The 72,089-nt window shown below is 42.2% G+C and overlaps 1 pseudogene; it reads right to left on the bottom strand.

The window, feature by feature from the left end:
• Window positions 1–26,543: 26,543 nt before the first annotated feature.
• On the bottom strand, window positions 26,544–69,413 carry LOC146862257 (uncharacterized; annotated as a pseudogene).
• Window positions 69,414–72,089: the final 2,676 nt, after the last annotated feature.

Here is a 72,089-nt window from a genome sequence, read left to right as displayed (position 1 = left end):
CAAAGAACATTTTACATTCAAGGAGAATGTGCAAAATCTATTACAGTCCCGAATGACACTGCCCCATTTCTGGGTTGAAAAACTGGTTTACACCCTATTTTCACTTTAAAATTTTTGCTCTGCAATCTGGGGTCCAGCATCGGGGCCTACTAGGGAAAAACCATGTCCTTGCCAAGTCTATTCATTGAGAAACTAATCAAAGATTTCTTCCTCAAATAGACCATGTCTAGAGTTCAGCCTTTCTCACAGACTCTCTCAAAGCTAATTTACTGGGAAAGCCCACAGGGAGTTTTATCCTCTTCCTTTGAACACCTTCATTTACTACCACAGATTTCTTCCCAACACAATTTAGACAGTTTTGGGGGTTCATCATCTATAGTTAACTTATGAAAGAATCACAGCACATGGGAAGATGCCTGTGAGTTCCAGGAAATCAGGTTCAATTTTCTTATACCCTGAACCATGGTTCCTGGTGGTTGCAAAAGGAGTATCCTAAGGACTGCGCCCCCAATAGGATCCCAATTAGTGGAGGGGTCAAGGGCAAGTACCTCTTCTCTGTACAGCCCCAAGTTGGGTAATTTTCCTTCATAAGCTTTCATTAGGGGTGCAAGATCCAAATACCCATGATTCCATTTAAATTTAACCAGGCACCCAGGTTGAAGCATGGACCTCTGCTTAAGATACCCCATAGGAATATCCCATTTTAGATTCCTATTGAAGGACAGCCAAAATATTTGTAAAAATATACAACTTCCCCCTTCTGTGCATTCAAATACCTTTTGAGTTTATTCACTTTTTTCCCAAAAATCAGCACTTTTGTTTTTTCCAAGCGAATTCTGTATGATATGTGCTGCTAAGGAGTCTATTTTTCTCTGAAGACCAATCGGGTGTAGTCCAGCAGAAACCAAATCATCTGCATATTGTAAAAAGACAAATGCGTTGTTTCTCAACTTTAGGGAGAATGAATGTGATAATTATATGGATTCTAGAAGATCCGCCAAAAATAACCTAAATAGCAGGGGAGCACATCCTTTACGAAGATCATTCAAAATTGGAATTTTGTGATAGCCTGCCAGATTTATCTAGCTCTACCTGTGCCTGGTGGTCTGTATGTAGTGCTTGTATTACACTGAAGCGGTCATTGAGGAGCTTCCAGGTCACAAGTTTCCCCCACAGAAGTTCCCTGCCTACTCTATTGAAGGCTGTTCGAAAATCACTAAAGCATCAGCACAGGTTTTGATTAACATCCTGGCCCATAGATTTGATGGCCCAAATAGCAAAATTATGGCATAAAGAGCAAAGAGCATTGTTTTTCTATGATCCCTGGTTGAATACACATTGATGGTACAATCGATATGCGTCCAGGAAGGGTGATTTCTCCTAATGTGCGACTCCAGCATCAATGTCTATGTACGAGCTTGTGCCTGTTTTGTTAGCTGATTTACATTCTTATGTTTAAAACTCAATAAAGAAATATATTAAAAAAAAGGTTTGCCTCTTCCTGTTTCTGAGCTGGGCAGCCTGTAAAAATAAACAATATTGGGGTTAATTTAATGGACTTTATGCACTGGAGGTTCATAAACACAGGTTTTCTGAGATGTCTGTCAGGACTGTCAGATTACTTTACAAAAAGACACCAAGGATTGGCACAGTGGCGCGAAACTCTAATAACCACAAAATGGCCTCCAAGAGTCTATCATTACGTTCACAGGTTAGCGCTCTAGTGTTCCAGGAAAATAATCGAGATGCAGGTGCAGCGCCCGTTCTGTTGCGCACTTCATCTGAGTTTGCTTAAAGGAAGGTCGTCGAGGAAGACTCGTCGCGAAGTTAGTCAGGGAGAAAAACTTTGTCGCGCATCGATTGATTACAGTTTCAACGTCTTTGAGTATAGAAGTTGCAGTAAGATTGCTCGGAGTGTTTTGGGTGTTGGTCATGCGCATTCAGTGGATAAAATTGCTCATGCGCTAAAGATTTACACAACTCCCTTAGACTTCAGAGTCAGCACAAGTTACATGAGGCAGTTCACGGGCCAATAGTTAAGTGATTCTGCGTAGTTCTTTTTCTGTTATTTTAGTCAGCGCCAGTCAAGGTTAGCGGTGACATTCATGCGGTTTATACACGAAGGGACAGGGGGTTAGCTGCATTCCAAGCTCCCTTATGGTTTATTTCCCGCATGTGTAGAAACATTCATTGAGAGAAAGATAAATAGCTACCTTTTTAAAAGACAATAAGAGGAGGAAAATACAGGTATAGAAATAAACAGCCATTGATTAATACTTACCTGTCTGGACCATATTACGCTTCTGGCTGTGACAGAATAGGTGAGAGTCCCCTAAAAGATAAAATAACAATTAGAAGGAAGTAGAATAAATGGTAAAGACCCTACATTTCTAGTTACAGCACATAGAAGCTACAGAATCAAAAAGAAAAGATAAAAGAAGAGAGGCATTGGTCGCACCTAAATGGGGTAGGTTTACAAGGAAGTGGATAAGATATATAACACACTAGTATAAATTAAGTGTTAATGTATGTCATTTCTTACGGTAAAATAAATATACCCGTGAAGCAGAAGAAGTTAGAAGAAGGCACATCTGAAGCAGAAAGAGGAATCAGACGAGGTGCAGCTGTCTCTTCTCTCTCCCATCCCCTTTCCCCCCTGGGGTTCCACAAGCCTACATGTTTACGACAGCTTGTGGCTGAGGAATCATAGTGTGGCATTGGGAACTTGCGACATTCTGCTCCCGTGCATTTGGAAGAGTGTTGGGCTCGTGACAGAGTGAAGTGCCCACGTTTAATTAGCACCTGAGCAGAATGGCGGAAGGTTTGGATTTGAAGAAACTAGGAGACATCCTAGAAGGAATACAAAGGGAATTAATTTCAGTCAGAGAGGAGAATAGGGAACTTAAAAAAGAAACCACGGAGTTGACTTTAAAAGTGAGTAATTTAGTATCCAGCACTATTTTTAAATATTCAACCTCATCTGAAGGGAATTTAAATGATGCATCCGTTTCACAACCAAAAATTACTACACAAGTTACCATTCCCTCTCTTCAGTCATTCCTCTAGCACCACCGGAGCGTTTCAGTGGGGATCCACAGAAAGCTCAGGTATTCCTGACACAATGTACCTTACATTTTATGTGTCGCCCAGCAGTATTCCCTGATGCGCAATCTCGAGTGCCATTTATTCTGTATTATTTAAGTGGAGATGCTGCATCTTGGTCCATGCCTTTGGTCACCAGAAATGATCCCATTTTATATGATTTAGATGAGTTCAAAAAGGAGTTTCTTCGAATATTTGACAGACGGAGAGTCTCCCAGGCAACAGATAATTAATTATTGGAAATCAAACAGGGCAATCGTGATTTAATTGCCTATTTGGCTCAATTTAATAAGTTGGTGGTGGAGACAGAATGGCCAGAGAGTAAACGGGCCACAGTGTTCTATCGGGGCCTAAAAGATGAACTAAAGGATGCCCTGGCTCAAGTGCCCAATAGGCCCTCGGAAACCTCAGCATTAATTGATTTAGTTCTGGAAATAGACTTTCGACAAGGTGAAAGACGAGGTGAGAGAAAAAGAGATTATCGCCCCAGTGTGCCCAGGTTTGATCGAGCCAGGACGGAAGGCAATAAAGAGTCAGATTCAACTCGTGGAGGAGAACCAATGCAAATAGGAACAATTCGTGGGCCCCTCTCAAAGGAAGAAAAGGAGAAACGAAGATTAAATAAGCAATGCCTCTATTGTGGAGCTAGTGGGCATTTTGTGCGGAACTGCCCAAAGAAACCCAAGCAAACTTTGTCGGAAAATGCCTCGCACCACCAGTAGAAGGAGTTGGGCTGGTGTTTGCAGATTCTAAGACAGCTCCAGAGACTCACACCTTAGCTAATACCATGCAATCGGCTTCACCACATATGGTTTTGATGATGACTTTACGGTTCAGGGAGAAGACACTGAAATTGGTAACTGTTATGATTGATTCAGGAGCTACGGGCAACTTTTGCGATTTAAAGTTTGCAAAAAAGATTGGTCTGTGGGAAATTAAGAAAGAAAAAAGGGAAGCCGTCCGAGCGGTAGATGGCACCAATCTTTCGCCTGGACCCATTGTGAGTCACACCGAACCAGTGGAATTGGAATCAGATGATGGACACCTTGAAACGTTGCAGTTTAATTTAATTGATGCCCCACAATTCCAATTGATACTAGGATTACCATGGCTTACGGAACATAACCCTACGATTGATTGGGCAGCTCGGTCAATAACTTTGGATTCAAAGTATTGTAAGGAGAATTGTCGAAGAGAATGCAAGAGAGGCCATGTAAATACGCCGGCATATCATCTCAGCCAGAATGAGACTACGATTTGTGTGATAGATACTATTGAACTCCCAGAACAGTACAAGGAATTCCAAGATGTGTTCAATGCAGCAGAGGCAGAACGGCTTCCTCCTCATAGGGAGTATGATTGTAAAATAGACTTGGAACCAGGGTCCAATCTTCCATGCAGCCGAATATATGCCTTGACTGAACGAGAAGATGAACATCTGAAGGAATATCTGCAAAAATATTTGAAAAATGGGTTCATTAGACCGTCTCAATCCCCAGTGTCCTCACCACTTTTTTTTATCCCAAAGAAAAATGGAGAGTTGAGAACCTGCATAGATTATAGGGCAATCAACCGAATAACCACTAAGAATAGGTATCCTTTGCCCTCGATATCTGTGCTATTAGATCAGGTGAAAGAAGCAAAGATCTACACGAAGTTGGATTTGAGAGGGGCATATCATCTTGTCAGAATTCGAGAAGGGGATGAATGGAAAACAGCCTTTAGAACCAAACATGGGCTTTTTGAATATCAAGTGATGCCTTATGGTTTGTGTAATGCCCCAGCAGCTTTTCAACATTTTATTAATGATGTGTTGAAAGAATTCATTGATCGAAATGCAATAGTATATATTGATGATATTTTGATTTTTTCCAACACAGTAAAGGAACATGAGGAACATGTTCAGAAGGTCTTGCAGAAGTTGAGAGAAAACCATTTGTTTGTTAAGCTGGAGAAATGTGCATTTAATGTCACCACAGTGGAATTTTTGGGGTTCGTACTTGCACCCAATGGAATAACCATGGATGAAAATAAAATTAAAGCAGTGGTGGAATGGGAATCACCTCGATCTGTGAAAGAAGTTCAAAGCTTCATTGGATTCGCTAATTTCTATAGGAGGTCCATCCTAAATTTCTCCAAGAAATTGATTCCCTTAACTAAATTACTGAAGAAAGGGGTTCGTTTTGAGTGGACAAAGGAAGCAGAAGAGGCATTTACTCAGTTGAAGAAAGATTTCACAACGGCACCAATATTACTTCATCCAGATCCATCTGAACCCTTCTTCGTGGAAACTGATGCTTCAAATTTGGCATTGGGAGGTGTATTGTCCCAAAGACATAAGACCACTGGGCAATTGCACCCCGTGGCATTTCGTTCTAGGAAGCTGACAGCGGCTGAGTCCAACTATACAATAACAGAAAAGGAGTTATTAGCCATCAAAGATGCATTTAAAGATTGGAGACACTATTTGTTGGGTGCAAGACATGTAGTCACCGTTTACACTGATCATAGGAATTTAAAGTTCTTGAAGTCAGCCAGAACATTGACCCCAAGGCAATTACGTTGGTCTTTATACTTCGCAGACTACGATTTCGTCTTTACCTATCGACCAGGGTCACAGAATGGAAAAGCAGACGCCTTGTCCCGATTAGGTACAGATGGAATTATCGAAGAGGTCGAGAATCAGACGATCATACCAGCTGAAAAGGTGATTGGAGTGGTGTTGCAAGAGTCACAAAAAGGAAGAGAACAAGAGTCTAAAACTTGGGAAGAAATGAAGGATTGGGTGAAAGAAGACTCAAGACGAGAAATTAAGGAAGGGTTGCCGTATCATAATGGAGCTTTCTATTTGCCTACGCCTGAAATGCAACAAAAGGCCTTAAAAGAAAGTCATGATAGCATATTGGCAGGCCATAAAGGCATTACTAAAACAGAAGAATTGGTTAGACGACGGTTTTGGTGGCCGGGCATGATCAAAGATGTGCGTCAATATTTAGCCACATGCGAGATCTGCGCAAGAGGAAAACCAGAGAGGCAAGCTCCAAAAGGGTTACTGAAACCCTTACCAACCCCACCCTACTCATGGCACACAGTCACGTTAGATCTGATTGTTGATTTACCATCAAGTCAAGGGTATGATACCATCTTGGTAGAAGTAGACGCCTTTACAAAAATGGCCCATTTTGTACCATTAAAAGGGGTGCCCCCCGCAAAAACATTGGCATGTGCCTTTAGTCAAAGTATTGTACGTGCACATGGAATTCCAAAGATTATTATATCAGATAGGGGTACCCAATTCTTGTCCCATTTTTGGAGAGCCTTTACGAAAAAATTGAACATAGAGACTAGATACACAACAAGTTATCATCCCGAGACCGATGGTCAAACTGAACGAACCAATCAAGAATTAGAACAATACCTTAGATTGTGTTTATTAGATCATGAGGGGAATGGCCAGACTATCTGTGGGCAGCAGAGTTTGCACATAATAATGCGACAAATGTATCCACTGGTTATTCCCCTTTTTATTTAAACACTGGGAGACATCCCTATCAATCATTAAGTTTTCAGGAGGTAGATGTTCCAGCAGTGACTGATCTTGTAGAACACATGACACGGGTGCATAATTTAGCCACAAAGAATTTGAAGAAGGCTAAGGAAAGTTACAAATATTACGCAGATAAGAAACGAAGAAAAGAGCCAGAATTACACGTAGGAGATAAGGTTTGGTTGAACACCAGGACTCTTAGATTAAAAGGTGTTAGGAAATTTCAGCCACGATTTGTAGGTCCCTACCTAATTGAGAAAAAATTAAGTGCTTTAAATTTTCAGTTGAGGTGACCTAAAGGGTTACGAGTACATCCAGTCTTTCATGTTTCCTTGTTAAAGAAGGTGTCAAAATATTTACGAGTCAACAAGCCCCCAAAACCTATCCAAACTGAGAAAGGAGAAGGGTTTGAGGTACAACGGATTCTGGATTCAAGGATCCAGAGAGGGTGTTTGTACTACCTTTTGGATTGGAAAGGTTATGGGCCCGAAGAAAGGTCTTGGGAGTTGTCTTCAGAAGTTCATGCCCCACGACTGATAAGGGAGTTTCATAGAAGATTTCCAAACAAACCCAAGCAGAGAGGAAGAACTTTGAGGGAGGGTACTGTCAGGACTGTCAGATTACCTTACAAAAAGACACCAAGGATTAGCACAGTGGCGCGAAACTCTAATAACCACAAAATGGCCACCAAGAGTCTATCATTACGTTCACAGGTTAGCGCTCTAGTGTTCCAGGAAAATAATCGAGATGCAGGTGCAGCGCCCGTTCCGTTGCGCACTTCATCTGAGTTTGCTGAAAGGAAGGTCGTCGAGGAAGACTCGTCGCGAAGTTAGTCAGGGAGAAAAACTTCGTCGCGCATCGATTGAATACAGTTTCAACGTCTTTGAGTATAGAAGTTGCAGTAAGATTGTTCGGAGTGTTTTGGGTGTTGGTCATGCGCATTCAGTGGATAAAATTGCTCATGCGCTAAAGATTTACACAACTCCCTTAGACTTCAGAAATAGCACAAGTTACATGAGGCAGTTCACGGGCCAATAGTTAAGTGATTCTGCGTAGTTCTTTTTCCGTTATTATAGTCAGCGCCAGTCAAGGTTAGCGGTGACATTCATTCGGTTTATACACGAAGGGACAGGAGGTTAGCTGCCTTCCAAGCTCCCTTATGGTTTATTTCCCGCATGTGTAGAAACATTCATTGAGAGAAAGATAAATAGCTACCTTTTAAAAAGACAATAAGAGGAGGAAAATACAGGTATAGAAATAAACAGCCATTGATTAATACTTACCTGTCTGGACCATATTACGCTTCTGGCTGTGACAGAATAGGTGAGAGTCCCCTAAAAGATAAAGAGAAAATAACAATTAGAAGGAAGTAGAATAAATGCTAAAGACCCTACATTTCTAGTTACAGCACATAGAAGCTACGGAATCAAAAAGAAAAGATAAAAGAAGAGAGGCATTGGTCGCACCGAAACGGGGTAGGTTTACAAGGAAGTGGATAAGATATATAACACACTAGTATAAATTAAGTGTTAACGTATGTCATTTCTTACAGTAGAATAAATATACCCGTGAAGCAGAAGAAGTTAGAAGAAGGCACATCTGAAGCAGAAAGAGGAATCAGATGAGGTGCGGCTGTCTCTTCTCTCTCCCATCCCCTTTCCCCCCTGAGGTTCCACAAGCCTACATGTTCACGACAGCGTGTGGCTGAGGAATCATAGGGTGGCATTGGGAACTTGCGACATTCTGCTCCCGTGCATTTGGAAGAGTGTTGGGCTCGTGACACTGTCCCAGCAAAACCCATCATTATACGATCCACAATGTTTGTTCTTGAATAAAAGTTGACTTTGTTATAAGGATGATGTTATTGTAATTTGTCCTAATGTTGTTAAGCTTTCACTGCAATTGAGGGAAATTTTATTGTGTCCATTCATTCTTGGTATTTTGAAATGACTGCCATTCATGTGCAGTTGAGTCCAATGACCATGGTAACTTGATTTAGGTTACAGTTTTGTGAGTTGTCATTAAGCTATCTGGTCTGTTGACTTGTCATCTTGTTTTTATTGTCTAACATTGCTGTTTTGATGTCTAGAATCTGGTTTGGTTTTTTCAGATGCGGGGCAAGGTAATCTTTGATAAGTTTTCAGAGCTTATTGTGAGATGAACATTTAGAGTGTGAATATTTGACTTTCCACAGATATGGAATGGGACTAGCAGTGTTCGAACTAGTACTTAGAGGGTAGATAACTCAGTTGGAGTCACTGAGGACCAAATAGAGAATTTTGACTTTAGTATAGATTGGAAGGAGCATTCCCTTTGCATGTTTTTTATTTTGCCCAGCTATCAATGGTGTTTGGATGTTTGCAGTTGGGGTTTTCCCCACTCAGTGGTGAAGTCTTTTAGAAAATTTTTGTTGGAAGGCAGCATGTGAGTTATGTACTCTGTGATCTGTTCAACAAATTTGAGTTGCATTTTGGGTGGGTTGTATATTGTGTATATTGTATATATTTTCTTTTTCCATGCACTATTTCCTTAACACTTGATAATCTAGCAAATGCTAAACATTTTTCAGTATTAAACATTAAAGGATTTCTAAGGGTGAGGCTCTGTCTTCCATCATTAAAGTGGCATGCTCAGGTATGCTCAGGCATGTTTCTTAAAATGTAGGAGGTTTTAGAATAAAGGACACTGATTCACTCCTCACCAGGCATAGTGTGAATATGAAAATCAAATACACTCCTGCTGATGACATGTACTTTGACTTAAGGGCAGAATATTTCAGAACAAGATAGAAGAGTTTATACCCTTGCATTTAGCCCTATCTTATGATCATAGGTGAAAGAAAGAGTATAGCATAGAGAGTCATCAATCTTCTCACCTTTTCTGTGTGATCTTAATGACTTGCTCAATAGAATCTCATTGATTAGCCCATAAATTGAGATGTTCACATTCTCAACAGGATGGATGAACGTGAAAATCTCAATCTGACCACAGAGTCAACTAACCATATGCCTGTGCTGCCATGTTTTACCGGTATCAACTAAAGCTTGTGGACTAGTGATCCAAAATCTGCAACATACTTTAATGATGTGCAATATTCTACCACCCATATCCACTGTCTATCCCACAGATTGCAACAGTTCATTCAGACATTTACATTCTCACCATTGTTATGTGTGTGATATAATGAGTGAAGCCACACCTAAAGATTCATGAAGCACAACCCAAGCTCCTTATGGCTAACATTCACTTGTCCATCCCAAGCTGAGTTGACTGCTTCGTGTAAAATGTTATTTGTATGTTTGAGTAGGTATTTATATAGTGCAACCCATTGCTAGAGAACAATGGAGCACTGTTCATCGAGGGACTTGGGGGATAATTAGGCCTGGGTGACATTTTTTATATACTGATTAATGAGCAAGACTTTATAGGCGTGAAAATTCACATGATTCTCACCTGCAGGAGACAGGTTAGAGCAGAGAGTGTCTGAGGTGAAAACCAAAACTACAGCCAAAAGAAATGTTGTCCTTAACCAGTCTCACTCCACTATCTTGCTAACTTCTGAATTCGAAGTGTGTCCTCTGTTTTAATTGTTTTTGTTTCCAAATGTTTAATGTTTTGATATACATGAATAGCATTACACAGTGTACAGATCATATACATAAAACAAACATTGGGAATAATGTAATATTTGTAGCTGTCGAGAACAGTATATGAGTTTGCAGTGTTTGTTTTTTATGTCCTCATCGCCTTGAGTCCTAAGCCCTGTTAAACATCCAGCCAGGGGCAATGCCCAAACCCACGCTTTTTGTCAGAAGGGCTTTCAGACTTTCTTGTTCTACATATCTTGACTGTTACCGGCAGAGCTTGGAAGGTTCTGTAATCATTGGACCCATGCAGGTATAGAACAGGAAACAGCCTTTTTACTAGGCCTGGGCGGTAAATTCCGTTCCGCTCGCGGAATTTGCGGAATTCGCGTAATTTCGCGTTCCGCGGAGAACGCGAAATTGCTCAAAAGTCTGCTTTCCGCGATTTCGCGAAATTTTTGCTTGTTCGCGTTCTCAAAATGCGTGTTCGCGAGATATTTCTCCCCGAGCACGCAAACAGCAAATGTGAACAGGAAAAAAGCATCGCGAACAAGCAATTCCGCGTGTTCGCGGAATTTCTGCGTGTTCGCGGAGATTTTTTACCGTTTCGCGGAGATTTGCGTAACGCAATTACGCAAATTCCGCCCACCCCTACTTTTTACCTCGTTGAGCCTTTACCACGCATTTTTTAGCACACATATTTTTACCACGAATGTGCATTTACAACGCATGCCAATACCACGCAATTAAGGTAAGTTGGGGGAAGGGTGGGAGTGTCTCCCCCCACAATTGCATTGTTTTGAAATCTAAAAAACAATGCGTGGTATTGCCATGCGTTTTAAATGCATAGTCACTGTAAAAACATGCACGCTAAAAAATGAGTGTGAAAGGCATGCAAAGTAATTACATGCGTTGTACCGTCGTTCAACCACATAGAACGAAAGCCTTCTTTTTACCAGGGCATTGTATATCCAGCTTACATATTGACTTTACCCATGCCACCCACTGACTGCATTCGGGGAGGGGGGAGATCAGTCAATTTTCTGCAAATTTTGTGCCTAGCTATCAGTAATAAATAAAATAAAAGATTTTAACACTTATTATTCACCACTTCCTCCTCCTCCACTTGTACCCTGAATTAATAAGTGAGGGGCTTACCTCATTGAGTTGGTTCAATATTTGAGCTATAACCAGACTTACATTATCCCAAAAGACCTTTAAGCCAGGGCAATCCACAAACATTTTGAGGTCATCCGCTGTCATTAGATTACATTTCTTGCACCAAGGCTCCTTTGCATCAGCAATCTTGGAGAGCTTATAAGGTGTCCAATATGCCTTGTATTAGGCAAACAGATGGTTCTTTTCAAGTGTGGCAGGATTCACAATGTCATATAAACTACCAAAGATACTTGACATAAATTCTCCAGCCAGTCGCTTGGCAAGCTTCTCTCCCATATTGATTGGTGACGGTAACCTAATTGAATTCTCAGCTTGGCGTAGGAGTTCATACTACTTTGAGACCTCCTTATTTATCTTCTTGTGCTGAAGACTTGACTCAATATCCGAAGGATCTTTCAGTTCATGCTTATGCGCTGATGTCCATGAAAACTATTAAAGGTATTTAAATTTGGACAGTTTACCACCCATTTCCCTGTTCAAATCAACCAAATGCTGTGCCTTTTAGCAGCTTGCCCCATCTTTCGAACCATACTGCCTTCCCTCAGACATTCTGTCGTCCCAGGTGAAAATTATGTAGGTGGAAACGCTGAATAGTACAGTACTGACCACTCAACCTGCAGATTAAATGAAAGGATTGCTTCCTAGCTTAAGACCATTTTGAAATATTTTGGGGTAGCCAGTTTCAGTTCCGTGGGGCCCTATCATAACCCTATACATCTAGGCTTTATCTCTTGTATCGTCCCCGTCAAGGGTGTTTAAAAGAAACCTTGAAGATTTGAATTGGAATGTCTTACATTATAGCTAGACATTCAGCAACTGCAGAACACCCTTTCTAAGTTTTTTATAAAGTTTCTTCCAAGACATCTTAGCCTCTTTGAACTCCCATGTAGAGCTATTGATATTACCCTTTATTTTATTAAATTCTTTCTTTCAAATGCTATGGGAATATAGTTGAACAAGATTGTTAACCTCGTAGGGATGTTTTAATCAGATTAGTCAAAGGTAGGTTCTGCTGTGTTTAAGAGTTTCATGTATCTTGTTTGATACTTTCTTTAAATTGCTCTCTGGTATCATATCAACCTTATGTTTTATCAAGATTCCCAGATACCTTAGTTCTCTTTTCACCAATTTATTCTGCAAGACTTAAATCCAAACCACAATTTCTGTCTCGTCCTGATTAATTGTGTACCCCGTACTGCCCCAAAATAAATCTTTAACTAAGAGTTCAAAACTACGAATGGAGTCTTTAGCATTAGTTAAAAATATTATTAAATTATCTGCATAAAGGCCTCTTTCTTATAAAATTCCATTGTATCTCAAATAAGAATAAGAATGATAATTCCACATTTTTAAAGCCCAAACTTATCACTCCTATGAGTATCTAGGTGTTGGGGGGCAGTCGGGGAGATTGAATGAGCTATTGTGCAGAGTCACATGATGCTGAGCTGCCACCGGCGAGCGAACCATAAGCCTCCAGAGTCAGCCGCTCTGGAAGAGACAAATTGATGGTTCCTCTCTTACCCTCTGGCCTAAAGGCTCTATTTAATATTTTAAAACAAGAAGGGATGGAGAACATCTTTGCTTGGTTCCTCTGCTAAAAAACTCTCTGTCAGATTTCCTTTAACAAGAACTTTTGCTGTGGTGTTCGACTAAAGTGATTTTAGTGCTTCTATGCAGGTAGCCGGGATTCCAAATGTACTTAGACAGAACCATAAATAATCCCAATGTACCTGATTGAAAGCTTTGGCTGCGTCAAAGGTAAGTATAGCAAGAGGAGCCTTGAAAGCAGTAGCCAAATTAATATCAACACAGCTAAATGATCCACAAAAGGAGACAGGTCAGACATTCAAGATATATTAAACCATGTGACATCTATAGTGGGCAGCTGCACTCTTCACAATGAGTCCATCCATGGTCCCTATATCCTGTTGTGTTTAGTCGGGCACTCCTTGAACTATAAACCAATTTTATGAGTGCACCAAATATGCATGCCAGTGCATCATTCCCTTAGTGTAGGGAGCCATGAGTACCTCAAGTGTTTTGCTATGTCATGCTTGGCCACTAGATAGCCTAGGCCAACAAAGGTGTGTTGGACTAGCATTCCACCTGTGTTATCCATTATACCCTGAAGGACAGTTTTAGGTGACGAATCAATATGATGGCCCATTTTTGCCATCATTTCATGCTGGACCCATCTCCTTTAGGGTCAGATAGATGAGCACTCCCAGACCATATGAAAGAGTGCTCCGAGGACTGGTAGCTAGTACAGAGAGGAGAGGAATGGTTTAATTCTATGTAGGCGTTTTGGGGTATTTTATTTTCTAAGCGGGCACTGCAGTTGAACCAGCCGAAGGCGGGGAGGGCTGATATCATAAGTGTGCTTGGTGCCATTTAGGCCTCTCTCCAGTTGTTGCCAGTCAAGGGGCTGGGTCATCATTCCATGCCTCTCTCAAGGGTAACAGCAGGTCAAGAGTGTGAGCTAATGATGTGTGGTACAGTTGTGCAATATGTTTCTTCCCCAGGTATTCCAGCATCAGCTTAGCCTCTAATGGGCTGCATTCTGGTAGATGAAGTTATCGTGTGTGAGGGGCCCCAGTGTGTATCTAAGATTGAGATTTGTGCAATACGAAGTCTATTTGTAACTCCTCAAAGGACCTAATGTGCTATATCCTACAGACATCTCCCAATTTAGAGATCCCAATAATTTCCCATTTCCTATATTCAGGTGCTCTACCAGTATTAGGGAGCCTATATCCCAACCACACTGGGGTCTCTTGTGTCAGTCTGCAGTGCCATTTGACTTCCCTCAGGGCAGTGTGTGAAACAGTGAGTGTTGTGGTTGTCACTGTGGGAAAGTGCAAAGGATTCTTGGTATGGTATGATGTAGCAGGCTTGTATGATGGAAGATACTTAGTTCTAACCTGTAGGACGGAACATCTCTGTCTCCAAATATCCAGTCATTAACGACCGCCAATCGAACCACCCAGTAGTAGAGTTCCACATCAGCTCTTCCAAATCAGTCCTCATATGAGAGTTGTCGCATTTGGACACAGATATCCTTGGTTGTCTATCTCCCCACAGAAAAGCACGGAAGCGTGTGTTAAGGGTATTGAAAAATAATTTTGTAATGTTTTGCTTGACTTTTTGGAGAGTGTATAGAAGCTTAGGGAGTATTATAACACAAGAGTTGCTTCAAAACAGAAGAGCCCACACATGGTATAATCCACCAACAGATTTCATGGGAGCTGCAGCAAGGAGGGGCACAGCAACACAACACAAATTCCTCTTTGTCGATGCGGTTCGGGCTCCCTGCCATTTGTCATAGGCTGTAAGTGTTGTGCAGATAAACTTCGCAATTTTTTAAGTACACCTCTGTTTCTCCCGATACCCGCCCATGTGGGCGTGGCCACTGGCATGGCCTGCTGGTATTGGTAGTGTACTCACGTATTGCTCATGTGAGCTGCTGCTGTAGATCTGCACCGATGTCACTCAAAATCAATCACAAGTGGGTAGTAGCGCTGCGGTTTTGCCAAAATGCTGTCATTATACAGTCCCCATTACCGGCACCTGTCCTGGCATGGAGTTCGCCTTTTGGCATCTTCCCAGGTCCGCTGAACACACGGCGGGGTTCTTTCTATGGCCAGGCTTGCTGCTAAACATTATACCACAAGAGTTGCCTCAAAACAGAAGAGCCCACACAAGGTGTAATCCGCCAACAGATGTAATGGGAGCTGCAGCAAGGAGGGGCACAGCAACACAACACAAATTCCTCTTCGCCGACGCATTTTGGGCTCCCTGCCCTTTGTCATAGGCTGAAAGTGTTGTGCAGATAAACTTCGCAATTTTTTAAGTACACCTCTGTTTCTCCCGATACCCGCCCATGTGGGCGTGGCCACTCGCATGGCCTGCTGGTATCGTTAGTGTACTCACGTATTGCTCATGTGAGCTGCTGCTGTAGATCTGCACCAATGTCACTCAAAATCAATCCCAAGTGGGTAGTAGCACTGCGGTGTTGCCAAAATGCTGTCATTATAAAGTTCCCATTACTGGCACCTGTCCTGGCATGGAGTTCGCCGTTTAGTGTCTTCCCAGGTCCGCTGAACACACGGCGGGGCTCTTTCTACGGCTAGGCTTGCCGTTAAACATTATATTAGGGAGTAGTATCATTTAAATCAGTACAATTTTCTCCATGATTGACAGTGGAAGACTATTCCATTTTCTAAGGTAATCAATGGTTTGGGCTATGAGCAGGGGGATATTAAGCATCCATGTTGACTAGAGAGACAGTTCCATGAATATCTCCAGGTACTTAAAATCTGTTCTCAAAATGAAGAGTTGTGGGTGCCATGGAACCTTGTTAATTTTACCTACTAAGGGAATCAGAGATGAATTGCTTGTGTTAACCTATAGGACAGAAGCCTCTTGGTAGAAGGAGAGAATCTGGGAAAGGCAAGGGCCCACCAAGTGAGGTGCTGGAAGAATATGAGCATGTCATCCACGTAACGAGATACTCGGTCTTCTAGCATGTTATACCATTCCAGTCCCAAAAACTGAGCATTCGTGTGCCTCCAGACAGAGGATCAATGGCCAGTGCAAAGAGGAGTCATAGATGGCATCTCTGTCTAGTCTCTATTAAATGGGAAACAGGTCCAAAAAGGTGTCTGTTTGCATTGACCCATGGTTGTGCATAAGGTGTTTCCGCATATATTAGGTAGTTCGTCCCCGGATTCATGTGGAGCAGAACTTAAAAGAAAAGGCCACCAATTGGAATCAAATACTTCTTCAAAATCCAATATTAATAAAGCATCACGGCTGTTCAATTCCTGAAGCCTGTTTAAAATCAAGTGCAGTCATCTGATGCAGAATATGGCTCTTCAACCTGGTATAAAGCCATTAGTTCTTGATGAATCAATGATGTTATGACCACCACCAAATAGTTTGTGAGACTCTTGCTGAGGATCTTAGCCTCTGCATTAATGAATGAGATTGGTTGGTATGAGTAGCATAAGTCTGGATGTTTACCAGGCCTGGGGAGGACCACAGTTGTAACTCCTCGTACGTCATGAGCAGACATCGAAGACAGTTGGCTTCCTTATAAGTGGCATATAAATGGAGGGTTAGAATGGATGAGAATTTTGGGCTGAATTCCCTTGGGCAAAAATGTGGGCCTGGCTTTTTCCCTCACTGAAGATCTGCAATGGCTCTGGTAACCTCTTTGGGATTATAGGCAATTCTAGATTCTAGTGCTCCGTGAGTGATAAACCACTTAAGGGAAAGTCCACTATGAATGGTCTACTATGTCCCCTCTCTGAGGGCACACAGTATGCATAAAGTACCTTATAATAAGCAGCGAAAACATTTGTCACTTGCTTTGTGTCAGTAATGAGGGTGCTTTAGTCCTTTGTCATTGATGGCAAGCCAATATGACAATTTACCTGATTAGTTACCATGTTTGTAGATCCTGCTCTTTGGTGCTAACCATATCTGCCTGGCCAAGTTTAGTATGGTGTTGTGTAACAAGGATCTAGTGTCTTTTAATCTATGTAGGAGTGAGGGATCACTGAAGCCTAAAGCATCACGTTCAAGCTGCAGTGTCATTTACTGATGCCTTTAGTGCTTCAACTTTGTGACACCATTGTTGCCTGACAAGCATCACTGCCCTGTCCCTAATCACTGCTCTAAGGGCTTCCCACAGTGGAAGGGTAGACTCTATCGAGCCTATTTTATGTTTAAAGTATTTCTATGTTTTGCAACCACCACAGAATATATCTCCAGCATCCCACGAGTCTATGTTCAGTGCCATTTACTTCAAACAGGAGCGATGAGCGATCAGAGACCCCTCGCGGAGCAACCTTAAAACGGAGTTGCGTGCAAGCTCCTAAGGTGTAACCGCAAAAAAATCAATCTTAGAAAAAGTATTGTGTACCATTGCATGAAAGGTGAAGCCTGCTTCTTTCCCCAGACATAAGTGCCACGCATCAGAGTATCATAGCATCCAACCACTCCAGGAGACCAGTGGATCTCTATGTAGTTGAAGGTGTCAGACATTGTGATGTCTGCCCACAATTGCATTAAAGTCGCATCCAATGAGCAAAGTATCACGTGTTAGATCACCCAGAGTCGTAGCAAGTGCATTCAAGGAGCTGTCAAGAAGGGCAGGAGGAGACTGTGTAGACACTGGAAACTACAAAAAGTACATCTAAACCATGAATAACAAAATTTCACACACCCCAAATACCCCCATCCCACACTTCTGTCCCCAAAGCACCTGTCAAACATTTTACGCAGTATAAGGAACTGTAAAAGCCTAGAACAAGAACAAACGATTACTTAGCGTTCCATATAGTTGGGAATACAATAACTAACAGAAATCGAAAAGGAAGAGGGGTTGGGGGACAACCTCTGCAGCTCCATGATGCCAGTGCAGGGGATAGGGGTTCAGAACTGTGTCCTTAAAAGACGTGAGCCAGCCATTCACAGCATGATCTTCTGCTGGAAGTGTCATTAAGTGGCAGTCGAAAAACGGCAGATTAGTCACTTATTTATCGGGTAGAAGCATCTGAATTTTCCAGCGTACTGTGAATGAGCTCCGATTGCATATCTGCTGTCCTCTGAGACGAGAAAAGGTGCAGCTCTTCCCCTAGTCCCCGGCAATTAGTTCTGTCTTGTCTGGTGACTCGTTGTCTTTGTTGTGAACCTTGACGCCGTGGTCGATCTGAAGGTTGTAAGGGATTCAGTGGAGAAGGTTCCCCTCGTTCACTTCCAGGGCGTTTGATGTTACAGTGGATCTTGAGCCAGTCCCACACTTCTTCGGAAAAATGTGCTTTGCCATCATGGAGAACTTTGAGACATGCTGGAAATAACAACATGTGCGTAAGTTGCATATCCCAAAGTTTTTGTTTGACTTCCATGAAGGATTAACGTTGGTGTTGAACCTTAAGAGTATAAACAGAGAAAAGCATGACTGCAGTTGACCCGAATATGGGTACTTGCCCTTTCCTTGCCACTAGGAGGACCGTGTCGCAGTCCATGTAGATAAGAAAGTGGACGGTGAGGGGTCTCGTGGGGGCACCCAGCAGGGGCCCAACCGCGAGCGATGTATCAGCTTGTTCCACTACAAAACAGGGTGACAAGATCTCAGTCTGCAGGATTGGAAATAAGTCAAGATGATATGAGTTGGCTGAGGTCCCTCACTTCCCTCAGTCATACCCATGATCTGGTTGGTATTTATCTGGGAACATCATTTGTCATCTTCAGAACGATTCTTGAGTTCTTTCATTCTATCAAGCAATTATGCCATTTCAGTTTGCAGGGTGCATTCAGTCTTCTGCTTCGGTGATTCTGTTCTCCATCTCTGTCTATCTGCTAACCACAATGTGGAGATCCTGTCATAGAAGGCTCTGTGCTCATTTCCAGTGAGAATAGCTTGCAGGATGGGTGACATAGCGTCAGATGGTATTGTGTCCTCAGTAATTAAAGTGGGGTTGTCTCTAGAGGATTGGGGGTTTAGTGAATATGTCCACAGTAGCTTTCCCTAGGGGGCTCAACTTACCTTTTATCATAGTCGAGGCCACCAGGAGTTCCACAGAGGTAGTATATCTTGCTGTAAGTCCACATATTTTTGGCACGATCATTATCTCTAGAAGGTCCCAACTATTGTAATTAGCTGGAGGGTCCTGCAGGTCTGTGTGATATTGCCTGGTTCAACGTTCTATGTTCCAGCGTGGAACCAGGTCGACTGTGTATTCTAGACTTAGGCAGTTGGTGCAGGAGAGACGATGGATGGGGTTCATAATTAAAGCTGCTCTTCTAAAGGATAAAGCGTCTGGTCTACCTTATTACACTGGCGACGAGGATGGGACTGGCGACGATCGTGCGTATGGGCGGCCAGGTGAATGAACCCCAACATCGGTGCTTCGTGAAACGCTGATTTTCTTCACGGGAAGAGTTCGGCTACGAGACGAAGGAGGACAGAAAAGGAAGTATCCTGCTGCAACCCGTGTCCGTGGGAGGAGCGAGAAGCGCTGGAGAGCGGGAGGCGCAGGATGGTGATGAAGTCATCCAGGAGGTACCGGAGGTTTAACCGTTTCGTGACACGCAAGGGCCGATTTGCGTGTCAGGCTTTCAGGCTTCGTGACGCTCCTTGGTCGTGCACAACTTCCTATAGAAAGAAGACCAAAAGTGAGGTGGGTCTTCTGGGAGAAAACAAGCCCACCAGCTCTAGAAAAAGGGCTAATTGTTTTTGTTACTTCGATGGTGGCCATTTTGAAGCAGGAAGTTTATTGAGAAACACAAGGCTTGCAGTCTTTTGTTTAAGGAGACATACATTTTTTTAAAAAATTATATAAATATAGATATTGATACAGGAAAACAACAGCTTGTCTTCACGGTGACAGGCACACCATGTAAATTTTTTTTTTTTTTTTTTTTGGAATTAAAGTTGGATTTGACCTAATTGGTGCAGAGAACAAGGAGAAAGTCTTAAAGATAAGAGCATTAAGCTGTCTACGTGGGAAAAAATATTTTAGATAGGTTCAGTGAAAGTGTAACACGAGACTTTTAAGATATTTGAAAATTTTAACATTATTTATTTAATTATTTATTAATTTCTGTTAAGCTTTGAAGATTCACTTGTTGGTGTGACAGTCTAGGAAATGCAAAATGTAAAAGCACCCCCGTTTTTTCTGTCTGATCCAGGGGAGCGTAATGTTAAATGGAAAAAATGGAAAAAGATATTTGAAAACTATGCGAGAGTGTGTGGCACAAATTTGAGTGCGGAGAGGAAACAAGCACTATTACTTCACTGTTTAGATGGTGAGGGACAAGAGGTGTTAGGGAATTTGCCTCAACTGAGTCCTGCAGTTCAAAGGGGTTTGAATGAATATGAAATTTGTATTAAGCAATTAGATCTACATTATCTGCCAAAGGTGAGTACCATCATGGAGAGGTATTACTTTGGTTTAAGAGAACAAGGAAAGGATGAAAGTGTGGAGGAATTTGTTACGTCATTAAGGAAATTAGCTTTGAGTTGCAAGTTCGGGGAGTTGGTGGAAGAAAGGATAAGAGATCAGTTTGTCTTAAGATGTTGTAGTGACAAAATAAGGGAAGAACTTTGGTTAAAGGACGAGCCACCCTTGGACGAAGTCATGACTATTGCAAAGCGTGTAGAACGTATGCTCAAATGTGTAGGCGAATTGAGTAAAGTTAGTAAGCAAACAGGTTCTACGGAGAAAGTAGAAGAGGTGGATTGTCAAGTTGTACAAAAAGTTGATTCTGTGAAGAGGGCTGATGCTGCCAACTACAAGGGTAAAGAAGATGATATTAAGGCGAACAAGTCACAAGTTGATAAAAAAAGTAACACAACATTTCAGGGTACTTGCTTTCGATGTGGTAAATTTGGTCACATGGCTAATGCAAGAGATTGTCCGGCTCTAAAAGTGATCTGCAGTGTATGTGGGAAGAGAGGCCATTTTGGGAGAAACTGCCGCTTGCGTAACAAAAGAGAAAATAGGAATGAAATAAGAGAAGTTGCGTTTCAAGTGAATGAGGGTGGTGTGGATCATCCGTCTGAGTGGGTCATGGTGGGGGATGTTAGGATTAAAATGAAATTTGATTCTTGCTCACATCTCACCTTCATATCTAAGCTTGATTTTCAGAATTATTTTTCAAGTAAGATCAATTTAATGAAATCAGATGTTAGACCCACAGGCTATGGTGGAACTCCAATTAAAATGTTAGGATATTTTATCAGTTGTATAGAATGCAATGGTAGATTTACTGAGGCGAAAATATATGTGGCTGAGAAAGGTGACAACTTGTTGAGCTGGACTCATCAAGCACGTTTGGGCATTATTCTCAATCCGAATGCGAAACCATCAGTGCAAGTACAATCCATTGAGAGTGTTGAAAACAAATTTGTAAAAGAGTTTGAAGGTTTGTTCAGCGACACTTTGGGTTGTTTAAAGGGTTACAGTCACCACATCAAACTTAAACTTGGTGCTAAACCCATTGCTGCAAAAGTAAGGAGGATACCCATCAGTGTGCAGGGAGCGGTTCAAAAGGAAATTGACAAGTTACTGGCCGCTGGGGTGATAGAGCCTGTAGAGGCCACTGTATGGTTGGCTCCGATTGTTGTAGCGCGCAAGGCTAATAATGAGATTCGTTTATGTGTGGATCTTCGTGCACTGAACAAGGAGGTTGTGGTGGACAAATTCCCACTTCCTAATATTGAGGAGATGGTTTCAACTTTAGATGGTGCGTGTTACTTTAGCACCTTAGATCTTGCATCGGCATATCACCAGGTTCTTCTCAGTAAAGAGTCTCAAGAGCTTACTGCATTTATAACCCCCATGGGTGCATTTAAGTTCCTTAGGATGCCTTTTGGATTGGGGTCTGCAGCCTCTGTGTTTCAGAGGATTATGAATGATGTCATCAAGGGCATACCCGGTGTCTGTTGCTACCAAGATGATGTTTTGGTTTGTGGGAAAACTATTCAGGAGCATGATGGTAGGGTAGCTATGGTACTGAGTCGATTGCTTAAGGCAGGTTTATCTTTAAGACGTGAAAAATGTAAGTTTGGTGTAACTGAACTTGACTATCTGGGGCATCATATATCTAGCAGTGGCGTCAGACCCAAAAAAGAGTTGGTGGATACCATTGAAAAGTTGAAGGAACCATGTTCCAAGGAAGAGCTATCCTCCTTTTTGGGCATGGCTGAATTTTATAGTAAATTCATTAGGAATTTTGCTGATAAGACTGTTCATCTCAGGGCTTTGTTGCGCAAGAATGCTGAGTTTAGTTGGAATGAAGTTTGTGAAGAAGAGTTTTTAGGGGTCAAGAAAGATCTTAGAAATGCACCAAATTTACAGGCCTTTAAACCGGGAGATACGACATTTATTGTAACTGATGCCAGTAAAAAAGGTTTGGGTGCACTTCTTTTCCAGGTACGTAATGGTCATGAAGATTTGATTGTCTGTGCTTCCAGATGTTTGAAAGGTGCTGAGCTCAACTACTCAGTTATTGAAAAAGAGGCTCTTGCCATCTTTTGGGCAGTCAACAAATTCAAGAAATTTGTGTGGGGCACCTCTTTTGTAATCAGGTCGGATCATAAGCCTCTTAAAGAAATTTTTGAAAAAAAGGGTTTAGATTCAATCTCATCAAGGATCAGAAGATGGGTCATCTCTCTGCAGGAGTATAATTTTAAATTTGAGTATATTCCTGGTAGTACAAATGTTTTTGCTGACTGTCTTTCACGTTTAGTGGACACTGTGGACTCTTTGGATCTGTCTAGTGAAGTGGAACAGGATAAAGACATTGATTTAATGGTGTGTGACATTACTTCAGGTGGGATCAAAGAAGAAGAGTGGAAAGAAGAATTAGGTAAAGACCCTGAATTGTTGAGGGTAATGGATTTGCTGTCACAAGACAAAAGTAACAGTCTTGTTAAGCCATGGTCTTTGGTGTTTAATGAGTTAGCCATTGTTGAGGGTATTCTAACTAGAGGTACGAGATTAGTTCCACCCGAGAGTTTAAGGTGTAGCATTGTAAAAATGGCGCACGAAGGTCATATGGGTATTTCAAAAACTAAAGAACGCATCAGACAGGATTTTTGGTGGCCGGGTTTGGATCTTATGGTGGAACGTGCTGTTCGTGATTGTGTGCCTTGCTCCTTGAGTGACAAAGTTCTCAAACCCAGGCAACCGCCAATGGTATGTAGGAAATTACCCAAGTGTCCATGGGATGAGGTAGCCATTGATATTGTTGGTCCCCTTCATGGTGAGCAACAAACTCCTTATTTAATTGTTTTGATGGATTTGTGTTCTCGGTGGATTGAAGTCAGTTCTGTCAGGGACATAACATCACAATGTATAATTACGTTTTTAGACTCCATTTTTAAACGCGAAAGTTTTCCAAATTCATTACTCTCAGATAATGGTCCTCAATTCTGTTCAGGTGAAATGGAGGATTATTTAATAAAGTGTGGTATTGGACATAAAAGAATTTCTCTGTATCATCCAGAATCTAATGGTGCCCTTGAGAGACTGAACAAAACTTTGAAGGAAAGTATTCAGTTGGCAAGAGTAAACTGTTTAAACTGGAGGACTGAGTTACAAAATCGCATATCTGCGTACAGGTTTACACCACATTCTTCAACTGGCAAGACACCTTTTGAGTTATTCAGAGGAAGGTCTTCAAATACCTTTTTATGTCCAGGGTGGATGATTCTGGATAAAGGTCTGAAGAACAATGACATTGGTATCTGGAGAGAAAAGGAGCTATCTCAGCTGCAAAAAAGGAAGGTCTATTTAGATGCCCGCAGATCCTGCAAAGTTATTGAGTTCAAGGTTGGTGATAAGGTAAAAGTTAAAGCTCCGGTGAGTTGTTAGGAATGGTCCAAATTCACTAGTATAAAGACTGTGGTTAAGCTTTTCAAGAATGCTGTGAAAACTGATGATGGTCGCATTTGGAACCATAGTCGTGTTGTTCACGTTAGGCTTGTTAAAGAAAATACCTCTGAGGCTGAAAATATTGATGGGGGTTTGCATTTTGCTTGTTCAAAACCTGAGTCTTTACGCAAGAGTAATAGAGTCTGCAAAAGCCCAAATTATCTCCATGATTTTGTGAGATATTAATTGTTTTATGTGTAGCTCAAACTTGGTGTTCTCTCTCTTTATGTATTGGAGGGGGATGAAGGTTTGGGTTTTATCTTTTCCTTTTCTGCAATTTTGTTACCTGCTGTTTATTTCATTACAAAATTGTATTTCAAATGTAAGAGGGAAGAAGTGTGATATTGCCTGGTTCCACGTTCTATGTTCCAGCGTGGAACCAGGTCGACTGTGTATTCTAGACTTAGGCAGTTGGTGCAGGAGAGACGATGGATGGGGTTCATAATTAAAGCTGCTCTTCTAAAGGATAAAGCGTCTGGTCTACCTTATTACAGTCTGTAGAAAGAAAAGGGGAAGGGGGAGGTGGCTGTCAGTGCTGGAGACCCAAATCAGTCTCCCAGCTATGGCAACAACAGAGCAAGATGGAGTGATGCCCACAAAAATTGCGGAGAGCACATAAAACGTATTGATTAGGTAGTAACAGCCTGCAGACCACAAAGGAACTCTTGGATGAATCTGCAGATGAAGGAATTAATCCTGTCACTGAGGAATGGAAGGATCAGTCCCATTAGTAGTGTGAATTGCTAGGATCCACTCTAGCAGTCCAGCTCCTACTGATGTGGTCCAATGCCAACCTCTTAAGGCAGAGGTCTCGTCATACACCTTTAGAAGGGGCTTGGATGAAGGAATTCAACCCTTAGGGAAGCAGGGAGGAGTAAGGGTGGAGGAATCAGTATTTCACTCTTTCCTGCTCAGGCAGGACCAAGCATTTGCCATGGGTCCTCGGGCACACACTCCAGTTGCCTATCTCATAGTGAGGTGTTTGGCTCGGCCTGCTCGCCCTCTCAGGAGCAGGCTTCCTCACTAGAACTCACATCCTATGTAACAACATGCCCAGGTGGGCCTCCACATCCTATCCAGGCACATCGGCATGTACGGCCCACATCCTGCACCTAACGATCATCAACGCCTGTCTGTGGCCTGACAGCCAGCTTGGGTCCCCTGATCGTTTCAACCATTGTCAGCGTGTGGCACTGCAGATGCAAGTCTGCATCCACTCCTTCTTTAGTGTGGAATTTAGTTTATATTTGTGGCGGATGAGTTTGGATGTCGGGGCTTGGAATAGGAGCTATTTAGTTTGTGTCCGCCAGCTTTCGCAGCTAAGCCACGCCGCTCCTTTTTTTTTGTTACACAATATTTTATGATTTTTGTGAAATGTATTTGAAAAAAGTTGTTTTGTCTCACCTAAGGATGGCATGAGATTGTTTACATCAATTGAAGAGCTGCATGGAAGAATCTCTTCATTATTGCATCGTAGTCTTAATTAAAACAACATCATACACAAGGAAAGCAATCCTCATTCAAGTTGCAAACTTCTGTCAGAATGATAAGTGGGAGTGCAGTTGGCTGCACCAATAACTCATTAGGGCTAATGATGAAGCACATTTATGCCTTATTTACCTCTTTGTTTGGACTTGATCAAATTGTAGTCTACCTGGGTCTATGACTCATCCTTTATTATGCCTCTCCTTGCCTATAAACATGTTACATACTACAGCACTGTCACCTACTCTTAAATAGCAGTATGGCAGGAAAAGTAGCTTTCCTTGAAAGTGACCAATTTCAAATGAGACAATAATTTGATCAGAAAATAGGATTTTCCCAATGAATAAGGAGAGGAGAAAATAGTACATTAAGCAGTCCATCAAACATTAACTCAGTACAAAAAAGGTAGCAGGAAGTGGGCTGAGAAGTTGAAGATATATGAATTGTTCTGCATGTTGCTAAAATGCAGATACATTGGTCTACAAAGGCCTGACCTCCATACAATTTTTGCATACTCTGAAGCATGTCTCCAAAGTCACCAATCTCTCACAAGTGCACTAGATAAAAATAGTAACTCAACATCAATTCCCCAGAATGCTCTTGGGCCTGGAAGAATTAGTAGAAGGAATGCTTGGGAAGAGACTTGACTTGTAATCTGCTCTACACATGAACCCAGAGACTGGAAATGCTCGCCAATGATCAGTTGACTGGTCCATAGTACTGCTTCATGGACATAAAGGATTAACGAAGTGCTCCACTCTGTGTAGGAGAACCAACTCTAAAGTTAGATGTGGACTACACTGCACCCTGTTGGAGTCCTGGTTGGCTTAGAGAGCTATACCCAAGAAACCTTTGCTACGGTTCTGGGAACTATGAGAGAGACCAGGACCAACTTCTCCAGCATTTTCAAAAAGTAGAACTAAGGGCCTTATTTAGACCCTGGCGTGCTGTATTCTGTTTCCCCAGGCAACCGTGGTTGTCCTCTACTGCCCTAGTGGACTACAGCACACCACATATAGATATCTCCACCTGCCTGGCACAGATCTATTTGCTTTCAGATGAGCTGCCATGATGAGAGCTCCTCGTAAGTCACTGTATCTTTGCTGTGCAGCCACAATGTTCAATGCAGAGTGTTCTATAGTAACACAAAAAACAAATGTCTCTGACCTACTGGGAGTTTTTTTTCCAGTGTTTGGGGGTTCATTTGTTTGCTTTCTTGGGAGTGCCGTCATGTTTTCCTTGTTGGTCCTGAAGAGGACAAAAGTACATTAGAACATATTCACAAAATAGGTCCAATGTTCTAAGGTTTCCATTGGTGGATCCAGACTGAGAGTTTGGTAGACAGGGCACTACACCATCTTTCTGGCAATTAGCCCTGTCCACTAAACACTAAATAAGGCCCTGGTTCATTTGTTTGACCCCCAGGAACTGGGGCCAGTTGCTGAGACTATCTCAGGAAGGGTGTAACATTGGTGAGCAAGATCTCCAGGTGTGTCTCCCACTTAACTTTTTTTTGTGAAGCAAAAATCTTCAGCTGGACTTCAGGTGATGGTATCTTGCTTTATGCAGCCCAGCCCAGTAACAGCGTTTAGCCTTGCCCCACTTTAGGATCTTTCTTAAGAAACAAAAAAGTGCTTCAGTCTGTAGGTAAAACTTTGGACCAGTGTTATGGAAGGAATAAAATATGAAAGCACTTGCAACAGCAGACAACAGCAGAGAGTGTTGCACATCTATACATGGTAAAAGAGCAGTGCAGGCCAAAAACTTGTGCTGTTGAAAATGAGTTGAAGAGTTCACTTGAGAACAGAGTACATGACCTGCAAGGTCATAGTTAAAGGAAAACCTGTGTTTGACATGTTTGAAGGAATTTATGGCCATAGCACACAAGCACACCAGCACATATTCTGTGTTTTCAATAGATTGAAACATGATTAGACAATAGGAGCAGGAGACTGAATTAGCCAAGAACACACACAATCTGATAAGAGGTCCTAGGAGCACAATGATAGAGCACACACACAAATAAATATGCATTCAACCCAAATACGTATGCATGCAAAAGTAGAAGAATACTTGCTTTGTTAAGCATTGCTAGAACTGCAATAAAGGATATGTAGAGAATTAGGTTAAAGACTAGAGTTACAGGTGACCTCATGATTTTCCATAACTAATGTGTACAAATGAGTAACTGCCTAGAAATTCTTGTTTGAACATTTGTAACTAGCATTGTTTAACTTTGTATAAAAATAGCTACCGGTAAAGCAGCAAATTGAGACGGAGTGTTTACATGTGTGAAGATGGTTGCTCTCCCTGCCGCGACAGTAAAGAGCTGTTTTTACATTGCCAAGAGGTGGTTATCTTTTTTTCGTTTTTAAGTTACCCTGCAACACCAGGTCGAGGGGGTAAGCTCACCCCAAGAGCAAAGCAGTCTCAGCTGCTACAGAATACATCTCTGTCCAACTGAGAGCTTTTGGCTTCAAATCTGAAGATTTAGTTGGACCCCAGACTCAGCTTCAAGGGGCCGTCGCTCTCATCAGCCTCCTCTATTGCCCCGTTGAAGGATTTGGACTTCAGAACAAAATGACTAAGTCTCTTTTGACCAGTATGGCCCGTACTGCCCCAATCAGTCTCAACCATTGAGTTTAATTGGTGGCTAGTGTTTCCTTGACACACCTTGTCTTAAAACTTTAAAAGTTCCTAAGTATGGTTTCTTTATTTCCATTTTAATCATTTGTGTGTAATTTTGAGTATTAAATTAATCTTGATTGTTTTAAAGTGATTCAGGGGTGTTATCAGGCAGTTTCTTGACTTCACTTAACTGGGGAAATGCCTGATGATGCTTAAGCCATGGCTACCTGGAGTTAAGCAGACGTTCTACAGTTAACTGTGTTAAAACTCATCAAGACTGTGTCTTAAGGTGGACAGGTCAAATAAAATATAGTGAGCAGTACTCAATCAAATATTATACAGAAAGTAATTAGCATAAACATACATAAGACTGTGGAGTAAAACTCTATTATTTCTTTCATCATAATTTTTTCTTCATCTGTATATTCAAGCGTGGTGCTCAGGTACTCAGGCTTGTGTAATAAACCATTCTAGCAAAAACATATTAAGAAATCAACAAATAGGTTATGGGGTGACAGTTGCGTACACAAGAATTATTCTTTAGTAAATTTGATTTGAAAACTTTCTTTGGTTTAAGTGCTTATTTGTCCACTTTAGGCAAGTCAATATTTTGACTTTATTGCATAATTACCAGGGTGTTATCATCAGGGTAGAAATTAAATTTAGTGAGCACAACTACAACTGGAGACAATTCAGTAACCCAAGTATATTCTGTAAACAATTAGGTTGTTTTTGACATTATTAGATGGGTCAGGCAGTGCGATGTAAATCTGGCGTCACCAAGGACCACGTTGGTTGTTAACAACTCAATTGTTTGGTGTATGTACTCTATCAAGAAGACACTGACAATCAGATGCTCATCTGCAAGATGCTTTGCACTCACACAAGACTGGTAAATGTTTCCTCCACATATGTCAAGAATAGGAGCTTTCCTTTAGATGCATCCTAAAATTGGAAGGGACAGCTGCCTAACTTGACATAATCCCTACTGCCTCTTGCGTCCCATTGCAGTTTCCGTCTACCAAAAATTGACTCTATCCTTTAGAGGAGATTCAGAAGCCTTGTTGGAAGCAGATGCGATCAGAAAATGCAGGAACCCAAACTGGCAAGAGACCTAGCTCATAGAAGCATTCCCTAAGATCCTTGGAACCGTGGGAGAAACCAAGACCAAACTCTCCAGAATTTTCAAAAAGTAGCACTTGATCACGTTTTTGAGCCCTGTGAAATGGGGCATGGTGCTGAGGCTACACCATGACGAGTGAAACTTGAACCAGCAAGATTACCAGGTTTGTCCTGCTCTGAACATGTTGACAAAAACGGAAAAGCTTATGCAGGGCCTCAACGTGATGGTATCTGGCATTGCGGAGTCCTGCCCATCTACAGCATTCAAACATGCACCACCAACAACCTCAGCATCTACCGAATCCAGGCTTGTCCCACTCTGAGGTGAGTTTTTGGCACCAATAATGAAGGTTTCAGCAGGATCTTAAACTCAACACCTTCAACTACGGAGGACTGTCAGCAGCAACCGGCTCAACGGCTGCCCTTTTTTTAACTGCACAAATTTCACACTTCAGAAACCCACCTTTGAATATTCCCACTAGCTTAATTACAATGTGAATTGGTAATTATCATCACTGTTCAAATATAGTGCAGCAATAAAATTAGTAAATAACCAGAATCCACAAAATGTAAATCCTCTGTTGCTTTACCAGAGACTCCCAAATCGAAGCTTAAATTACATTTCTTTCCAATCCTAGAGGGTTGAGCTATCCCCGATTCAAACTGTGAGAACTAGTTGCATTCAGCTCCCTGACAAATAACCCTAATTAGCCAGCTTAACTTCCTAGGTTATCAGAGTAAATGGCATTCCAAATGCAAAGTCAAGTTTTATTGCATTTTGAAGCAAAACTAAAATTAACTTTTTTTTATAAAATGTTCTGCCAACCCAGTGAAAAAAAATAATAATGGTGCAGCGCATCACCGACAAATTTAAATGAGTTTTCTTGCTGGTTCCAGATCAAGTCCTTAAACACATCTGTGTCAGTCGTTAGGGTATTTTCTTTAGGTATGGCCACTGGGAAACAGTGATCCACTGCCGTGCCGTTTGCCACATGAAGATTAGTTTGCCACAATTTACGCAACTCCTCTGCCTCCCAATCTAGCTCCGGGATAGTACCCGCGGGTATAGGATAGATTATATGGAATACACCTTGATAAGCAAGAGGAGGCTTTATATGACACTGCTGATTTTCGCTCCGTCTTATTTTTATCAAAATAGCACTTCCTGTTGCGTGAGGTTTTGGATGATTGCAGATGACTGACCAGACTCAGGATGTATTAACAAACACGAGGGGGGCATTTGGACACAGGACAAGTGGGTTGACGAGCATATGTCATACATTGTATTGTATATTATATCTCTTGCTGACATTACAAGGTAACTGTATCCATGACAATGTGAACTATACAGGATAACGCGATATCTATGATGTACTTACCAAAGATAACTGTATTGGATCGAATATGTGCTTTTGTTTTTTGATAATCAATGAAAATAAAGTTACAAAAAAAAAAAAGATTAGTTTGCCACACTTGTAAACAATTTGCTGATTTTAACAGAAAATATTGCTAGCTCAAATAGATCAAACATTAATTAAACCGTTACACACAGATACACCATTGCATTTGACAATTTGCAAACGTTTGCTGGTCACCTATCATCTGTTGATTGCTGTATTCGGTCATTTAACAAGGTAACATGTTTTTCCAGATAGTATACCTAACTCACTGCTGGACAGTAGGAACAGATATCGGCAGCAGAAAGGTGCAAAAACATAACTTGTTAAATGTAATTCAAACAGTGCTGAAAGAAAGATGCATTCTTTGTCATGAACACTTTTTGTTTCACTATCAATGCAAATGTATGCTTTGATCATATACACTGCTCTCAGAGCAGCGCTTATGAAAAGAGAGTACTCTAACTTGAGAAGGACACCAAATATTTTTCATGTCTGTTTATGGCTTGTTGTCTTGACTCTTAAAGTATTTCTCTTTGGGACACGTGCGTAATGTACATAAAATGACCTATACTATTTTGCAGAGCTGTCTTGCAACGAAAACAGGTTTGCCTGAATGTACTCTGATGGGAACTTAAGATAAACCTGGAAAAAACGGCCATTTTCAATAATATACTTCACTGAATAAACAAGGAACATCTTTCATTAGAAAAAATATGCAGACACTGTCATGTTTTCTTCAGAGTGGCTGATCAATAACTGGAGAAGATGTTGTGGCAAGAATAATTGATTCTGGACAATATCTCCAACCCAGTAACCGGTCATTATGAGTTTCCTGGCCTAAAACTGGGGCAGACATGCTGGGAGCAGGGCTTAACGGGTCAGTTACCACATGAGGGTCTACATTCTGAGCCCTTTTCTTCACACATTTTCCTGAGATTGCCAAAGAGGCTCGGAGAAGCTAAACCACGCTCAGGGTCCACACATCTTAAGCCACCTAATTGTCTTGCATAATAGCATGTGAGACTTGAGGTCAAATCACCGCTCCCTCATGGCCATCTCAAGAATCAAAACGGCCAAAATTGGAGGGCGGTCATTCGCTTACTCACTATCTAGGCTCTGGAACTCCCTCCCCACCCACTTAGGAGCCAACGTAAATTATCTAGCTACACAAAGCAACTAATGACTCCCAGGCAGATTTACAAGCCCTTGCGCCACTTTTGCGTCACTTTTTCCATGTTAAAAATGACGCAAAAGTGGCACAAGTGGCTTGTAAATCTGCCCATCAGTGTCCATTTAGGCAGCACACTATCTTTTTCTTACTATTTCTGCGCTGGGAAGCCTGTGTCCGGGTAGCCAGGCGCTTTATTAAGGGTTGGTAACATAACAGCATAACATTCATGTTTAGGGGCATATTCTTTTTTTGTGCGGAGTCTCTACCAAGAGTGAGGAGTTTCCACAGTCGTAAAATTACTAATAGTAATATTAAAATTGTACTTTATGAATACCCCAAAATAGTAAACTTACACAAAAGTGTACGTTTGCCTTTGAGTAGCAGGCATGAGCTGTTCCATTGGATACTGCAGAGCACACATGGTGCTCCCCTGTGCGGATTCTCCCGCACAGCGAAGTTTGGGGTCGTGCATCTGCACAGAGGCAGTACCAGAAGCATCTGTTGCTGCGGCAGCCCGCTCTGGCATCTGCTTCCTCCTTCAGCAGCGAGTCGACGGCGCCGCTCATAATAAGAACGTCTTGATTCGACACATGGCGCGCCCCACAGCCCCAGAGCTCAGGCCCGCGGTCCCTCCCGCACGCCCCATCTCGTTTACTCCTGCCACCAATTAAGGCTCCGTGAAAAGAAAGAGCATCTATGTTTTTACGAATCTCCCGCAGAGGTGTAAAGGTGTGAAGTACTGACTCGAGGCTTTCACAGATGGGAACATGCAATCAGTGGGGGAAGGAAAGCAGCTTTTACAGAAAGCTAAATTTCTGATTTCGCTGTTCTAAAAAAAGCCAGGCATTTGCACATTTTGATCAAGCAGAAGAGAAAAGAATAGACGCTTAACAGCTGGGACCTTGATTACGCAAGAGTCCCATTGAGAGCTCTCTAATACCGAAGCTGAAAATGCACAACTTCGAGAGACATTAATCAAACCTTTGTGCCCGTGCAGTGTCACAAATTGTAGAGCAAACTGGTGCAAAGTCTTGAATTAGGATTTGATTTCCAGAACAAATCATGATTTGCACTGGAAACTAGCCCTTAACTATGTGGCAAGAGGGCATCTCTTCGGTGGTACATGGACATCCACCATCCATCGGTTTTGAGGCAAAGTCAGAAAGGTAGCCAGGGCTTTGTACTAAGGATTTACGCCTCCTTGAGGCATATGTAACGTTTGAGAAAAGTTTTATGTAGTCAAAAATGTTCTAGCTTTGCATGTGCGCTTTTATGTGTAACACGTACTAAGTTAGAACAGTTTCAAACTACGTCAAAGCGTATTGTTTTGTACAGTACTAATGCTACTAGACATCATACACACACTCTTGCACTATAGTGCGAAGGTGTGCGCCAATGAGGGGACTGACAGTAGCAACGTCATATCTTAACAGATAGGGCGCTGTGCTGCCTTATCCCTTTACACGCAGTCCAGCAACTGTGCTGCATTGTGTGGAAAATTAGCAAAATAGCAAATTTGCTCCTTCTGAGTTCACTTGATGGTGAGTTCATTTTCCCATAAAATTGTCTGAAGAGATTTTTCGAGACATTTTCACAGGCTTTTTCTCACACAAAAATTATTTTTCTGGATTTCAGAAGTTCATGACGTTTGCAAAATTACAAAACAAACTTCATGAATTGGGCAGAAAGGAAATCGCTCAACTTTGAAGAAACCTATTTCTAGTATAGATAAAGCTCCCGCCTTAAGTATCACATGTGAATACAGCCAATTCTTTAACTTAATATTGAAAGGTTCATCAAGCATAAAATGCCCTACGGCGCCTCCACTATGGCGGAGGAGCGTCGCCCCACTGCTTTCGATCAGTGGAAAGATAAGGAAATATAAAATGATAATAACTTTAAGTTATTATCATTTTGTGCTTCCTTTGCGGGCGGGTGGGTAGGCGGGGCTGCTCTGCTCACTGAGTAGGGCAGGGGAGGAGTGGTTTGCTCACTCCTAAGTGCGCAATGACGGTTCGGTCAACCCTCTCGGGTTGCCTAAACCAGTCATGCGCACTTTCTACGTTCTCCATAAATGCTGCATTACAGCCTGCGTGGAGACCAAGCCCAGAACTCCATTCCCTGGTTAAGCATCGAACCAGGGTGCTCCAAACCATTTTCTTTTGCATTGTGACACCCCATGCTTCACCCCACTCCCTGTTTTGTTAACTGACCTGAGTTCTAATAGGTAGGTTCACAAAATAAAAAATTGCAGTGCACTGCCAAATATTAATGAGGTAGGATGTAAATTGCAACCCACTTCAATTCACTGCTATTGCAGTGATGGTGGCCTGCTGCGATTGCTTTTAAATTAAAAAATAATTTTTTTGTGAATGCAAACCATTTTACATAGGTTGGGTCTTATAATTCTTTACTGGTTGCAAACAAAAATGGTTGCAAATTGCTACCAGTATCTTATGATCAGCCATGTATAGCCACATGTTTTCTCTAAGGTCTTTCAGATATTCATTGTTCTTAAGTGGACTTTAACACTGAGTTACTAGTTTATTTGTGGACGTTGGCAATAAGTTGAAGACCTATATTAAACCATTGTGATTTGGCTCTATGATCCTATAAAACCTTTTTGGGAACTTGGTCTTTTTGAGGATTCTCTTATACTAACTTTAGCACCTGGACTAACCCTTCTAGTGAGTTTTTATGAATTACATTGATGAGTCTTGCAGTCACCCTTAACATTCCTTTCATTCTTAACAATTTCCAAAGCATCTCTTGGCTGTCTCTAGTAAAACAGCTAATTAGGAGTTAATCTATTTGAAACCTGAGAGGATTGTCAAATTACTAAGAAAGACCTTAGAAACAGCACATGATGTGATCCTTTGCATTGAAATGCTGGCATTGGGTCCTTGATCACATTAGAGCTTTCAGTGATCTTGACTCTTCTGGAGGGTCTCTTATACTAACTTTAGGATCTGGATTAACTGTTATTCCAGGTTTGAACAAACAAAACTACTCGCTCCTGTTTTCACCCATGTTGTTCCCACTTTTTTTTAATGATCTCGAGTACATGTTCTGGCTGCATTCCTTGTCGCAGTTTCAAAGAATTGATGTCATCAGAAGCCAAAGGGGGAAATCAAACTGTAAACACAGCCTGTGGTAATTGGACTTTCCATTTTATGGCTTCTATCAACTTTTAAAAAACAGTGTGGAGGGTTCAGTTAAAGCGCTGTGCTTTATGTCCCTTTGAGGTATATAAACTCCATTGTTTAGGGCTTTAAATCTCAGCAGTGTCTTTAATCTTCACGGCTTCTTGACAGAAGTTTGTTAGAACCACTTAAAGAAATCCATTTCTCACAAGTACATTTAGCACATCTTTATCATTCATGTCTGTTGTTGTAGATCTAAGGGCATATTACCCTGGCACACAAGGGGGAATAGTCAACTAAAACAGGAGGGAGTTGTAGGCCCTTATTGAGGGTCACACAGTGTTGGAAATGACCATTTCCTTCATGGTGTACCATAACAATGTTTGTCTTAACTTTTTTTGCTGGCTGTGCTCTGTACCGTAGGGGAAAAGTGTAAATGCACACAATGAAATTGGCATACCCCTAACTGACATATTTAGCTTACATATAAGTCCCTAGTATATGGTACAAAGTGTATCTAGGGCATGTAAGTTAAATTTCACCAGTGGGCTATAGCATCCATTGTGCCACCTACTGCAGTGACAGTGCAAAATAGACTCTGCAGCCTTGCTATACAGTTTTTAAAACTGCAACTTCTACCTGCCCCAAAAAACATTTGATATATGTCACCTTTAAGTAGGCCTTATTGCCCCTAGAGTCAAGGTGTATGACATTTAAAAGCAGGAGCTGTTAAACTTCAATGTTAAACATGCCCTTAATATGAAAAAGCCCCCAAAGTTATTTTATTCTATAGCAGGTTTGACTGTTCCATTGAGAAGCATTGCGATACCGTCTTATACATTAAATATTGTTATTTTCGCCTGGGAAACTGCTACAAAGTTCATTCTTGGACTTGTTAAACGATTACACTCCCAATTCAGAGGTAAAGTTGGATTCGTAGTAAATATTTTATAAATGGTACTTTTACAAAGTTACCTTTTACCTGCCTGATGCCTGTAGAATCACATTTACATGAGCTTCCAACTGCTTCTTAGGAGCTAAATATCCCATTTGATGATGTGTGAATCTGCTCCCAGAGCTGAGAGAAAGGTTTTTGGCTTGGGGGTTTCCTGTTCCTCTGGAAGGCTGATCATCTCTGTTGTGCCCAGGAACTTAATTTACTTCAAAGAGGCATACCTTGCCACAGGCAGATGTAGCTAACAGCCGGGCCTGTCTCCTTTTTTTGTCCCCTTTGCCAATTAGGCATGAGACCCAGTGGATGAGGAGCTGACCCCACAACTGGTATAGGGTAACCACAGAGGAGGCCTTGCTCATTTCCCTGGTCACACCTCTGCTCTTCACAGGGGAAGAAAGGTTCTATCATATTGGGTTTAGAAACAGAAGGGCACCACAGGGATATTTGAAGTAGAGCATACAGGAAGTGGTGCAAATGTGGGTAGGGTTGCCCGTGGAAACTTTTACTCCATTGGGTAGGAAGGAGCCAGGAGTGTCCACCACCCACAAACTCGCAATGGGCATGACTGTGGCACCCACAGTACCCTCCTCAGCACACTCTCTGGGCCTGTAGAAGAATAGAAGAGGACTGGACTTGCTGTCTGTGATGTCAGAAGAGCACTGAAGACTGAACCCGCTCTCCCTCTGGTCCCCAGGACCATGAAGAGAACTCTAAAGGTCAGATTTATATCTTGGCTAATGTGTCCAGATAATCAAGATTTGGGAATACATCTATTCGCCATCATAACTGTCTGTCTGCCCGGTTTATATGTTATCAGTTTGATGCAGAAACTCAGTCAAACCCCAGCTGTCTCCGTCACTTTCACACTACTCCATTGATGGAGTAGTTGGCAAAAAGTGGTTGATGCAGGCGTTTTAGCAAGAATTCTGCAAGCCTCATTACAATTTTGATTTCCATTGTCATATCCATGGGGATTAACCCTCCACACTTGACCTGGTAGTTTCACACCAGTAACAGCATATGTTGAACTGCAGTGTACATGAAATCAAATGTAAACATATTTTATGTAGTGGATGTAAAAAAGACAAATGAAACCATGCTAGAAATGTTAAAATAAATTTATTTTAAGAGAAACATTTCTCTCATAAAACGCAATGTTATTTTCATAAAACAAATCAAGAATACATTGTAAACAGTATTAACAGTTTCTCATTGCTAAATAATCTTGCCTCCAAAGTGTTATGGAACAAAGTATTCCTCCTCCTAAAGAGCCTTCTCTCACTCCAGAAGCTGATGGAATTCAGGCACCTCAAAGAATTATTGGGGCATGTGTGGGTCTTTTTTTGAGGTGGTTTAGGAGTAGGAGTAGGAGTGTTTGTCTGTGAGGGGAGATTTGGTGGGTGAAGAGGGTGCTTAGGAAGTACTGGGTGCTGGAATGGGTGTGGTATTTGGGGATGGTCTTGCGTGTTGGCAAGTGTGAGTGTGTATGTTTTGTGCTACCATCAGATGTGATTGTGATTTGCGATGTGTCTGGCTGTGGGTGAGGTTGTGGGTTTGGGTGGGTGTATGTGAGAGCTTGAGTTTGGATGAGGGTGTAGGTTTGTGGTGCAGCGGCTACAGCAGATGACTCTGGAGCATGGGGCTCATAGTTCGATCCCTGGCTCTGGCAGCAGCTCAGCATGATGGAACTCTGGGCAGTAGCTCATTTAATCTCTCTGACAGCCCCCAACACCTGGATATCTGCAGGGGTGATAAATCACACTTTACAAATCTAGAATTTGTATTTATTAGGGTGTAGGTTTGGGTGGGGATGCTTTTTGTGTGTGTGCTTGTGTGAGGGTGGGGTTTGGGTAAGAGTGTTTTTTGTTGTGTGCTTGAGACGACATGTGGGTTTGGGAGAGGGTGTTTTTTTGGGTGTGTGCTTAGGTGAGGGAATAGGTTTCGGTGAGGCAGTGGGTTTGGCTGAGTGTTTGGTAGAGGTTGGCGTTGGGGTGTGGGTATTTGTGTGTTGCTGGTGTTTGTGGTGATGGCTGTGATAATTGTGAGTACTGGTGGGTGCATGGGTGTATGTGAGTATGTCAGCATGTTGGATGGGTCTGTAGTTGAGGTGGTGGTGCACTGTGTTGTACTGGTGTGTTTTGTTTGTGTGTGTGTATGTTTGGTTTGTTGTGTTGGTGATGCTGTTAGTTAGTATTTGCAGTTTTCTGTTTGTGGGGGTGTGGATGTAGTGCAGGGGTATGGCGTTGGGGTTCTTTTTGGTGAGGGAGTTGGTGGTGGAATGGTAGTAGGGAGAAGGGTTTCGGAGAAGGATGGGTCCAGAGAAAAAAGGGCAGGTGGTACTGTGATGGCTAAGGGGGCTCTTCTCCAGACTAAGCCTTTCTGTATTGCAGACACTGCACTGTGTATGCCATCCAGGAATGCTACTAACTGGATCATTTGCTGGCTTATTCCCAGGATGGTACACAATAGTGCAGTCTGCCCTACCAGAGAGGCTTCACAACAAATCCAGAGCCTCATCAGAGACCATTTCTGGGTGGACTGGGGCAGGAGCTGAGGTACCTTCACTCAACAATCCCATCATTAATTTCAAGGGTCACCTGACTTACCTCATGTGTGACATACCGGGATACCAAATTTGTACTATGACAAACAATTGAACAAAAAAAGGGCTCTTATAAACAGCTTTACTTTACACACTTTCGGGTTGTTTTGTTGACAGGTCACCTGATCAGATTAAAATGGACACACATTGGACTGTTCTCTGGCATCTGCACAAATGATTATCATCCTTCCACACCTCCTATGAAGGTAATGGATACTAGCTGATGGCCTAAACTCTACTATTTGTAAGAAGATATAAAATCTGGACTTACACAAATTTTTGCTAAATGGTGAGCATGTGAAGCACAGAAGAGTTGGGCAAAGCTGGAAAATATTTTGTTTGGACCTGGCCCTCTAGGCAGGGCTACAGTGGGTTATTGGACTTCTGTTTCTGACCCTGTTTTTGTTGGCATTAAAACCCTGAACACTTTACCACTTCTAACCAGTGCTAAAGTGCTTGTGTACTAGAACATTTAATTTACTTGTAAGTCCATAATGTATGGTACTGTCTGTACCGAGGACTTTTAAATTAAAGGCTACTAGTGGGCCTGAAGCACACATTGTGCCACCCACTAAAGTACCACTTTAAAACAGGTCACAGGCCTGCCACGGCAGCCTTTAGTGCAGTTTTAAACTGCCATTTTGACCTTGCAAAAAAAATGTTGTCAGTTCGAAACCTAACTTTTACAAAATTATAAGTCACCCCCAGGGTAGACCCTAACAGTTTATGGGGCAGAATGCATACTATTTAAAAATGAGGACATGTATTATTAAGTTTTATCTGTTCTGGCAATGAAAAGTGTCTAAGGTAATTTTTAACTGTTCTAAGGCCTATCTCTCCCATTGACTAACACTGAGTTACCTTTTTACATTCATACATGCTGATTTTGGATTGGGAGCAGATAGAGATATGCTGATGAGACTCCAATAATCTGTCATTTAAAATCCTCTCTAATGTTAACGTTTGATGTAAAGTCACAGAAAGTCATATAAAGTTGGCATTTCTTGTCTCAAACATGTGTGCCTTCTTTCAGTGTCCTGGGTCACATGCCTGTGCATGGCTCTGCTGTTGGGTATGTGTATTCCTCCAAGACAGTGACACAAAGGGGGTTAGATATGAACAGAATCACCTATCTCGCCAGGATGGATTGGGGTGAAGCTGTCTCCCGCCCACATATACCTCACCGGACTTTGCCTCCAGCCCACACATAGGAAACTGACACCAGGCTTTTGTCACTTTTGAGCCTTGACAGGGGAAGGGAAGAACTTTGCAGAACCAGATGTGGGATTAGCACAGAGAGTACACCCACACACAGAGGCTGGTGCAAGGTATAAATGCTGGGCCACCAGGACAATTCTTCAGATCACGTCTGGCCCTGTAGAAGACTCAGAAGAAGGACTGCACTTCTGCCCTGCTGCCTGAGGATGGAAGATTTGACCTGCTCCCTGAACCCAGGACTGCTAGATTGAATCCAAGGGCTAGTTGGCTGGGCTCCTGTGCAAGCTACAAGGACACAACAAGCTCCAGATTGCTCTAACCATATTGCTGGACTCTGCTGAAGTAAGTGCTAACCCCCAAATAGTGCCCCCAGGTTCTGCAGCCTTGGAAGTGGCTTTGGTGGTAGTGCTCCTGGTTAACCCTAATAGCTGGGACCTTTCTGCTCTGAGAACCGACATGAGACCAATACCTACCTAAAAAATGATCCACCAAAGCTGCATCACCAATGGGATTGACTTCCCAATGCTAACATTCTTCTCCACAACAGCAAACCCCTTTCTGCTGAACCTCTTGATGAAGGTATGCAGCCTTGGGAAGTCCTATTCGGCTACAGTCTACAGCTTTGTCCAGCTGCTTACTGTACCTTCTCCATGAAATTTTAAATATTTTTTCTAAAACCGAAGGTAATCCAAAACCAGGCCCAATCCATCTCTTGTATCCAACCCACGCTCCATCGAGGTCGGCCTTAACTTTTTATTTTGATCTGGGGTCTGATGTAGCATTATCAGATGTCTGCGGTTGCGGTTTGATAGCTTAAGAACTATTTTTGACCAAATAAACCTGGTTCTACTGATTTAATTGAATTTGTTTTGGTGTCAATTTAGTGATTAAAAGCTACAATTATTTTGTAAAATGATTCGAGAAATGTCCTTTCTGTATTTTCACTTTATTACTGTTTGTGTGCTGCATAACTACTTTACATATTGCTTCTAAGTTAAGCCTGACTGCATTTGTGGCAAGCTAACAGTGAATTAAACACAGGTTAATTTAATGACTTTTTGTGGTTCACACTGACAATGATTGTGGTTAATGCCTCAGTGGGGCTTCTAACCTCACAAACAGTAACCAATTTCTTACATCAATAATCTAAATGTCCATTGCAACTGGGATTGACTTTACATCATCTGAAAAATTATTACAATTACTGAGTCAAATCAGTATAGATGAAGGGAAAATCAATGTAAGAGGTTGGTCCGGTTTTAACTGTACATGTGCACTAAAGTAGCAAACAATCTTATGATAATTGTATTAAACCATAATTTTGCCTTAATGTGGGTAATCATTCACTTCCTACAGATTCTTGTTTGGCTAACTTACATTGATATGTTTTAAGGCAGGCACAGAGTATCCGATGACACACTTTTATTTATTTATAATATTCACACAATGTGTAGAAAATGCTTAGGTAAACATATTCTAGTGTACATTTGTAATAAATGGGTTTATTGTTTGTGGGGGTGGAAGGCCCACTCAGGCAACAGACACAATCGTTGTCAGGGAGAACCACAATACTTACTCGGTTACCCTGTCCTTAGCCCTCTGGTAACTCCTAGCTACAGGCAGTCAGGCTTGACTTAGAGGCAATGTATACAGTATTTATGCAGCACACAAAACAAATAAAGTGACAACACGCCACAAGAACAATCTTACCATGTTTTAGGGACAGAGCACAAGCACAGTTTTGATTGGATGGATGGGATGCTATATATTTACTTACCCCTCAAACTACAACTTGAAATTATAAAAGAGTAGACTTCACATTGTTAGAGTTGTGGCTTGAGTACCACTACTTAGACTTAGTTCATGGGCCTGGAAAAAAAAGAATAATCATACAATATGATACAAATGACCTTGCACTTACAACTTTGTAGTTGCTCTCTGGCCTTCAGCTCCCCATCAGCAGTGGGTAGTCCACTGCCAAGATGCAGGCCATTAAAGGAGTCAGGGTGGGCCACTCCTTGGAGGACTTTCTGAGCTGGACCTCAGCTGTTATTTTGGTCCAGCGTCGCAGGTCTGCCCACTGATTCTGGCAGTGCAGGCTATGGCGCTTATGGATCGTTTGGGTCTGCAATTTCCTTGAGATGACCCACCAGATTTTCATCTTCTGATGGGGGCTGACCTGGACATAGGAAGAAACACAGGAGAAAACAAAATAAATGTGAAATCTTACAGTATCAATAATGCTAAATTGCAAATGCAAAATGCATGTATTATCGTATAATAAACAACATGGGCCATTTTTTCTTCCTAAGTTTGCACACGAAAAGAAAAGAAAACACATCATTTTATATAGTATTACCAATATATATATTTAGCTACACAAAACCACAGAAATTCCGCAGTTATAGTTATACTTATGTTAAGAAACAATAACTTGTGGCCTAAAGTTACTTAACAGCATGAGGTATAGTTTCTTCAGATAAGTATAACTATAAGTATAACTATGTATGGTTTTGTGTGGGTAAAACATCAGCCTAACTATAACTTCCCTGTAACCTTTTTTCAGTGAATGTCAATGTTTTTTTAACATAAGGTAATATATAATTACCGTATGTTAAAAAAGCCTTAGGCTGTGCGTGGTGGGGGATGACCGCAAAGCCAGGCCCTCTGACCTACTCCCGGGGGTATGGTGTTTGTGTAAGTTTCTTTACCCCAATTGGGCTTCGGATCCACATCCCTAGATATCTATACAATTCTTTCTTTGATAATTCCCAAACTACAGAAGAGATTTACCCAAAATCACAAAAGCACAATTTGCAGACCAAGATTTATCTTTCCATCCTGTGCGGTGTAATTCTGTTCAGTGGTTCGGGCTGTAGGCGTGTCAAAAAATGTGCAAAATCCCCATAGACATTGCATGGGGAAAAACGTTTTGGCGCCCCCTTTTTCTTGACCCCCACTTCACAAATCACCCCGAAACTTTCAAGACAGCAACAGAAGTAAGTTGTACACTAGTTTTGTAAATGTCGTGAACATTCGTGAATTGGTGCCAAATTATTATCAAAACAAACATTACTATAGATAGCAGCCTAGCTGGCAAACAAGAATTTGACAAATTTTTAAAAGGCACGTTAATAGCATCCGGTACAAAATGGGAGACATCCGCAGCTTAAAGTTTTAAACTGGCATCAAATTTATCACCAGCAACCTTAGAGCTTGATGGACTGAATACCAGAGGATGAACAAGTCAGTCATTGGTGTCAAGATCAGAGAGTGTCAAGAATCTATTAGAAGTGAGGATAGTAGGAACACCTGGAACTTGATCTTGCTGGTGAAATGCTCTTCTCCTTGTCATATTAGCAGGGGGACAGGGGAAAAGGGGTTTATAGAAAAAAACCAACGGGACAACGCTTGCCATCAAAACAAAGTTACTAGGCTTGCGGCCAGAGCCAACCAAACGATGCACCAGGGCCAGAGCCCTGCAGTTGATAACTATGGAGTCCCCCTCAACTGATTTCGGTGACCTGCCAATCCACCCAGTTCTCCTCACCAAAAGACTATCATTATACTCTGACATCTTAAATGTGGTATTCCGTGTAAGCCAATGACAAACGTTACTTTCAGTTTCCAATGTGATTCCGCCTTATTAGTTGGCAAGGGAAGTATTCCAATCAGAACTGCCACATACGGGCAACGATCAGGTGCAGGTTCAAAGAAGGCTGGCTTTGAATTCATCAAGGATCGGAAGGAGGTATGATCCTAGGGTTGGTCACAGCTTCCCTTGGGTGCCCGGAATCCACTGTGCCCATACTTTGAGTACATGAAGACTCACCCCTAATGCTAGCGTGGTCGCAATTGGGGTGGTGGTGGTAGCTGACTCTGGAATGGAGTTCAAAGAGAGACATCTTTCCCTAGCTTAATCTCCCAATCTCCTTACAACTATGCTAACGGCCCAAAACAGGAATGAGCCCAGGGATATGCCAGCTTGGAGATTGACTGTGGATCCCTCCTACACCAGCTTGCGCTTGCCCGTAGCAGCAGGTTAGGCTCCCAGTCAATGGAAATAAAGAGACCACACTCACCAGAGCCAATTACAAGGGATCAACCGAAAAGCCAAGAGGGCTGGCCCATCCCAGCATCTACCAGGCCTCCTTGGCCCCGGCGTCACACGGGTGCGGCCGAATGTGCTTGGTAGTGCGAAGAGGGGTGTGGCTGCCTCTTCCCATGGTCTCACTTTGGCACCTACTGGGACGAGTTCTCCTGGGACTCCGAGTCCCCTACATGGGTGATGGTGGTCACAAAAAAGCTAAGCTCCCCAACACACGGGAGCCCACAACACGCTTTGTAGCACGAAACGAAGTGTGGCCACCTCTTTCCCCAGGTCTCGCGTTGGCACCTCCTGGCACAAGGTGTCCTGGGACTCTGAGTCTCCCTACACAGGTGATGGTGGGCACAGCATAACAAAGCAAAGCTCCCGTGCAACCTCATTCTTTAAAAAAAAATTGTTGTATATAATGATTTTCAAGCTAAGTTCTCGAACAAAAATGGATTTTATCCTGCTATATGTGTCACATAATTGTAACATGTGTAAGATCAACATTAGAGTTGCTGAAATATTTTTTTCCTGTACATAATATAAGGCTTTCATTAGTGATTTAGATAGGATATAAATATTTTCACTATGTTGACATAGAGGCTGTGACATAACGTTAGAAACCACAAAAGAGATTATAAAATTTACTAAGAGGAAGATTGTATTTGGCTATCATCAAATTTCAACCAAACAAAATTGTAGCTATTATAGGAAAACAAATTAGTAACAGAACAAAAAACGTTTTCAGAGACAGAATTAACTATCATGTTGGAGTCAGCTTATTAGGGTAAAATCACAGTTATTTGAAGTCCTTGACCAGCTATAACACTTTTGTGAAAAAGCAAATGTGTATCTGAAAATCTCCAAAAAATGAATGCTGGGGCCTCACTGATGGAAATTAGTGCATGCGCCTCTTATTGGTGGTCTTGATGGCATCATCTCCTACTGGCCCATACAAACTGATGTCTCCGAAGTGAGAGGTGATGACAGGTGTCTCAGGCATTTGCTGAGCCTCTCTTCATGTGGAGGAGCATGGTTGGATGTTGTCAATTAATGAAAGTCAACAGAAAGGTGTAAATGGCTCACTAATAGCTACAAATGTCTTTAAAACCATCCTGCACTAAACCCAAAAGGGAGCCCAAGATTTAAATCTTGATACTCCATAAGGTCATTATTCTGCTTCTGAAACTGATTTTGCTCCTGCAAGAAGTCATTTTTTTATCAGAGCTATTATCTAGCCAATCTGATCTTAATGCCCGGAGGCTGCACCAATAATGTTCTGTCCCATAGTTGTGTGTAAACTATGGGCATGAATGTCCTCACTCATCTGAGCCAATACAGGCCTACCCCTAACCTCACTACCCTGTGACAGTGTGCATCTTTACAGTGAGTCCTGGGTCCACTGCAGCTATAGTTGCTGTAGTAAATACAGGTGTCAGGACAGGTGTGCACACTGCTGAGCAGGTGGTGTTGGGTACAGTGGCCAGATGGAGCAACAGCTTGTTGAGGAGGGGACTAGGCTACACTAGAAGATATTTATGTAGTGTTTGCTGCTTGAGGCCCCCCCCCTTGCAGCCGTACCCGACAAACCAGATGGGCCTGGCTGTTATACCTCATGATCAAGACCACCAGGAGATATCTGTCCACTCAAGGTTTATGCTGGAGTTGGGGTGATTGTGGAAGATTTTCTGTGGGTTGCTGGACTTCACTTCTGGCTGAGGGTCCTACAATGATAGTTGAAATAGCAATAAATTACTTATGAAAGACAAACTTATCCTGATAAACATTTGATACTTGAGATTCTGAGTAATGTTTTGTTTACAAGGGGGACCTGCAAATCTGCTAAATATTACCATACTCCTTTATCCGTGGCTAGATATGATATAGTAGAGTGTGAGGAAAAAGGGGACTGATTTTGAGTTCATCAAATGGAAGACTCCATCACAAACATTACATATATTGTCCGTGTGAGTTACAGTCTCATAAGTGGCCTACCGGCCTTGGTGTAATTTATGACACTGGAGTAGCTATATAGATTTATACAAAACTGCTCTCCGTCTGTCTGATAACACTGAAACAAAATGTCCATTTTATAATCCAATATTGACATAGAAACGTTGTTAAAATTGTCACGGTGTGCTTGTGACAGTCCCCATGAGTTGCCAAGTATAGGCAGAATACTGAAATTCAGCAGCAATGCTAGTAGCCCATCCTGACTAGGGAACACATGAGTTTAACATAAACAATGGAGACTGTCAAAACAACTTCATAAGTGACACATTGTTCTCAATTTACCCCTTTGCAAATGTAAAAATATAATATTCTAAAGATGTAATACATCCGTATAGCAGTTATATGTAGAACATATGGCATGATTATGTGAAAAAATTTACATTTAAAGCATGGCCAACCATGAGACAGTATTGGAGATGTAGTGTGTATCCCCTAATTGCATACCCAAAGATGTGGTCCTTATAAAGAAGACACAGATTATATATAAATAGCAGTGTTTAAAAAATAAATAAGTACATGTAAACACGCAAAACCTCAGATTTTGGTGCAGTATATACCAACACATATACTACATGATGTAGGTTAATGATAATTGAGAAGCAGAGAAACCCCAATTTGTAGATACCTTTTAATCACTTGTTAGGTCCCTGGGAATAGATCCTGGGCTGAGTTAGTCAGCCAATGTATGCTTCAGCATCCTTACACCATTACTATTAAGGCCAAAACAAATATGATCCTCATAGTACTGCGAAACAAAATTATTTGAGATAAGTGGATAAACATATGATATCATGAGCATGGAGAGATGATAGCTCCATTTAAACCCTTTACTGATACACAATTTAGACCTCTATGTGAAAATGAAACATAACATTTAATTTAGGTCATAAAAGGCAATGTTTTTGTGACCTACTATATAGACAGCTATAATAAATAGGATTACATTTCACTTGACTGAAGACATACACTGCTTTTACTTATCAGTCTCCACTCCACTTGGGATTTCTGCAAAACTTTCAGTGTGCAGGATTCTATAGACCTTCTCATCCCATGGAAAAAGAATTATAGGCCTGGGAGAAATATCACCTGTCTGCTGGGCCTCTAAGTAAGCGTTTGAGGCCAGGGAGCACATTTTCCCTAGCAGCTCATTCCAATGCTGCCTAATTTCCTCATCTGGTGTTAGATACTACATTCACCCTTGTGACAATTCTATCCCACATTTGCCTTTTCTGTGTAATGGTGGTATTCTGAACAAAGGTACCAAAGTACTGGCACTCTACACTAAAAATCTCATCAACCATGACTGTTAATTCTATCTCTAAAAATGTAGGGTTTCATCTTCCTGCCATGGTAAGATAAAATAAAACGTAATAAGCAAAGATATGGAAAGAAATTGGAGGTTTTTTTAAGGGAACAGCAGAACTTCCTTTGTGTCTACCTGCTTCAAAATATATAGACAAAGGATTGTTGTTTAGGAAGGGGTGTGCTTTATAGTGTTGGTGTCCAGGTGTAATTAATGTTGGCATTAAGCTCAGGTGTGCATGACATACACGTTCGTCATTATTATGGATGGATACATCAACGGAAAGCACGTCTGTTGTTTAATTACTCTGTCACAACACCCCTGCAACCCTGCCAATATGACAGGCACATATGAATCTGGCAGTCGATAAATTACCACTGACGGAGTATTATCCGACACCAGACGAATTTACATCAGTGACGGAGGCTAACCGCTGGTCCGTTGGATGAACCTCCATTAAGGCTGATGGAGGTTGTCCCATAAAATATATGTCAGGTGGGAGAACCTCCACCAGCATGGCAGATGGATCGAAACTTCCATAATGGAGGACGAACAGCCAGAACAACAAGATATAAATTGGGACCGAAGTTAAGAAATTAAAACTCTTCACTGAGTAAAGGCACAAAAATTATCCAGACAGCGAGGGACCTTCTCACGGCATAACATTCAAATTTCTCCCACTCTAAGCTTTCCCACCAAAAGTTAACAGCTTCACACAGACCAAACCCAGCAGCTATCTAACCACGTGGAGCCCTCACCGGCAACATCCTTCTGCCCTGCTGTTTTTTTTACTTCCATTTCAGAAACCAAGTCGAAAGGTAAAACCTCTAACATGGTCGAAACTGGTTTCTGTATCTGTCCAGCACTCCAATGTGATCTGCTTGTGTTTCACTGTTTTTCGACTTTTGTCTGGCTGGGGCCCTTCTATTCAGGACCCCAGCCTAGCTGCTTCTTCTCTAAATTGATTCCATGTACCTTAGTTACACTTCAGATTGGATTCTGGAGTACCCTTGTGAGTCCCTAGTATATGGTATACTATGTACCCAGGGCATAGGTACCCAAGAGGCCTCCCAGGGGCTGAAGCATGTATTATACCACCCATGGAAAGCCCTCCAAAATGACACCACAGGTCTGCTACTGCAGCCTGGGTAAGGTGGTGCATGCACCCCTTACAGGGATATAGGTTCACTATATCGCACCTATCACTGCACATAGAAACCTATCAGTCACCTCTATGGCAGGACTTATCAATCCTGACGGCAGGGTGCTTGGTTATATGTGAGAGGGTGCCCAGGCATGAGCTGAGCCCCTCTGCAGCCTTCGGAATCTATCCTCCGGGGTTGTCAGTGGTGCAGCCTGACCATATACTCTTAAGTGCATTATAACTAAAACGGTTAATGCTAACTTTGGACTGGCTACACGGAAACATGTTGTGTTTGGTGTCAAACACCTTGGAATCATACCCCCATCAATTCCTGATGAGAGAATATGATCCCACCCTTCTAGCGGGAGAGACATGACAGCACAGGTATACCCGGTACCAACTTAACAGAGCCCTGGCATCACAAAATGGATGCTGCAGCCACAGACACGGGTCTGGCCTCCTGCTACTGACCAAAACTCCTGCAGGGGAGGCCTGGACAATAGTTTTCCTGTCACAGGGAGGTGTAATCACTTCCCAGACAGGCTGATGTGCATTGGGGCTGGGTGGGAGCACTCTCAGAGTGCTTTGAAGTCCTGCACAGGGGGACATTTGGTGTCCCTGTGCACAGTCCAGCTCAAACCGGTTCAAGGGCTTCCAGCCCCTGCTCTGGCGGGTCCCCTGAGTTAGTCCAACCCCTTCCTTAGGTATAAGTAAGGAACTCCTGGCAACAGGACTTTAGATATCCCTGGACGAAACTCTGCAACTGAATCCTGGAACTTCGACTTACTACTCAAGACTAGAGGATGGAAGAAATCTCTCTTGGGGTCAAAGAGTGACTCCCCTGCTTGGCAGGCATCAACGAAGCAATTGCCGGTCTGCATCTCCGAAGCTCCCGCCGGACGCCAACAACTTTGCAACACAGGAAAAGGATTTCCAGACTTCTCAGAGGCCGACCCGAGTCCCCAGCAAAGCTGAGACCCGCAGCCCTCGTGAGTAACGTGGAACCGGAATTCCTGGTCACGGTGTACTTTTGCAAGTGCATTGACTTTTTGACGTTTCTTGAAATCGTCCTTGGGGTTACTTGTAGGCCCCACCTCGAGCAGAGAATCCACCAAAGATTGTTGGCCTAGTCACCCGCCATTTTGTGATTCATCTTGAGATCCCTTCGCGATCCCTGGTCCGTCGACTGGTGGGTCCCTGTGAAGGTAACTTTGATTTTCCTTGGGCTTCCCTGGTTGCTTCAGACGTGCCCTGACTTCCTACCACGTGGTGAATCCCCAGACCTTACTGGTCTGCACCGAAGCATCATTCTACTTTCTGCATGGGTTGCTGTTGCCAAGGCTTGTTGTGTCCAATCCGGGCACCAACGCTGCAGCACTCAACATCCTTTTATGGGACAGCTCGAATCCAGCTCCTGGTTGTCCTTGACGCCTCCTGGTCCTCATGGCTGAAGAGTCAAGCTTCACCTTCTTCACCTGAAATCACCCGACATCGGTGGGCATTCGCCTAGCCGACGACGCGACCCGACACCATTTGACACCTATGCAACTGGCTTCCCTGGGTGAGGTAACATGAGTACTCCGGTGCTCCTGTGGGTGTTGACCCTAGAACTTCCTAAGTCCAAAAGGGTTTGGTCCTGACTCATTTCTAAGGGTCCCTATTCTTTAAAAATCTAACCGCGACTTTCCCCATAGAAGCTAACAGGAGCTCGCGGCTGTGTTCTCACACTGCACACGGCCCCCGTGGGTCCCCTGTGTCACTACCTTGGGTGGTTCCTTGGGGTCCCAGCAATTCTACAGGCTCTAGTTAAGTCGTGGTTCTTATACCCCTATTTTACTATATGGTTTGGCTCACCCCTAGGGTCTGACGTGTATTTGTGCTATTTTACTGTACTATTTGAAGTGTAACTTATGTGTTTAGACCTCTAGCCTCATAAAGAGACTAGTAGGGTGTGTTTAGAAATAAATACATATCTTTTATGTATATACCTGGTGTGGTTGCCTTTCATTTAGCCATTCACGGGATTATAGACTGGTAAAACAAGCTGCTTTACATTCTTTCAAGACTTAGCCTGAGGGCTGCTCTCCATAGCTACCACTATTATAGCTTTCAATATAGGTTGTCTTTAACCTATCATCAATAAGGGGTTGTTTGGACTGGTGCAAGGTGCCACTATAATTAGTGGACAGCATATACCAGGCCAACTTCTCACACTAGGTACCAGTCAAGTTCAATCAGATGACCGTGGTTTGTGCCTAATGCTTTTTGATGCTATTTTGACCTTTCAACTTTAATAACTTTAGTTCCTTTTATTGAATGTTTGTCATTTTGTTGTCATTTTATTTATTAAAATGTACCCTATGATTCTAAATTGGTTTAGGATTTTTCTTGTGCTATGTTTTAACGTTATCACTGTTAAAGAAAGTCCTAAATACTTTGCATCTTGCCTCTGAGTTAAGCCGTCTCCTATGTGCAATAGCTGCCAGGGGTTGAGCTCAATTAATTTAGTGACTTTAAGGTTTCACCCTGGCCCTGATTGTGATTATTATTTGAGGTGGTTCCTTACCCCTCTCAACAAATAATCCAATTCCTTACAGTTTGATTGCACAGGATAGCTTTGATCTTTCATCTACAGTTCCCCAAAGAGGAACAGGCACCCTTTCCAAAGATTTACAGCACACTCCGGACTCATACTCAGGTGTCATTCTGTCCTCGACTCCTGACATGTACGCCACGTCAGATGCAAAAAGCATAGATGCACACCAGGATGTTGATTCTGAGTGACAGCCAACATGTTCTATAAGGGAATGCTGTAATACATTTTCAGTATTGATGATCATTTCATGAGGCAGTTAAGGGATGTGGGCTACCAGCAGGGCTGTTTCTTGGTCCAACACTTCCATTTATATTGTCTTTGTTTCATAGTTTTCTTGCTTCTCTGGATAGGCCAAATCAAGACCTTGGACAGAGAGTGGTCAGTCTTAAACTTGGTTACAGAGGGGATTTGACAGAATAAGACCGATCATGTTCCACTGAGGCATATTGGGGGCATCAATTAATTGTTGAATTAATTATGAGTTTCCTTTCAATTTCATTATGTGCATCAGCAGACATGATTATTCAGTATCATCCACTTCATTCTCACATGCAGGAGCAACTGTTTGTGAAGTAGCCTAATTTCCTGTGATAGAAAAGAGAGGTCCTACTCTGTGTGGTGGTCTGTGTAAGTGGGAGCAGCTGAAAAATCACCCTTCCACAGGCTTCCCTGAAGTGAGGTAACTGTACTTTTATCTTGGTTGTAATTGAGGCACATGGTAGCATACCATCCCTGTTACTAAGAGACCTACTTCTGAAGGTGCATTGAAATGGTCTGGCAACATCTACTGCATGGTGAGACACTGTAATGCTGGTGAATACAGGTGCACATTTGAGATTATAAAAACTCTATCAATATTTCCAGGTATATTGAATCAAAGACTTCAGGTTTGTTCAGCCTTGATCACCCACCATCAATCAAGGTCATCCTAAAAACAGAGATCTTAGGGTGTCTTTAGGACGTACCTTCTACCAATGGTCTTTAAGGCCATGATGTTCTTGGATCAATTTAAGCTATGCAAGGAAGAACGTTTTCACCATGGCATAAGTGCAGATAATTCTTTGTATGTGTTGTATCTTGTGGAAAATAATATGGCTATGTAGTATGCCAAATGATCCAGATTCCATTCCGCTGTATTGCCACTCATTCAAATGCAATGATACATAGGAAGCCGGGGCATAGGTGATAGAGATCAGGAGTAGGCTTATATACATATCTCAGCAATCTTCTACATTCTGTATTCTGAATCATCTGACTGGGCTTGAATGCCTTCTGTATGAGTGTGTGGACAGCACAGGTCGAATCTTGTAAAAGTTGTTGGCTCTCAGCTGAGCCTGTCAATAATTGCTGCATAGTGAAGGGGAGTTTATATTTCTCAGATTTATAACCCTAACTTTACATCATTTGAGAAAGCCAATGTCAAACAGTTTACACATTAAAACAAGAGAGGTTTACTGACATTCAAATCAGGGTATATTTTTCAAGGTTACAACAATACACCGAAGGGCTTTTAGTCTAGATTTTGATTCAGGTTTTCAGCATTTCTTCCAAACTGGCAAGGCTTCTATTCTGGACATTGTTGCACTGAGTCCTCATGTGATAATTCTTTAACTCCCAATAGGGGTTTAAATCCCTGGTCAGAATTTACAGTTCAATTCAGACTACATTCTTCTTAGTGGGGATAGGGGTGCAGTTCTATAAAAGGCATACCCCCAGGGTTCAATACCAAAAGACCTCTCCACCTAGGTTCATCTTCTTCCCTGAAGTGAGATATGCCTACTTTTCCCTTGACTAAAGTCTTGGTATCTGTAAGATGGCAGATAGTTCCAGAGGTGTGTCTCATTTTAATATTCTTTATTAGATGGTAGCATTCTTCTTTTCTTTTCCGATCTCAGTGTTTCTGCCTGTGGGCTTTCTCCTGGTACTCAGACTCTCCAGCAAACCTGATACACCCTGCTTCTCAGACTGCTACTCCACTCCCCTTTACTGATAGACATTGGCCAGGACACCATTGGGGTCCCAGCCAGAACTTGATTAGAAGTGTGGATAAGATGGCCCCAAAGAGAGTGGCTGGAACATAAAAAAGACTGAGCTAAAGTTTGAGTTACACATAACCCAGGAGATATATCTATGGAAGAAAAAAGAGGAGATTTGACACTGGAGTGCGCCACAGTATGCGTGTGCACTGAGAGAACTTCTGAAAGGGCTAGTGAGCACAGGCCGTGGGTTCCATAACTGCGGGTTCTAAGAAGAGAGCAAGCAGGGCTTAAGGTCACGAAAGAGGGAATGCAGTACGATTTTTCTCGCTAATAAGCTACAGACAGATTCATTTCCCCCCAAGAACAAATGTCACAATCTATGAACATCTTACCTAGAATCCATTACAAGGAGGTGCATATACTATCTGGTATTTTTGTGTTACCATGTGCCTGTGTTTTTCTGTTAAGTAAGGCAAGACCATGAGTTACGCACTCTGTAGATAAAGATGACTAATGTTCTAAATGCTGTAATTGGGCATAAACGGCAATGTACCTTATCCTGACATGAAGACTACTTCCCCTTGTTGAAAATGTAATAAAAAAGATTTTTTTTTTTTTTAAATGAACAAAAGTCACAGTTTTCAACTGAGCTGGCAACATTTTCCCTTTTTCTGGTTGACAGTTTACATGTGTATAGTTATAGTGAAGACAAAAGTTCTGGGTTGACTCCCACCAAGAGATTTGGCAAGATCAACCACCACTGTAGGACTATATATATTTTCTAAACTTCTATGACATAATATTTCCAACAAACATATATTTCAATAATAAATATCTAAAAAAAATCAACAGGACAAAAATATTGACTTTGCATGCCTTTTATGTAAAGTAAAACTATAACGACTGCAAAAATATGGCAGACTGAAATATAGTCAATAAACAGGTAAGTGAATTAAATTTGAAATATTTAACATTATCCTAACTTTAAAAAATTTATTAACTTTACAAATGACATTCCATTAAAAAAATATATATTTAGAAAATATGTAAATACATTTTATAAATTAAAATATATATATATATATACATATGTATACTTTAAAATAAATGTAAGCAATAATAAATATAATATTAATTGTAAATAAGCATGAAGAATAAAGTACAAAATAGTACTATTAATTATAAATGATTAACATGCTAAAATTAAATACATGTATAAAATAATAGCATTAAAATTCAAAACTAAACACATTATCTGAAAATGTAATTATCTCTACAATAACTTAAATTAAATCCCCAATATATATATGTGAGAAAACAAAACATAAAAAATCCTCACTTCAACCTGAGCAACAGTAGGAAAGGTGTTAGACTTTGGAGGGTTCAGATTTTCCTTTCCCACTCCAACCTGCACAGAGCAACAGTAGGGAAATAGTTGGACTTTAGCACCATCGGATATACTATTCCCACTCCAAATTCAGCACTTTCTCTTCCTCCTTCTTTCCCCCATGGTGCTTTTTCTTTCTCTTGCTGTGAATCAAAGTCTGTTGAGGAAATATAAGTGCAGGTCCCCAAAACTCAGCACCACAGGAAACTAATGGCTCAAATTAAGCACTGTCTACTTGGGTTAAAGAGAGGACATTGCAGCAGGGCCTTCTCCTCTTGCATTGGGCTTTGTTTTGGGCCAGAGACATCAGGAGACAAAGCCAGCAAATGAGTCCTGGTACAATGAATCTTTTACCAGTGCTTCAGAGCTTCTTTCTGAAGCTGGGTATGTTACAATGTTCTGAATTAAGAAGGCTAGACCATAAAGATCATAAACTGGAGAAACAACACTGGTGAGAAGCTGAAGCACAACCAGACGGTAATCTAATTTCTAATGTAATGTCTTCAGCCTATCAGTAGAGGCAGAATCTTTGAGGGAATTTCCCCAGTTTTCTTACTCTGGAGAGAAAAGAGAGTAGCAAATGTTGAAAGAGATCACACACCAGGAATACCAAGTGTTGCAGAAAAGGGGCATTAGCGGAATAGGCAACACCCCAGTTTAGGCAAGAACATTAGTGTGCCAGACAATTGAGCTCAATGTTTATTCCTGTACAAAATATATACATTGTTAAAGTGTTAGGGGGTCCATTAGGTGCAGGATGCAGAGACTGAGGAACTGTGAAGGCTTTAACCCTAAGGCAGTGAATCCGCATCTTGTGTTTCATGCAATGTGTCCTCAAGGGGAGACCGTTCACATATATATATTCATGGGGAAACAGCCATTACAACGCAGCTGTTTCCACACATGCCATTACAATGCAAGATTAACAATGCATGTATCATACTAACACGTAGACTTTACATTGCGTTGTTTTACTACGCACATGTTTTATCACGCATGCCTTTACAACAAATGTTGTTGTAAAGTTATGTATGTTAAAGGCATATGTGTAGGAAAAAAATATATGCATATGTGTGGAAACAGCTGTGTTGGTAGGCGATCCATGTCGCAAGAGGAACCGGAGAGACTCGTCTGTTTCCTCACAACGACGTGCACCGTCCTCTCAGACGAGCAGCGTGCACAATTCACGAGAAAAGAGGTAAGGGGGATTGGACCTGGGGCTGAGAGCTACTATTTTAGGGCTTGGGCGGCAGGTGAGGTCGCGCAGGGGTAGTGTTTTAGTGCTTAGGGTAGGGAAAGAGCTATGGGCCGGAGAGGGTAGCGTAGGGGTAGTGTTTTAGGGTATAGGGGATGAAAATGGCTGGGGTGTCACACAGGGGTATTGTTTTAGGGTTTACGGTAGGGGAAGGGCTGGGGGCCGTGGGGTCATGCAGGGGTTGGGTTTTAGGGTTTAGGGCATGGGAAGGGCTGGGGGCCAAGAGGAGTCGCGTTGGGGTAGGGTTTTAGGGTTTAGAGCAGGTGAAGGTTTTTTTAGAAGGGTTGAGGGCCAGTGGGGGGATGCACCATGGACCTGAATTAGGGTTTAAGGTAGGGTTCAGGGAAACCTTTACCGCGCATATGCTGTTATCATACATGCTTTCACAATGAATTTTGTTATAAAGGCATGCGTGGTAAAGGCATATTCATTGAAAAAATATGCGTGGCAAAGGTTTGCATTGTAATGAAATTCACGTTGTAACGTATGTGTGGTAAAGACATGCGTTACAAAGGAATGCGATGTAACGTCATACAACCTTATCCATGCATATAATATGTAAATCCGTCATAGAAAATACACTCAGGTGAAAGTGAAGTATTCCACAGATTTTACTGAGATGGTTAGTGGACACTTCTCAAAGAGGTACACAGAAAAAAGATCTGTGTCTCGGCCCACTAGACCACCTACAGCCAATGTTCAATCTTCCAATATCAGGGTGAGAGGGCAATGGCCACCCTCCATTATGTTGAAGTGCAACATTTCGATGTATTTCTAGGTCATTAGAATGTAGTATTTCACTACAGAGCAACAGAAAAACAAATGGAACAGCTCTCATCTTTCTCAAAATGTGAGGCAACTTGCCAAACACACAGGGTGGTCTAGAATGCCGAAGAAGAAGCAGGGATTTGCAACAACGCAAAAGGGGTTTTCACTCAACCTCAATGGTGATAAGACAGAGGTCATGATCCTGGGCAAGAATCCTCAACTCTGGGGCCCACAACACTGGCTGGAATCCCCAGGGGCTCTTCCCGACATGTTCCCCAAGTTTTAAAATTTGGGTTTTTTGCTAGATGTGAGTCTTTCCATGAAGTCTCAGGTGGTTAACGTTACCGCCTCCTGTTTTGCTGTGCTCAAGTGGGTGAATAGGATCATCTGGCTGTTTCCCCAGGCAGCGCAAATGATAGTGATCCAAGCTCTAATGTTATGTAAACTAGATTATGGCAATATTCTGTATTTTGGAATAGATAAGGCTTCCATCCGACGATTAAAGGTAGTTCAGAATTCAGCTTATAGACTTCTGTATCAGTTTCCAAAACACGCTTCGGTCTCACACCTTTTCCATGAGCTTCATTGGCTTACGGTGACAAAGACTATACAATTCAAAGCTCTGTGCTATATGTACAAAGCTAGAGCCAGAGTAGGTGCACAATATATTAAGGATCTGGTGGTGCCTTATCAACCCACATGTATGCTGTGATCCCTGAACCAGGCCTTGTGTATTATGCCCAGGATTCACTTTGCCCACATAGGAGGGTGCTCCTTTACATTCCTGGGTCCAAAACTGTGAAACTCCCTCTCAGAGCCCCTGAGAAACTGAACTTCACTACTTGCATTCAGTAAAGGCCTGAAGATATGACTGTTCTAAGCTGTCAATCTGGACATCCTTATCCTTGCTTAGTGACGGGAAACCCTTTTTGGTAGCTGCATGCTTTATAAATCATGGTTATAATAATACTAAAACACAGTTCACTGTGATTCTCCCTGATGTCCACCAGCCGTTCTCTTTTCCAGGATCCTTCTACAGAAGGAATCCCAGGCTCAGGATGCATGCTTCACATTATTTTATATGCTGTCCCCCCGCAAAACAAGTACCCGTGTGCAACTGTAATGACAACACAGAACTTCCCCAGTACTGTACAGTTAACTGGGTTTCCAAGTTGGAATGAGGCTTTTTTTAGATCTCTTTCACTTCAGGTTCCTCGCCTGTGGAAGAAATCTACACAACAGGATGCAGGCTGTCCATGCCAAATAAAAGCTTGAATATAACCAGAGCCATCATCAGAAGATTTATTCTACACCATGAAGCTAGTGCTCTCAGGCGGAATTTCTGTTATGGAGCAAAATATGCTGCTCAACAGCAATCTTTTAAAAAGATCAGAAAACTACAGGGGAGCTGGGAAAAACTCTGATAATCATCATTCTCAATCCAACGTATTGATATCCACAAAAAGGGAATACGCTTTAAAGAAATACATTTGCTATCTACTGGCTTCCTTTAGACACCCGTTCGCCCTAAGCTGCAGTGGTCTACAGGCGGAGACTACTATGGAAACAGATTTCTGAATTTAAATAGTTCCACACAGCAAAAAATTCCTCGTTCTGTGGACATGGCGACTCGGCTAGAAACCTGTTTTGACCGAATGAATACAGGTGGCATGATCTAAGCATTTTTTTTGGGCGATATTCTTACCCGTTGTGAAGGCGAGGGGTGATCCTGCCAGCTTGTGTTCCTGGGCGCTGTCCTGGGTTTGCCGTTTGTCTCCCTCCCGCTCCCGCCACTGTACTCGCGGATGTTGCACGGAGGGGGACTGCCATCCCCAGGATCCCTAGCGGTGCCACGGGAAGCGGAACCCGAACACGCCCATTGTACTTTCGCGCCGGGAGGCGTTTAAAAACTTTGTGAGCCACCGCATCGCGGGTCCGCGCGCGGGCAGCGCCGGGAGAAGCCCGGGACAAGGGCGGGACCGTCTGTGGCCGTCCGGGGCAGGAGGAGGCAGGGCAGGGCCACGCCTCTGTCATTCGAGTCCTGGGGCCCGTGTGCCCCCACCTCAACATCTGGTGTTACCCCTTTCGAAGGTACTGTGCTGTGTCTGTGGGGCTTGTTTCCACGCCTGTAGTGTACTTTGCTCATATACCATCTAGTGGGATAGGTCTAGGGCCATAATGGGCAAAAGGAAAATGACGGATGCCAATGGCAGTGTGGCCAAAAGAAACAAGGCCCGAAAATCCAGTAAGAAACCCATTCAACCTACTACCTTACAACGTATCGAATCCTTAGTTGACGACTGTACTACGATCCTGGATCCTGATCTAGCTACTATGCCTTTGTCTCCGTCTCCGTTGCCTTCAAGTAATCCTTGCCCAGGCCTTGTTACCATCCCCCAAATGTTTAGTAAAAAAACTGCCCCAACTTTCTCAATCTTACCAACGACAACAGCTCTGGACAGCACCCAAAGCCACTCCACTATTCCTGGAGCAACTACTGAAGCTTTAAACCCTTGTGCCTTTGTGGATAACTTGGTACCTCTTGAACCAACTGTCATTGTTTGTAAAAATCGTTTTGAGGTCTTATCTGACCTGGGTAACGATTCTGTAGAATGTTTTGATATTACTTCTAGCTTACCTATACCTGTTGTTTTAGACCTTCCCGGCGATGGAGTTCTTGCTCCTGGACCACCTCCGTATATGGATAGCCACCAACGGGAGGTAGTGGCAGACCCAGCGCCGGGTGTACTCATGGAAACTATAAATGCACTGAAACTTGAAATTAGTGATCTAAAAGTGCTAGTTAAGGAATTACTATTAATAGCGAAAAGACCCCCCATTCAGTCCTCGCAACTACCAATTGCTCCAACTAGTATTGCTCATTACCCTCATTTACCAATAACTCCTTCCCTTACTATTACTGATTCTAGTGTACCCACGCTCATTCAACCACCAGCGCCACCCTTACAAGCTAGATCAAATTCTATACCATCCATCAGAGCTGGGACTAACTTACCTATTCCTAATAAAAGAACGTACTCAATGTTGCACGATAATGTTACAACTAATCAGTGTCATCTTCCTTCAAAATCTGCAGCCCCCGATTCGCTCTGCCAACCCTCTGTAGTGCAAAATCTTAGAGTCAACTCTCAGCCCATTGTCCATATGGTGGGTGTCCCCAAGAGTGATAGGTATGAGAGCGAAGAATCCTTAAAGAATAAAGTTACACATTGGATTCGCTACACCAGAGGTTGTCGATCTCTTATTAGAGATGACCTCCTGAGGGCTCGCAGATTAAGATCCAATAATTCTCCAACGGACACGATTGAATTGACCCTAGCTAATCATTATCTAGCTGAAGGCCTCATTGCACTAGAGTATAGATCTTCCTCCCCTGACTCGTCTTCCATTCAGTTTAGACATCCTTCTACACTGAGCCATGTCCCTGTGGGGTGGAGAAGCGGGTTGCCTTACCAAAGGCTCGAGGGAACATCCATATTGGGACAAATTGACTGACTAACAACTGTGCCCTACACGTCACCATTTCCTACCGAAGCAACTCAAGCCGCTTCTATCCCCAATTGTAGACTGACCCCTGAAACATCGTCCTCTACTATTTTCAATGGGGATAGGGGGGAAGGTGTACTAATAAGGGTTGTTCCAACATTGATCCCATTGGACTCTATCACTCCCCCTTCCCCAGCACCAAAAACGACCCTTAAAATTATTTCTTGGAACATTGCGGGTCTGAAAGCTAAACTCCCACTCCCAGATTGGAATAATTTTATTGCCACTTTTGATCTCTGTATATTTCAAGAGACCTGGAGTGTCACACCTCTATTCAAATCGGGTTTTTCATGCCATTGCGTTCCTGCGGTCTCCACTGGCCGCGGACGCCCCTCGGGGGGCCTTATAATATGGATTAATGTTGCCCTCTCCTGCAGAGTTAGACATGTACGAAGTCCATCTCCGGACGTGCTGCACCTAACCCTGAGCGGGCTGAAAGGGGGGCCAACTATCGAGCTTTTTAACATCTACATTAGGGGTACTCAAGGAGGATCTAAGTCCCCTATTGTTACTATCCTAGAAGAGGAACTTTCCTCTTGCCCTCCGAATTCATTTATACTGGTTGCCGGAGACCTGAACTGTACCTTTGAACCTCTTGCTTCCGAAGACATCTTGGATGTTGCAGAGGAAGATACTAGGTGGGGTATACCCTCCCTTACTGTCCCCCCAGTAACGAGATGGTCACCAGTGGTAATTCAAATGAATGCTCTGGTTATGGAATATGGGCTGAGAGCTGCTAATGGTCGACTCCCTTCCGACCTTCATGCAGCATCCACCTTTAATAGAATCTCTAGCCCAGCAAGAATCGATTACATCCTAATCAACCGAAGACTCTGGCACTATGCAGTGGATATGGTTATTGTCCCTACCATCGACAGTGACCATAACCCCCTGTGCCTGACTCTAAAGAGCCTATGGACCCCTGATCAATCAACTTCCGATCATCGTCCGACATTGCTTACAAGAGATGTCATCCCATCCAATTGTAAAAGATATCTCAAATGGCCTAAAATTGCAGTTGACAAACAAAAATTGTCCACTATTAAAGAAATACTGCTACTAAAAATGGCTGAACTTAGGCAAGCATGTGAAGACGTCAACGAGAAATCAAGGGCCGTGTCCATTCATGCAGACACCATTGAGTCAATTGGGTCTCTTTTTATATCTCTTTCCTCTAACAACTCCCACAAACACAAAACATCCGGTTCTTGGTTCAATTCTGAGTGCAGATCCAGCAGAATAATGCTTGCATCCGCCATTAAATCTAAGGGTTGCATTTTAATTAAAAATGCTAGGTCTACTTACAGGAAGGCTGTAGCCAACGCAAAGCGTACATGGGAAGAATCTCATTGGCTGGCTTTAAAAAATGCTAGCCTAGCAAGGGATGGGACCACATTTTGGAACCTTTGTAGATACTCCCAAGGTCAAGAATCTGATATAATTCCTAACCATATCACCAATCATGAGTGGTTTACCCATTTTTCGTCACTTTACTCGGATGACAGTACACAAAGTACCAGTGTTTTTTCTACTATTGTTCCCATAGACCTAACCCCGCCTAACAATGATTCCTTTACTGAAACAGAAGTTAGGTCTGCCATCAATAGATTGGTCCCTGCTAAAGCTGCAGGCCCAGATGGCCTGCCTGGAGACTTGTTCCGCTCCGACCCCAAATCTTGGGCTGTGTATTTTACCATCTTACTTAACGTCTTTCTTAAGGGGCTACCCATCCCCGAGTCATGGAGGGGGGCGGAGGTTATACCAATATTTAAGAAGGGCTCCAGGGAGGACCCTGCTAACTACCGCCCAATAAGCCTTATTGACGTTAGCCAGAAGGTGGTTGGCAGGGTTCTGCTGGAGCGAATTCTATTGTGGGTCACTGACAATGACATTCTATCACACTACCAAGCTGGGTTCAGGCCATTCACGAGCACGATCGACCAGGTCTTTAGGCTCCTTCTGTTATACTGGAAAACTGTCCAGATTGGTAGGGGCAATCTCCATCTAGCCTTTATCGATCTGAAGTCGGCCTTCGACCTGGTCCCTCGTGACCGTCTATGGTCTGTCCTCCACGACTTGGGTCTTCCGCCTTATATCCTCGACCTCCTGGTACGCCTTCATGAGGGGAATTTTGCCAGGGTGAGATGGGGTAGTCAGGCGCAGAGAACTGATAAGATCCCAGTCAGCAGAGGAGTCCGCCAGGGCTGTGTACTAGCGCCCACTCTTTTTTCCCTTTTTGTGAACGGTGTGGTGAAATTTCTGCTAGAAGTCCCGGCGGACGCACCTGTTTTGGCGGGGGAAAAAGTCCCCACTCTTTTATTTGCTGACGATACCCTGCTGATATCTAAGACACCGGCAGGGTTACAGAAGCTTTTAGATAGATTTTATTTGTTTTGTTCGATGAGAGGTCTGGTCATTAATACATCAAAAACCAAGCTCCTCTCTTTTAAATCTCGTAAATCACCTAGTGTATCTATTTTGTCTGATAGAGTTCCCCTAGAATACGTCAAATTATTTGACTATCTAGGTATCGGGATCTCTGACAATCTGAGCTGGAAGCCCCACATTCACAAAATGCTGCTTAACCACAAGCTGGCCACGGGGGTGATTGCTAAAGAACATCGCTCCTCGAGGAGCAAGCCAATTACTCCCGCATTAATGATCTACCAGGCCAAAGCAGTAGGTTTGGCCATATATGGAGCCGAACTCTGGGGGTTCGAAAACACGGATGAACTTACTTTGTCCGAGAATAAATTTCTAAGAGAACTAGTATCAATGCCTAGGGGTACTCCGTTGAAACCTTTTTTTAGTGATCTGGGCAGGCGTTCATTTAAAGATATTGTTAGGCTACGCCCTCTGTTATTTTGGGCTCGCCTATGGCGCACCCCGGAGCTAGCAAAATATACTGAGGGCTTGAGAGAAATAATGAATATAGCTGGCTCCCAAAAAATAAGCTGGCTTCGTAATATCAAAAAATCTCTTATCCAGCTTGGTCTTAACGACCTTTGGGAACACGGAGCCCCCGTGAGTAAGGTCGATCTCAAAAAAGCATATTGGGCCTGGATTGACAACCAGGATCTTGGTAGCTCAAGTCTTGGAAGATTAACCGAAGCTTTCTACGCCTTCAAGCAGACAGTTAACTTTGAGCCCTTTCTTGAGTTTATATTAAAACCTAGGGACAGAGCACTGTACTTTCAATTCAGACTTGAGATCCTCCCTACTCGCGAATTTACTAGCAAATGGAAGCCTCCCTATCAGACCCCCGCTACTTGCCCGACATGTCCCGAAAAAGTAGAAAGTACAGCTCACATTATGTTTGAATGCCCAGTGTACAGTAATCCAAGAAAAAGATGGTTACCCCCTGCCTGCCATCTCCTGTGCATTTCGAACTATCGTGTTGCCCTACGTATTCTTCGCTCTGACACAAGTTTGGTGTTAGTCTGTGCTGTGGCCAAATTTCTGGGCTGGTCCTGGATCATTAGAAATAAACTTAATAACTGCACTAGTTGATACAATGAACTGTCTTTTTACATATGTCTTTTTAAACCGTATTTTTAAATCTGTATTTCTAATATGTCTTTTTAAACCAGCCATTAAGCTATTATCACGATCTGCTGTAAAATTTGTTCCCTAATGAACTTCTATTTTTACTATGCTTTTTTGTATATGCTTTTATGATAATTCTTATTGAAATAAAGCTTTTTGACTGAATGGCATTTTTTTTGTTCCCAGTTTTTTCTCTTCAAAATCTTGCAGTTAAGTCTCGGACTACTGCTTGAACTTTTGCCTTTGGCTAGACACATCTGTCCCAAAATCTTGAAGATCTTTGAGCTACTAGAGATACCCCCAAATATCCATAACCCCCAAAATATGTAAATTGGTGGTCCTGATGAAGGTGGATCAAAATTAGAAATCCCACCGAAATGTGCATCGACCTGTTGATTTGAAATCCCAACTTACAACACAACAATGGCCATTTCCTGAAGTTTTCTCTCCATAGTTACCATCTGTGTATGTAATTGCGGTTGGGAAGGCTATGTATGAGATGTGATTGTAATCGTGTGCTGCTGTATGTCAGGAGAGAATAGTTTTGTGTGGCTGGTTGCTGGGGGGACACATTAAGATATGTACTAAACATGTCTCCTAAAATTGTACAGTTTCTAATCTGTTTTATATTACAAAGACAAACATTTGATACACTGTAATGTGGAAGAATTGTATAATTCGAATTGATGATTAATATGTAGATATGCAAAAATATTTGTAACTTTATATACTAAAATGAGAAGAAATTCTAACTGAAAAATAAAATAGGATAAAGATTAGTATGTTTATGTCTTTGATTAATATGTAATAAGTTCAGTGGTGATAAGCCCATAGAGCTTTTATAAGCCTACAAAAAAGTAATACAGGTCTCATGGGAGTTTGTTCTGCTTTCAATTGTCCCCTCCCCCTTGCTCCTAGACCTATAAAGTGTTTCTTAGGGGTTACCTTCTTTATATAGTGATTACAGGCCTTCCTGGTCATTAATTGAATGTTACTTACTTTTACTACAAGGTGGTGTGCCCTGATACGCTCCAATGTAGTAGTAGCTTCATAGGGACCTTGTCTTGGTTAGAGCTGCACCACAGCCATCTCCATGGATCTCAATCCATCAACAACGGAGAAAACGATTGCCACATTTTGGGTAACAAACAAAAACTCTAATTTTCGGGTTTGACATGAGAATTCAAATCTCCTCTAGTTTACCTCCTAATCCGTTGATGGACAGTCTCTTCTTTTCTGAATGACCCCTTTTTTTGTACACCACCTTCCAAGCTTTTATAAAAGCATTATAACCCACCATTTTTACTGTACTTTCACTTGTATCCCACCAAAGGTTACTTCAGTTTCCACCTGAGTTAATTTCAGAGCTCCATGCTCACCTTTTCCTTATTCTCTCACCACCAGTCAGTCCACTAAAGCTTCATATTGTTTTTTTCCTGAAAGTTAAATGCTTCTTGTTGCTTTCCATGTTTCTTTTATTTCTGAGACTACCTTCTATTTGTTATTGTTGATTGTAAAGTGCACTGACGCCCCTTGGGGTAGTGTACTGCTATAAAATATCTTAAATACATAACTAAATATAATGCAGATACCGTTAGTCAATATAGCCCAGTATATGTACAGCAACATTATAATGTGTTAATGTTTGTGTTAGAACCCATTCAGGGGCCATGGGACAAGCAGAGATTACTGGTCCGCGACTCTGGATGTTGGGTCATTTATCACTGATGTCACAGGGCCTGCCCTGCAATAGCAGTACATACTGGGTACCGAGGACACCCTTTCTGCACTTGAACCCCAAGGTAGCGAAGAGGAGCTGTCCAAGGCTACCAATAGAGGTAGTGTGGAAGTAGAGACTCAGAACTCTAACAGTTAAACAACCGATTCAATAAGTATTTTCCAGCCCAGTACTTTTCGTTCCAAAAACAGAACTACTTTAATCATACAACAAAATGTAATACTACACATAGGAAATATTTATAAGCTACACATTTCTCAGATCGGTGTTACAGGAATAAATCTGGCACAGGGTGAGCTCACTATAATATGGCACAAGCAGCTTCCCTGGTTCTGTGCAATTCAGTTCCACTTGTTTAAAAAACTAGCTGGAGTTTCAGCAAAGGGAGACACAGTCAGTGTTCAAGATCTTGAGACGTAATTTACCTGGGGGACCAGGTGCTTGGATTGCACTAACATGCAGTAAATGCTAACCAAAGCATCGGCTAGATGTCCTGCTCATAGCTCCCAATAGTGTTTGCTGGTGGCCCCACCTACTGTGACTCTTGCCATTGGTGCTGATTATGGTGTCTACAGGTAGGAGCAGAGCAGATCTGGAAGCACCCCAAGGTTCCTCACCAACATGAATCCTCCCACCATATTGTTCTTGGGTTTTTGATCGAAAGACTCAATGTCATAGAAGGTGATGTTTCGGCTTATTTTGGAAATTTATAGGGAGGCTGGGAAAGTCTCTCCAGACTTCGGACAGCATTAGTTACACTCCCCAGTTCACTCAGATTCTTCTTGGTTGCCCCACACTCTGGGAAACGCATATGGGCTTCTCCTTCTTGCGCAGTCTCAATCTATAGAGTCAGGCACTGTTTCATCTCTCTGGAGGCAGACCTTCATTTCTCTAGAAAGATGCACAGATTTCAGGTGATGTCCTGAGTTCTGAGAAACAGGCTATGAAAGATGCAAGTTCTGTATCTCAGTAGTCCTATGAGTACTCTGCGGAGCACTCACTCCCTTAGTCACTAAAGAACTTGGAACTGGAACCAAGTGGGATAGTTTGGGTCCCACTTTTAGACACATTTTCCATACGGGGGATGTTTATCTCACTGTCAATATCCAGGCACTACTTTGGGCGGTTATTTTTCATACTTAATGTTTCCTTCTGAAAAGGAGGCACATTATTTGTCAGTTGAAAGTTCCCAAAAGATAAGCACAATTAAGTATCAAGACTCCGCACCTGGCCATCATCAGAGTTCTGAAGTAACACTCAGGGGAGTGACAGCGTGGGCAGACCCTGCCTGGAAAAATCACTTTCCTTACCACATCATATGCTTACTCAGCTCCCCTTCCCTACAATTAATCCAAATGGCAGCCACTCAGGAAAATTGAATCATCAGACTCTTGCTAGCAGGTAAAAATTGAATAACTAAGGCAGCCTTTTCCTCTCACTCTTCATTGTCAGGGGCTACACCCTTTAGTTCAGGAATGAAGTAAGACAGTTCCACTGTCTGGGAAACAGAACCTCAACTTTCATCCGATGTTATGTTTGTTCTAGGATATCCAAAATGGATCCTACTGGTCTCCATAGCCTCACAATCACAAACAATATTAAGTCTTGCTACCAGTCACCAAGAATGCAACACGCACACTACTTCCACTCTTTGATGTAATTGAAGAGTCTGGCCATTCCATTCAATGGGAATTTTACACGCGTGGACCCACACATCCCTATACATTAAAAAAAAAGGTCTGGCCAGTACTACCATTCATAAATATAGTACGCTGCCACCATTGCTTAATGTATATCACCCAGGACATAGACAGTCATCACTTGTTGATGAAAGAGCACACTTGGTGTGCCTATTCAGACTACAGAGCTAAGCTCTGGTCTCAGAACGTGATGAAAAACCAGACTTCAGAGTTCGTGCATAATTGTTGTGTGTGTTAGACCAAAATATATATGGATATCAGATAACCTACAACTAGGATCACTCAGGGCAGTTGTGCAAGTCTGTAATAGCATGCAGGAAACATCTTCCCAACAATTTGTATCATCCTTGTGTCAGCCTGATGATAGGACATTCTCTGGGGTCAATCCTACTGTAAAAGGAGCAAACGGAGTTCCACTGTTAGGGAAGAAAAAACATTTAAATCAGAACATTTATTAGCTAAGGCCTGCCCATCAGGCCTATTTTCCGCAGAAATGATAAAAAAAAGTACAGAGCTCCAAAAATCAGAAAAACTGAGAGGACATAATGGGCAATGCTCTAACAATGCACACACATACACATCTACATGCATACATTCGCACAAATATTTTATACACACACCTGACAAGTGCACATGCCATCAGTGAGTCTGCCAGTTTTAGAAAAAGAAGAAGAAATTAACCAGCCATTATGGTAAGGAAATATCACTCCTTGATCATAGAACAGCAATATAATGGGAGTCATACCTTTGTTAACTAAAGGGGGATAGAAACCTTGAATTAGTCCTGGGTAAAAGGTATGTTATGCAAGTGTAATTAATGTTACTCTTGCTACACGAAATTCCCCAAATTACGCTATTATGCAAGTGGCTGTTTACGTTAATTTCATATATTTACATATTTTTAGTGCAAAATGCATCTGGATGTTGGGAGGAACTTTGTGTTAAAATACAGTGTAAAATGCTGCTTTAAATGTCAAGAAATGATCTGCAATTTCACTTATTTTTTTAAAATGTCATGTAATTACACAAAAGCAAATTACACAAATATCTCGCACCTCTTCCTAAAATGCAAAGTCTTCAACTGGAAATGACTGCCATCAAGAGCAAACCTGAGAAAATGTTAATCAGTTAAGTGAATTTAAATGTAGAAGCAGTTTTCTTCAGTTACAAGAACACAAGGAAATCTGCCTATTTAAATTAGGGGCAGAATAGCATGAAATGTTACTATTTTGAAGGGAAGGTGAAGAACAGACTTGTTCACTTCTCGAGGTCCACTAATAGACAATATTCTCAGAATCAATATTATGAGATATATTGGAAAACCTGCATCTTTGGATTTCCCTTGTATACATTATGTGCCTAATTTACAAAGATTCAATTTGCAAAAGTGGTCACAAACTGTTCACTGACTTTTTGTGAATGAAACCTGATTTTGCAAACCAACCTATGTACAAATAGCTCAATTCAATAAAAAAAAGGAATTGCACTGAATCACAAACCCTACTGTCTAATGAATATCCATTAGACATGTTGCAATTTGAGACTCAGTACGATTGGTCACAATCACAAGGGTGGTCGATTGCTAGTGTCAGCAGGCCACCATCTCGGTGCCGTTAAATAAAGCAATGGTATTTTTTTTATTTTTTTTTTATTTAGTGCAGCTCATTTTCCTTAAAGGAAACCCGGCTGCACTTAAAATTTTTTTTTTACCTTTTCTTAAAAGTTGTTTACTAGTTGGCAGTGGCCCCCTGGAGCACTGTTTACTCCCATGTTTACGGTTACAAAATACTGATACATCTCATACTGATTCACAGTTTGGAAGGGAAGCCTACTACACACCACTTTCAAATTTCAAATCAGTATCCATTCGCAATACCATTTTAGGAGTCGGAAAAACTGTACTGACTCCTAAAATAGTATTACTGTAGCTAAAGTAAATGCACGTATCTTGAAAATTGCCTGTTTATGCCTCCAAAATAGGTTAGTACATCTGGCCTTTTGTCTGCTAAAAGCAAATCCAATGTGTCAGAGGAAAAAGCAGCAGAATTAATGTAAAAGCATGTGGGAATCAGTGCTCAAATGCATACGTTGATAGCCAGAACACTGTATTTAAAGAACACACCATGACCCCCAGAAGTTACCATACACCACAGAATTCGAATTTTAAGGTTCCGTAGTACTGCCAGGGCTGGCTTTAGCGCTGGTGGTGCCCGGTGCAACAATCACGTTTGGCGGCCCCACGTCCCATGACCGTCTCCTCGGATTCTCTCACTACCACCTGCAGAAGTGCCCCTCATCTCTCCTATCATAAGATATTGCTAAACGCATCTCCCCCTCCACAGGTCAGCGCCCAGTGCGGCTTCACCGGTTGCACTGCCCTAAAGCCGGCCCTGATTACTGCTACGGTTTTCCGGAACTCCTGTAATTAGGATCTAACACTCCTGGATTCAGTACGTCTTTAAGTACCTGCGCTCTGAAATTGCCTAGGTGTAGAGTTATGATCTACCACAGATCTAAATAAATTTAGATATTCAAATGGCACGATGTCTGTATCACGATTGAAGACTCATTACACAAAATTAAGGGATGTGCTGATGAAGGCGAGTTTACTTTCAGCTTCTTCACTGGGCCTGTGTTGTCCTTGGCCCCACCTATATCTGTGTATCCCAGTTTTATATCAGCTATACTGCACTCTCGGTGTCCTCGTAGGTGTATCCTTGTTTCTCCTATTCGAAGCCCCATGACACAAGCGAATTGCATTATGGCAATCTGCTGATAATTCATTAACAATGAAACACCGTGATTTTGGAAGCCAGAAAAGGTGAGAGCCAGAGGTATAACACAGAGACGTTTTAAGGCAGAGGCAGTGTGCGCGCTGGCCCAGGGCCCCAGCCTTTCAGGGGCCCCTGATAGAGCCACCTCTGTTCTGCAGAGAGTCTTGCCCTGATGACCTGGAGTAATTCTCAAAAAATTGTTTTAAATACCATGCTCCTTTAATTTATTTTTAATGTGGGTGATGAGTGAACGTCTATTATACACATATTGCAGAAAAATGTTGTGTTTATGTTTCATGCAACACTCATTAAAAAAGTTTCCTTTAGATCAAAGCAAGTCACAGAGATTATTTGCAGTAATATCAGTGAGCTGCTGCTGTGTTACAATATTGAAAACACACATCCCTATCCCTGAACATTAGATGTGAAACTATTTAGAAGTTAGAGCCCTGTGCCTGTGCACCGTCAGTGACCTAACCAAAGAGGGCATAAAAAGCTGAAACTGAATCATAAAATCAAAGCTGTTTCGAACAGGGGCCCCTAAAATATGTTTAGCTCAGGGCCCCCAAAATCCTTAAGATGTCCTCGGTATAACATAAAAATGGAGCCCGGCGGTGTTGAACTGCCTACTAAAACACAGATTTATTTGAGTTCTACTGTGATATGCGCTATAGCGTAGCAAGGATGCTATAGGCCCTGGTGCAAGCAAGGAAAATGACCCATTTGACTGCTGCTGGGGTTGCGAAATGCAGCAATTACCAGGCTTTTTGGGCCCTTGGGCCTGTGGGCCCGGTGCCACTGCACCCGCTGCACCAGTGGTAGCTACGCCACTAGATATGCTACGTGAATATGGAAAATATAAACGTTTTCCTAAGTGGCAGTGGCAGACCGATCCCCTCCGGCTGCCTTCCTGCTTTCTGTCGAGCTTCAGTGCCAGCAGTGAGAGCTGCCTCTGACCTCTGCAGGAGCCACATGTTTGGAAATTCAATGAGTGTATTTCAAAGCATCAGGTCAGGAAGCGGAACCTTCAGATAATTCCGAGCAGGGCATGTTTGGCTCTCGGTAATCTCAAGGACACTCAGGTGTGTATTCCTATCGTCCATGTCATGTGTTTCCTATCTGTCGTCAGACATCTGTTGCTGCCTTTCTTCCTTTATTTGCTTACCGCACTAAGCGGTACCAATAAAACTGCAAAGATGATACGAGATAGGCACAAGGAGTGTGACATCACAAATGGATGTAATGATTATTACTGATAATCCGGCAGCTACCAATAGGGAGATGAAAACTGTGACATTTCGCAAAAATCAAGCACAATTAATGCCACTTCATAAAATTCACTTAAAAGTACCTCGCTTGAAAATAAATACATGGCCATACCCCACCTTCAAAAGGCAAAATGAGTTGAGAAGAAAATCTCTCCTGCAAGACATTTTCTGCTCGAAACAGTCTTTTCACCCAAAAACTGTTCCAAATGTTATGCCCCCAAAATTCACAGAACTTCGCAAAATTCACATAATGTGAATTTTATTTAAGCAAATTTCACATGCATCATAGAAACGATGAACTAGCTTATTTACCACTATGGCCCTCTTGCTTATCACTGCGTTTGCAGAAAGAAAGTAGTGAATCGGTCTTTGAACTGCCAGCGTACCAGAAATATCCAAAAGAAACATGACGTATGAGTGGCAGCATATGCTGACTTTATTAGATGTCAACCATAAAAGATATAGGAAAGGCATTTGTCCAAAATCGAAGAAAACGCTCCAAACCAAAGAAACTTTCTTTTCCAAGCCCAAAGCCCCTTGCAGTTTCTAATGATGTGCAAGGGTCATCGAGAAAGCCCAGATGGCAGCCTTAGAAGTATGATCGATTTAAATACCCTGAAGCTATGTCCATGAAGCGGGACCCCTCTGGTCGACCAAGACTGAATTTCCTTCGAAAAGGGTGGATGCAATATTTCATAGGCTTTAGAAATTGCTAAGGTTAACCATCTTCCCGGACTCACAGAAGTAAAATTCAGGCTTGGCTCCTACAGCAGGCCGAACCAATCTTTGCAAATAAAAGTGTCAGATCTGCGCAAAGAGCCAGTGCCCACCAAATAGTACTGAACAGCAAGACAAACATTCAGAAGAGTAGTCTGTGTGCTTTCAGCTCAGTGACAGTAAGAGGAAAAGGCAAAACAACCTCTTGGTCACTGAGGAATAATGGAACCCCCTCATGGGCAAAAGATGCATTAAGCCCAATGTAAAAAACACTCCAGACGAAGGTGAGGGGCAAGATATGAAATGGCCCACAGCTTCTCCCACTGCCGAACTCGGTGACAGCCTCTAGAAAAACAATCCTGGCTACAAGAACCCCAATGTTGACTTGAGGCAATGTTAGTATTACGAGAGATGTAAGACTGTTACAGACACTGATGAAAAAATTCAGGCTAAGAGAAGAGCATCCATGGAGGCCGTGAAAAAAAATATGTTCCCAAAGGGTTACCCAACAAAAATAGATATTTTAAACCATCTGGCCTTTTTAGGATAAAAAAAAGATTGCTGAGCAAGAGCTTTGGTGAGTATTGGCGATTATCACCTATGGCTCAAGGCTTTAGGTACATGTTGGGTCTCTGTCTCGAGCACCTGCTCGTGACCGA

This window comes from Triturus cristatus, chromosome 2_2, assembly GCF_964204655.1.
Source record: "Triturus cristatus chromosome 2_2, aTriCri1.1, whole genome shotgun sequence".
Taxonomy (NCBI): Eukaryota; Metazoa; Chordata; class Amphibia; order Caudata; family Salamandridae; genus Triturus; species Triturus cristatus.
Note: the sequence above shows the minus strand (reverse complement) of the source record. Positions and strands in the feature narration are given on the sequence as shown.